This window comes from Vicia villosa, linkage group LG1 (assembly GCF_029867415.1).
Source record: "Vicia villosa cultivar HV-30 ecotype Madison, WI linkage group LG1, Vvil1.0, whole genome shotgun sequence".
Lineage (NCBI taxonomy): Eukaryota > Viridiplantae > Streptophyta > Magnoliopsida > Fabales > Fabaceae > Vicia > Vicia villosa.
The window spans coordinates 98,528,199-98,600,287 of record NC_081180.1 but is presented as its reverse complement, the minus strand read 5'-3'; the positions used below and the strand labels follow the sequence as shown (position 1 = coordinate 98,600,287).

At 34.4% G+C, this 72,089-nt stretch overlaps 6 protein-coding genes and 1 non-coding gene across 8 annotated transcripts in view; 2 read left to right on the top strand and 5 right to left on the bottom strand.

The window, feature by feature from the left end:
• The window catches only part of LOC131643674 (geraniol 8-hydroxylase-like), a 4,051-nt gene extending 3,076 nt beyond the window's left edge, over positions 1-975 (bottom strand). The window contains exon 1 of the mRNA XM_058913967.1: positions 56-975. Coding sequence (XP_058769950.1) covers positions 56-934 — 879 coding nt within the window. The 5' untranslated portion in view covers positions 935-975. The remainder of the gene's footprint in view (positions 1-55) is intronic.
• Positions 976-17,987: 17,012 nt separating this feature from the next.
• LOC131613255 (uncharacterized oxidoreductase At4g09670-like) lies at positions 17,988-19,587 on the bottom strand. The gene is made up of 2 exons (XM_058884943.1): positions 18,929-19,587; positions 17,988-18,850 (listed from the first exon to the last, which is right to left on the bottom strand). The coding sequence occupies exons 1-2, from the start codon at positions 19,388-19,390 to the stop codon at positions 18,230-18,232; spliced, it is 1,083 nt and encodes a 360-aa protein (XP_058740926.1). The 5' UTR covers positions 19,391-19,587; the 3' UTR covers positions 17,988-18,229.
• A 14,863-nt stretch (positions 19,588-34,450) lies between these two features.
• Positions 34,451-35,200, top strand: LOC131650043 (uncharacterized). The gene has a single exon (XM_058919787.1). It carries the CDS (start codon positions 34,451-34,453, stop codon positions 35,198-35,200), a length of 750 nt encoding a protein of 249 aa, XP_058775770.1.
• Positions 35,201-35,864: 664 nt separating this feature from the next.
• On the top strand, positions 35,865-37,105 carry LOC131613248 (protein COFACTOR ASSEMBLY OF COMPLEX C SUBUNIT B CCB3, chloroplastic-like). Its single transcript, XM_058884937.1, has 3 exons — positions 35,865-36,000; positions 36,105-36,154; positions 36,498-37,105. Exons 1-3 carry the CDS (start codon positions 35,946-35,948, stop codon positions 37,002-37,004), a joined length of 612 nt encoding a protein of 203 aa, XP_058740920.1. The 5' UTR covers positions 35,865-35,945; the 3' UTR covers positions 37,005-37,105.
• An 11,809-nt stretch (positions 37,106-48,914) lies between these two features.
• On the bottom strand, positions 48,915-48,994 carry TRNAL-UAG (transfer RNA leucine (anticodon UAG)). Its single transcript has one exon. It is a non-coding gene; the product is annotated as a tRNA-Leu (tRNA).
• Positions 48,995-50,218: 1,224 nt separating this feature from the next.
• On the bottom strand, positions 50,219-55,589 carry LOC131643673 (cleavage stimulating factor 64-like). 2 transcript variants are annotated; one of them, XM_058913965.1, is made up of 10 exons: positions 55,374-55,584; positions 55,217-55,295; positions 54,874-55,048; positions 54,143-54,176; positions 53,775-54,028; positions 53,617-53,694; positions 52,748-52,783; positions 51,969-52,457; positions 50,756-51,091; positions 50,219-50,656 (listed from the first exon to the last, which is right to left on the bottom strand). In XM_058913965.1, exons 1-10 carry the CDS (start codon positions 55,408-55,410, stop codon positions 50,513-50,515), a joined length of 1,662 nt encoding a protein of 553 aa, XP_058769948.1. In that variant the 5' UTR covers positions 55,411-55,584; the 3' UTR covers positions 50,219-50,512. The 2 variants fall into 2 exon arrangements, with proteins under 2 accessions (XP_058769948.1, XP_058769949.1); XM_058913966.1 differs by lacking the exon at positions 54,874-55,048 and having other exon boundaries at positions 55,374-55,589.
• A 12,443-nt stretch (positions 55,590-68,032) lies between these two features.
• Positions 68,033-71,806, bottom strand: LOC131643672 (NAC domain-containing protein 17-like). The gene is made up of 5 exons (XM_058913964.1): positions 71,221-71,806; positions 70,174-70,451; positions 69,789-70,073; positions 69,087-69,660; positions 68,033-68,756 (listed from the first exon to the last, which is right to left on the bottom strand). The coding sequence occupies exons 1-5, from the start codon at positions 71,414-71,416 to the stop codon at positions 68,389-68,391; spliced, it is 1,701 nt and encodes a 566-aa protein (XP_058769947.1). The 5' UTR covers positions 71,417-71,806; the 3' UTR covers positions 68,033-68,388.
• Positions 71,807-72,089: the final 283 nt, after the last annotated feature.

Below are 72,089 nucleotides of genomic sequence, written 5' to 3'. Positions count from 1 at the left end.
GTTAAAAATGAGCAAGCTCCTAACATTGAAAGAAAAGAACGCTTAATTAGCTTACCAGAATCAATGGCTTGATGCTTTCAACACTAAAAACAGAGCCTTCATCTTCTTCTTGACAATGATCAAGCAACACATCCAGAAAGTCACCACATCCACCGCCATGCGAACTCTCTCTATCCTCAACACGCTTTCGAATCATACGATCAAAAATCTCATGCAATCTCTCATAAGAAACCTTAACATGTCTCTTCACACCCTGCAAATCAAATCTCTTCAACACCGGAAAATAATCCGAAACGTTCACTTTCCCAGCATCCTCCATAATCCTCCATACAAGCTCCTTAAACTCACCGGCACTCTCGAACTCCGGGTCAACAATATCCTCAGAGAACACCGTGTTCGAAACCAAGTTCAGCATGGTGGCGAAAGCTAGCTCCCCTATGTCAACTGTTGCTCTTTCCGCAGCTTTTTTGTGAAGGTGTTGGACTAGCTGCTCAACTTTCCGGTGGCGGAGGTGTTGGAGGAGGTCGAGGCGTTGGGATGTGAATATTTGAGTGGTGCAGATGCGACGACGGTTGCGCCAGCGTGGGTCGGCGGGTGCCCAAGCGAGGGTGTCGTTGACGTTGGGTTGGGCGGCGACTGATTCCGGGATAGGGCGGTTGGCGAAGGATTGGTCGTTTTTTTGGAGGATTTCTTGGGCGGTTGTAGGGGAGGATGCGACGGTGACATTGACGGAACCGAAACGGAGAGACATGATGGGGCCATAGGTTTTGGCAAGGGAAGAAAGAGAAGAGTGGGGTTGGGGGCCTAGTTGATGGAGGTTTCCGATTATGGGTAGACCGGTTGGACCGGGCGGTTTATTCTTTTTACGGTTTAGAAAAAACCGGATTATAACAAGGAAGAGGGTGGCAAATAGTAGCAAGGTGTGAATCTCCATCACTGGTTAATTGACTAGTATGAAATTTTCATTAGTTTCCAAGAAAGTTATATAAGCCAGAGAATGATTACGACACTCTATTTTTTCAACACTATCTTTTATTATTTTATAGATTTATTTTTAAAATAAAAAATTATATGCTCGCTGAACCAGAAGCGCAGAAAGTCAATTTTTCACAGTGCAATCGATTGTTTGACCCCTGCAATCGATTGCTTACTGAACCAGAAGCAAAAATCACATTTTTCTTGCATAAAACAAGTTCCAATAGTGTTCTAACTCATCCTTAAGTTCCCCAACAATCCAAATTCGAATCCCATCATATTTCAACAGTCCATAGCATACAATTTCGTCAAAAGAACACATCTTTCACATATTAAATCAACATGCAAGGTATTGATCACAATCTAAACCCTTAATCATGCAATTTCATAAAACCCAAATCCTACCCAAGTTCTAACTATGGAACTCACCTCATTTTGATGGAGATTCTGAGTTGCTTGATTGAGAGTAGAGATGATGATGCTGATCCTTACACTTTATTATAGTCCTTCCTCCATAATCACTAAGTTTCACACACATGCATGTTGATGATGTTGTGTAAGCTTAAGCATCTTGTAGCCCTTTCCATTAGCTTTCCAATGCCTCCGACGGCGCCCAATTCTGAGTTACGAAACTCTAGTTATGGTCGAAACAGTAAAGAGATATTTTTCTGTCAGGAGTAATCGATTTGCACTGTGTACCCTTCAGTTTGAGTTGGGTACCGGTACCGTGTTAATTAATTTAAAATTTTAATTTTTTAAAAATAAAATAATATTAAAAAATAATGTGGCATTGAATATTTTCATTTGATTGGAGGAAGGTACTGGTATCTAATCAAATTCAAGGGTACCAAAGTATTAAAAAAAATATATTAAAAAAGAGGGTTCATATATATTATTTAAGTAGTTATTATTATCAAATGTATATTTTTAAAATTTATTAATTCATTACGTTTGAAACGGTTTAGGGTATCTTCCTCATATACTTAGGACTCAGAGGATGATATTGAATATTTTGGGGATTCGGCATGGGATACGTGCACCCAAGATAATTGTCTTTTTTAACTTTCGGGTTGAAGTCCCTATTTATAGTGAAATCTTTGGTAGGGGTGCATTGATTCGGGCAAATCCAAACTAAATCGGAATTCAAACCAATCTATAGTGTTTGAGTCGGACATTTTTTTAGTTCGAACAAAAATCAAACCAAACCAATGAGACCCAATGTTAATTGGTTCGGGTAACGGATTTCTAAAATTCTACTCGCGAACCCGTCTACCCGAACCAATCATACTAATTCATAAGATTTATATCAACATTATTATGCAAACTAGTAGAAAATATTCAACTTCGAGAAGAAAAAAAATGAAACTCCATTGGTTACATCCATAACATATATGAAAAAATGAAAAAATTAGAAATTTTACATTATTAGGGAAAATTAGTTGATGTAACTTAGATATTTTTTTAAAATATTTTCACAGTTATTTCTAATGTATCGAATCAATCCAACCCAAGCCAACCCATTATTTCTTGGATTGGTTCGGTTTGAGTTTTATCGAAAAAATGTGAAAATCCAATCCATATATTTTCGATTGGTTTGGGCATCAGATTCTCCCAAAACCAAACGAAACCGGCCCACGAACACCCTCTAATCTTTGGTCTAATGACCATTAAGCGGCATCATAACGGTAGTAACCGCCCATAAATGTTGTAACGTCTTCATTAATCCTATGTAACCGACTCCATTAGTGGTTTGTAACTGCTTTATGACCATTGACATATCACGTCCAAGTTATCAACCTGGCTTCCGATCTTTGCCTTCCTTAGTAGCATCTCGGCTGCTACTACTTCTTTGCACTGCTCGGCACATCCGACTAAAATACCCGACTCAGAGAACTAAGGTATGTACAACATATATTTTGTTTTAAAAAACAATTTTGAATAACCTCTCCGAAGTTAATCAAGTGAGGTCTCAACAGTTATGTGCTATCGAAGTTATGGTGTGCTTGTATTTTTTGTGTTGTATTGGTTGTCCTCTCCCTTCACGGGAGGTTCCCCTCTTATACTAACTTCTCTCTCGTATTCATGAAGCAAAGACACTTCAAAAACAACATTTAAGAGGTTGCCCTAACGTTCGTCGTCGCAATCACGAGGGTGTAACGCTTCCCTCATTATTTTTCGTAACATTCATTCAACATTTGAACTACCGTAATTGTCATACCGTCTTGACACTTCGATCGTCCGACTAGGCATGTCTCTCATTCCATCCTACTTCGTTCATCGGCACTGGATTGGTGTATTCTTCCTCACATCAGACGTCATATCTTAGCTCCGACCCTAACACTCATATCGATTATTTGTCTATGGTTCCCGTTTGTTGAAATCTTTGCAAAAAGGTCCATTTTCTTTGAACTTACGAAACAAAAGATTCAAATACAAATGGTGTAAAAACATTATGATTATTTGAACATTATTCTTTATGTATGGTCATTTTACTTGAAACGACTTTAAAAAACGTCTATCCTGCAATAAAATGTTGTCATCTGTCTCACAAAAAATGAAAAGTTTATCTCTTACTCACTCGTAGATTTAGGGTTTGTTTGTTTCAGCATTAAAAAGTGGATTTTTTTCTTTGTATTTTTTAAAATAGATTTTACAAAATGCTTTTTCAAAATATTACAAGTTTTTTTATATTCATTTTTTTAAAAATAAAACTCTAATTTTGACATCCTATAACATAAATATATATTACTGAAGACTAAAACTTTGTCAAAATCGTAATTTTTTAAAAATAATTATATTTTGAAAAAGATTTTTATATAAAAAAAAAAACTATTTGAAATAGCTTCAAAATTAAGTGATTTATTGAAATTTTGATATTCAAAAAAATTTTCAATAAAAATTAAAATACCTAAAATAATATTTTAAGAATAACTATTTAAATCGAATTTTCATTTAAAACCTTTATAAAAAGTTTCTTTATAAAAAAAGTTGTTTCACAAAATTATATAATACTATAAAATTATTTTAAAAAAAATCAAAACCAATTAACCCTAAAACATAAGTGAACTGCATCTAAATAAGTTTGACAAAATAAGTCAGGCATGTCATACATGCTTATTTTGTTTGCACTTTTTTAAAAAATGGATCAAGAGTTTAGATCCAGACACTACTATATTTCCATATCATATTCTGATTTTTCTTCTTACTTTTGAAGATGCTTACATTAATATGAATTTTATAAATTTTGAAATTTAAAAGTGCAATGCTCGTAGACATGCCCAATCCACCCTCATGCCTTATTTTGTTTTTTCTCAAAGCAAATCTAAATAGAATGAACATGTTATAATTAATTAATTCACATGTGTCACGTTTCATTCTTCGTAGATAATCTCACATGTCTAAATATATTAAGAGTAGTGTTATTTAATACGGATCAATTTGAATAAAGAATATAAAAATGTATACGTGTCACTATTTTAGAGATGAATTTTAAATTAATTTTAAGTTTAATTTCCTTCTTAATAATAAAGATCATGAAGTTGTGATTATAATGAATGATTTAGATTTATTCTTACATTTCTTATTTTTCCATTTTCTAACTAATAAACTTCTTCCATATATTAACACGAATATTTATATATACTTCAAATCACCACTTATATGATTTATTTTAAAGGACAACTTCTCTACTCATCACAAAAAGTTGGATAGTGTATCTTTCACCAATCACATTGGATCATTTAGTTTTATCTTATTTAATTAATTATTAAATAGTATACTTTTTGATTGTTTTCAAGACATTTTATATTGAATATAACTTTACCCAACTTTTTAAATTGGGTAAATAAGAATTTATTTTATTTTAAATCTAATAATCACTTTAACTAATAATTACGTGTAGGAGTATTTAGGCTATGTACAATGGTTTTATTATTCAACACTCTTCTTTTTCATTTTTTTTATACTACACATCATTTTCTCTTTCTTTCACCTAATAATTTAACCCACATTCAATTTATACTCACTACAATGATTTTGTTTAATAAAATTCAACATCATATTCCACCACCATTCACAACACACTAAAAAATTTAAACATTCAAAACAACCAATAAAATTTTACAAAGTATTTTGTGGATCCCACTCTTTCCATATTCAACATGTTGAAAACATTCAACACCAATTAATACGCCTCACTTTAAACACCCTATTCAACACCCTCATTGCAAGAATTCAACTATTGAATTTATTTTTCAACACCCCCATTATACATAACCTTATAGATATAGATAAGAGATCATCTTTAATATTTCAACTAACACTATCATATATAGGGCCCCATCGCATTATCAATGTCAGACAATAACTCTAAATAACTAATTAAAGCAGTATATAAAACCAATGGCAGACACAAGAATTTCAAGCAGTGTGAGCAAAATAATTAATTAAAGAAAAAAGCTAAAATGTGTCCTAAGGACAAGTTAATGAAATATTTATAGAAATATTTTCTTGAAATACGTGTATTCAATGTATCGAAACTTTAAATATGACTTTATTGTATTTAATTACTTTTAACTTTTTCTAATTATAGTATTCTTAAATGTGCCCTAAGGGCACATGGACACATGTTAGCATGACCCTTAATTAAATTAAGACCGAAATACTTTCGTATTAATAGTATATATTTTTAAAAAAATTATATTTTTCTCACATTTCAGAAAAAAAAATTGAAACACTAAAAAAATATAAATTGGAATATTTATTCAAAGTCTTCCAATTTTAAAAAAACCACACCAAAACACTTAGTAAAAGAATTCCGGTTGTTTTCAAGTTATTTAAAATGGATTTGAAGATGACACTTATTAAAAGTGTTCCGGTGGTTTAATTTTTTTTTTTAAATTCTAGACTTTAAACAATTTAAAAACTATTAGAATTCTTTTTCTAAATGTTTCGGTGTGGTTTTTTTAAATCGGAAGACTTTGAAAAAGTATTTCGAGGTGTTTCGAAAATTTGAATTGTGAAAAAAAAATTAAAATTTTTAAAATATATATTATTTATACGAGAATATTTCAGTCCAAATTTTTTGTGTGTAAAAATATAAATATAATTATAAGAATACAAAATAAATTTTCTAAAAAATAAGAGTGAGCCCGGGGCGTGCCCAAATTGGCTGGCCTACAAAATTGGCCTGTATAAAATATAAATACAATCATTTTAAAATAAATATTTTAATAAAAAATAATGCTAAAACACATAAATTAAAAATTTTGTTTGAAAATGTGCACCTGAATTTGAAGGGGCTTATATTGTGTTTGGCTGTAGTAATTTATTAAGTACGGCTCAATTTTCAAATCTGGAACATCTTTTCCGCACCGACTGTGATTATTAGTGGTTAGAAAAGCGGCAACAGGATGACAGGTTCTAGACGTTACAGAAGAAATGTCCAAATTTAGACATTTGCAATTTAAATTAAACTAGGGTCAATATTTCAGAACTTTCCAGAACTGAATTTGCAATAATTTAAGAGATATTATAAAAAGGTAAAAAAAAAATGCATTTACAGTGTAAAGTATTTTTATACTGTCAACCAATAAAAAGTATGCATCAGAACAAATCTTATTTTTATTTTTAAAAAACTGACATTACATGATAAATTAAATTATTTTGATTGGTTGTATGTGTAAAACAGTGCATTATCTTTAAACTCTTATAAAAGAAAAATGACAACTTTTCTACCTATTAAAATTTTTAATGTAGTTTACCTTTAATTAATCACTTACTATTATTTAATTTTATTATATTTAATTATTTATTAAATTATTTAAATTTGAAAAGTTCTCAAAATAATTTATTTTTTAGATAACTTTATTTAATTTTCTATGTTGTTCTATTTGATTATATAAATTTTTTTGGCTTAATTGTAACTTTAATCCCTCTATTTATCTTTTTTTTCGATTTCGATCCCTCCATTTTAAAAACCATGATTTTGGTCCTTTTTTAAGTTTTGTGTTGAATTTTAGTCCCCTCTTCAATTTGAGACATATTTTTAATGATGTGGCATTCAATTTGCTGACGTGGCATTTAATTTGCTGACATGGCATTCAAAAATATTAATCTAATATCATTAAATAAATTTTTAAATTATTTATTTATATATATTACTGTTTTTTATAAATTTTCAAAAATCTTAATCTAATATCATTAAATTATTTATTTATATATGTTAATGTTTTTTTATAAATTTTCAAAAAAAAAAACTAATATACTTAAAAAAAAAATTGAAATTATTTATTTTGACATATCCTGGAGTATTAAACCTTTTGATTGATTTTAGATTTAATTGTTTCTACCTTTATGTGATGGAAAATAGTTACTCAGTAGCATAACCACACTTATGTTTTTTTTTTTTTGTGAAATAATGTTGGAAGAATGGTTTAAGAAGATGACTTTTGAAAAGGAAGTGACGAAACAAAATGAAAAGTAGGAGGTTTACATGCAATAGCGGAGCAAGAAGGTGAAGAACTGAAGTTTATCTTGTGTTTTACGGATATTGAATCCTTCTAAGATTAGCAGAAGAAGAGGCGTTTTTTAAGATCTAGTTCTTCACCCACATCCGATAATCCAGCTTCCATGACTAAATCCACAGATTCTTCATCCACTTACAGTTTCATAATGTTGCATTTTAAGGACTAAACCATATATCCTAAATCCAACTTTCCTTTTCCTTTAATTTTTTTATTAGATCTACAACACATATCTCACAAACCCAGAACAGAAACAAATATTTAAATCTCCTTGTATCACAAACCCAGTTCCAAACAGAGATCTGCTTCTTGTATTACAAACCAAGAACAAACCCAGAACAGAAACACATATTTAAATCTCATTGTATCACAAACCCAATTCCAAATGCATATCTAAAGCTTCTTGTATTACAAACCCAGAACAGAAATTGATTCTTGTATTACAAACCCAGAACAGAAATTGATTGAAGGTGAAACACACATGGAAGCGATTCTATTGTTAGGGTTTGTAAGAAAACATTTTGGGGAGGCAGTTAGGGTTTGTAAGAACACGTTTTGGGGAGAAGGCAGAACATGTCTTGGGAGAAGAAGGAGAAAACGTTTTTGATGATTCTATAGTTTATAATTTTTAATAACTTAAAATTAATTTGATTAATATTTAAATGAATATTTATATTATTAATAACTAATGAAATAATGTTAATATAAAGGAAATATTATAAATTAAAAAATGAGCTGGAATAAATTAATAGTGATTTGTCAATGACACATCATCAAGTCTAGTGCCATGTAGTTAAAAATAAGTCTCAAATTGGAGGGGGACGAAAATTCAACACAAAACTTAAAAAAGGGACCAAAATCGTGATTTTTAAAATGGAGGGATCAGAACTGAAAAAAAAAAGATAAACAGTGGGACTAAAGTTGCAATTACGCCAATTTTTTTTTATGTCACATTATTCCTTTATTATTTCATTTGTAAATATTTTTTCTAGTGTGTAAAAAATTGTAATATGGTACTAGAGCTATCCCGTTATATTTTTTCTACAACATTATTATTAAAGTTTCATTGAATTGTATTTTATCAAAGATTTTTGTTCAATTTGATAATTATTTCTACCATTCTTTCTTCGACCTTAAAATTTAATATTTCTGTCAAAAAAAATCCCTCTTTGTTTTTTCAAAAATCTTTTCTTTTTGCAATACCTTATATCAAATTTCTAGAAAATAATATTAAAGAATTTATCCAATTTAATTACGGATGTTAATCGTTGGAAATCCACCAAAACTATGATGAATTTCTTCCAATTTTGATGAACAAGATTGCTATCACCACACAATAACGATGGACAATATAAAAAAAAGACAATGATTTTCTGCAGAGTTACTCTCTGCCCACAAACTGTGAAAAACTTTATTATTCAATTGCAACTGCAATTTCTGTGAATACAACTCAATCGACTTGATTACAAAAATAGGGGTTATTTCAGTCCAATCCCATTCTTTAAGCTCATATATAATCATGTCCCTGCTAATCACTACTTGCTTATTCACTGGGTCGAACAACTTGTAACCTATAGTCGAATGATATCCTACTAGGATCATTTGACTCGACTTGTCATTAAGTTTTATTCTCAACTGATCTGGCACATGCCTATGTGCTATAGATCAAAATACTTTCAGATGACTCAATCTAGGTTTAACACCAAACCAACATTCTTCTGGAGTAATTCCTTCTAACTTCTTCGTTGGACATCTATTCAAAATGTATGTTTTTGTTGACACAACTTCACCCCAAAATTCTTTAGGTAAATGCTCGTCATTCAACATACTTCTCACCATATTCATGATGGTTCAATTCTTCCTTTCTGCAATTTCATTTTTCTGTGGAGTGTAGGGTGGCACCATCTCATGCACAATCTCTTCATTTTCACACAATGCATCAAAGTCTTTCGACACATACTCTCCACCACCATAAGTTCTTAAAACTTTGAGATTTCGACCACTTTGTCTTTCGACCATAAATTTAAACTTGGCAAATACCTCAATCACTTCATTTTTCTTATTAATTAGATAAGTCCACAGTTTTTGACTGAAATCATCTACAAATGTGACAAAGTATCTTTTACCTCCCATCGAATCTACATGGATAAGACCACATACATCAGAGTATATGATTTCTAGAATAGCCTTCGACTTGCTTCCTGCATCCTTGCTGAAGCTATTCTATTGCTGCTTCGCCTGCACAAATTCCTCACATACCTCGTTTGGAATGTCAATTTCTGGAATTCCTGAAACCATATTATTTCTTTTCAAGTATCTGATGTCTTTAAAGTTGAGATGACTTAGTCGATAGTACCACATCCATTCATCTTTGCTAGCTGCAATCGCAAGGCACTTGTGTTCCATCACATCGAGTTCAATCTTGAAGGTTCTATTTTGAACATATGAGCCTTCAAGATTAACTTTCCACTTGTGTCGACGACTCTCATTATCTTGTCTTCGATCGACACTTTGTAATTCTTTTCGATCAATTGCCCAATGCTGAGAAAATTGCTCTTCATGCCTGGTATGTACAACACATTTGAGATTACTCACCTCTTGCCATCTTTCCTCATAATGAAAACGTCTCCAATACCTTCAGCTGTCAGCGTATTGTCATTTGTGAATTTCATCGTGTTCTTCATTGAGGGCTTTATGTTTACAAACCAATCTTATCTTCCAGACACATGTGATGAGCATCCTGAATCCAAGTACCATTGGTCCTTAATTTTATCTTCATCTCTGATTGTGACCATCAGCAACATTTCTTCTTCTTCTTCATGTTTTGCAAAATTTGCATCATTTTATTAATCCTTATTCTTTTCTGGATATTTGTAGGATAGTGACCATACTTCTAACAATTGAAACACTGAATGTGTCTCTTGTCAGGCTTTTGACCACCACCTTTCCTCTACCTGCAGCACCGCCTCTTTGGTTACTTTGGTATGAGGATTTTCTTTGATTCAACCAGCTTCCTTCTTGATGACTTTGACCAGTCGAATTGTTATAGCCACCTCTACCTTTATTTCCATTTAAACTTCCTTTGCCTTTCTTTTCGTTTGTTGACTGAGCCTGCAAGGCCACATCACTCTTCAAATTTCCAGTAGCTCTTTTAGCCATTTGTCATTCATGAGATTCAAGCGTCCCTTGAAGCTCTTCTTTTGTTAACTTCAACAAATCCTTTGAATCTTCTATGGCTACCCCCACGTGGTCGAACTTAGGGGCCAAAGACCTTAAGATCTTCAAAACAACAGCTCTTGTTGTTAACGCTTCTCCATATATCTTGATTTGATTCACTAGTTTCGTACCTAGTGAAGAAATCAGTTATGCTTTCGCTATCTTCCATCTGAAGTAATTCATACATTATTTTATGAGTCTATAACCTCCCCTCTTTCACCTTCTCTGTGCCTCCAAAAGACTTTTCAAAATTCTCTGAAGCTTCTTTTGCAGATTCGGAATCACTAACCTTTTTGAAGTTGTGTAGTCTCAAACATTAATGAATTATAAAGAGTGCTTTATAACTCTTCTTCTTCGATTCTTCATATTCTTTATTTTCTTCTTCTGAAGCGTCTTCTTCAAGCTCTTTTACTCTATCCTTCATAAGATCCCAAAGACCTTGACACCTGAATAAAACCTTCATCTGTTAGCACCAATTCTCATAGTTATCTACTTTCAGAATTGGTAGACTTGCTGGATAATTTCATTCCCATAATTCACCACCATCGTGATTTTCTTCTTCTTCCCTTTATCAATAAACTGGAGCTCTTGATATCATATGTTGGAAATCCACCAAAATCTATGATGAATTTCTACCAATCTTAATGAACAGGATTGATACCACCACACAATAACGATGATCAATATAAAAAAAAAGACAATGATTTTCTGCAAAGTTTCTCTCTGCCCATAAACTGTGAAAAACTTTATTATTCACTTGCAACTACAATTTCTATGAATACAACTCAATTGACTTGATTACAAAAATAGGGGTTATTTATAGATTTATGTTAGCTTACTCTCTAAGCCAAAAGCCCAAAATACCTATTTTGGAATTAAATCAAATCTAATCTATTTTAGACCTAAATCAAATCTATCTAATTTAGTAAATCAAATATGTGTGTAACAAATTGTTTTCACACTTCTAAGTCAAATCAAATCAAATCTTTTCGACACAAGAAATTATAATTTAACATTAATGAGCGTGAGTTGACTTCCAAACTCGCAGACTCAAATCAAATCAACTCATAAATTATTCAAACTTAATTATTTATAAGTATATTAAATCTAACGGCAACAATTTATATAGTTTTGGTTCGAATATCGATTTTGAGTTTTTTAATCTGTGGATCCATTGACCCATCTCATAGAAGATCATTAGTGATTTTTTATTGTTTATTATAATTTTAAATAAAAATATAAAATTAATATTCACTAATAATTACAATTTTACCAAAAAAATTTATAAACCACTCAAATTAATATATCACTGAAATTACAATTTGTGAAATTTTCTATTATTATAAGTGTTAATCATGTGGATGATTTTTACTAGACATTATATGATGTGTTTCATCCTATTAAAATGTTAAAAATAAGTGTAATTGTTTTAAATTGTGTTATAACTTTTTTATAAGTGAAAAAGACTATTAAAAAAAAAATTTTTACTCGAAACACAACGTGCAAACCAAACTCATAAATAAACAAATCAGTTTGATCTTTTATCGTAAAATTGTGGATTGAACGATAAACTTAACCCGTTAAAATTTTAATAGATTAAATAACAAATTATTCTAAAGTCAGTTCAACTCAAATCATTTAAACTCTTACTTACTACAATAGAGGTGGTATTTAAAATTGTCTTGGTATAGTCCTTTCGAAGTAAACTTTATAAGAAAGACAAGACATATAAATGAAGTTACATTACACATCTCACTTTAATTACACTACAATAAAAAAAATCTAAATGCTTCACAACTATAGTTCCTTCATACCTCTAATCAAGCAATTTCTTAATCGAACAAAATAAATAAATGCGTAGAATAAGAATCACTTTTTTCAATTGACTTTCGATTAAATGATTCTAACTCAAACTTTCTTAAACTTATTACAAAGACATCAATTTACATATGATCTAACTTGGATCAAATATGTCTAGGTGGCAAATTCATTTGTTAATAATTATTTTTCATGCAGGGAAAAAGGTGGGGTAAAACCTACAAACACTGACGTTATAGTAAATGATTTAATAAGGATTGAAAGAATATTTTTAGGTTTTAGATATTGTGTACCTTTATTATAAGATTTTACCTTCTTTCTAGGAAGACTCTGGAGTTTTTGGGGGTCTAGAATCTTCTTCATATATGAAGGTGTCATAATATTACTCATTATGTCATCTAACGAATTTTATTTAATCATACATAATGAAAGGGTGTATCTTTAGGGCATAATCGTCTTGTGCCCTTTCCTTCTTTAACAGCCTATCATCGTTACTCTTTATCTCATCCTTCATTGTGGTTAGCATTTGAACGTTACTTTAATGAGTTGATGTTCTCTTGGCCTTAGTCTAGACATGAATAGTTCCCCCTTAAGCCTGGTCCAGCAAAGCCAAGATGTGGCTTGTGAAATAATTTTAAGAAGGTGCCAATTGGATGACAGTATTATTGGATATTTCATCCATCATTGGCATGTCTCATCATTTGGACTCATGATATTCTTACCCCCTCTTTGGTAGGAAAGGGTGAGGTTTCTTGAAATTTGTTTCTTTGGCCCCTTATCACGTGTCAATTTGTAGTTTTTAGTGTGATGGTTTATTCTTCACTTACTGGTTAATGCTCAACCCTTAACTTTTCATTCTTCTATATTGTGGGGATTTTCTTTCTATATCCTATCTCTAATTAACATGCACATATAAAAAATGAATATGTTATTTTTTTATCATTTCTTCCCTTCGAACTCTCCTTGTCGTTTCATGCTCTTACTATTAGTGTGTTTACTCTACATTGAAGTGTTCTCACCTTTTTCAACAATCTCGACATTATATATTGATAAGTTTTTATCATTTGTTGTTCATTTTATTTATGGGGGTATGGTAGATGTAGTATGATAATGGCTTTAGGTTAGTGTGGATGTTGTATCTAGCATCATAATCTCTTTTGTGCAAACATGAATCATGAGCAAACATGTTTCCTCACGTCTCATTATTCTTTGTGTGTGATTAGGTACAATAGTTCATGACATAAAGTACCATTTTAAATTCATAACTGATGAGCATAAGCACAATTCGTATTTCTTCACTATTTTTTTTCTTCATTTTTTTGCAGAACTGGAGAAGTATAAAGTAGTTATTGAAGCAATAGATCCTCTCATATATATGACAGTGTCAAGAAATATCACATTCAAAATATTAAATACAGGTACTAATGCATATAATATTGCGTAAATGACATAAGTACATGACAAACACATAGTTTACAACAATGTTCACACAAATATAACATGTCCAACATAGAAGATCTAAGAAAAAATGCATACCAGAAACAACATATAATGATATTCTTCATGCTCCTCAAACCATTTTTTTCTTTCCTTTGTCCAAAACCTAATCATCTGAAAAGGCTCAACAACGGGGGGTGAGATAATACTATCTCAATGGAGCCTTACTAAACCATAAGTCCTCTCGGCCAAAGGATTTCTAGAACTATTCAATTTCTACTAGATTCTAATACTTGTATGACATAATAAAACCAAAGGGTTCAAGGCGTGATTAACCTCATACCATGTAGAAATGTCGATACATTCTCTCTTACATACCATGTACGCTTTAGGAGACGACTAGCTTCGCATAACGTCAACTACCTTCTAGAACTTCTCATATCAAGCTAATTTTTATGGTCTTTGTGACTTAATACTAGTCCTTTCCATCAAGTCATGTTTTATGGTGCGATCTACCATCTTGCTCGAATTTCCGTCTCTGATTACAAGCGACATTTCAGGCACAGGCATAAAGTCTCAACATTCCTCACGTTTATTTCAATTGATCCCTTTAGGAACCAATATCATTGTATGTTCACTATCTCAATATATGCCTAAGTATCCCGAGATCCATTATTAGTTTTCCTTGATTCATAACCTAGTTTACCTACGATGTTTATGTTGCCTCATAAATAATTATTCATTCAAAAACAAAAAACATGCATAAAAGTACAATATCACTTTATCATAGTATAGATATTTGATTTAGCTTTCCAACATAACTGACTGAGTCTCAATCGAAGTTACGAAAATAAAAACACGTCTATTATGGACTAAACCTATTTCTAGCCATAAATTTTTATGAGTGGGCCGTAAAACTCGCTTACGATCGCGTAAGGAAGCCCGTAAGCATTGGATACGACCATAAAAGGCCTAAGCACCACCAAAACATGCATTTTCTCATAGTTTTCCAGCGAACAAGTCACTCTGACATTTCTAGAATCATGTACGGACATAATAAGCACATATTTGACAAGATATACAGCAAATCACACAATGCAATCACAAAATCAAGTAAGAACAAGAGTAACTTCAAGGATCAAATCCCTACCTCTGTAAAATCTTAAACCCCAATAATTGTTTTTACTTTATAATATAATAAACATGGAGGAACGAAAAATTATAAATCAAGGGTATCACATTCACATGAATAACATAGAACTTTTCATTAATGAGTGCTTAATCCAACTTAATATCAAACGTAGAAAATCTCAAAATAATAATCCCGACCCAGATGTCACAATATCAAAGCTTTATTCTAATTTAAATCAACTAGCTAACTTAATAGTTCAGAAAAACATAAACATAAGGTAAACAAATAAAATGGTCTTCTACACCATCTTCCATAAGATACCCAAGCAACTACTCCTCAGTCTCAACCTGAGAATACTCTGCATATAGGTTCACATTGAGAAACATAGAAATAAAGGGGTGAGAATACATTCTACAAAATAACATGGTATAATATAGCAAATGGTAGTATAAACATAAGTTACACAATGCTCACGGCGTCATATGAAATCACTTAACATTTCACAACATACATATAAACTCACTTAACATTTCATAACATACAAGTAAATTCACTTAATATTTCACAACATACATATAATGCTTACGAGATGCACTTTGCCTCTACTCCAATTCATGTGGTACCATCGATTGACCTAGAGCTTATTTTCCTGAGCCATAATAGTTTAGGAGAGTAGATGAGGAACATCCAACACTACAACACTCAACTAGACGTTCGTAGACATGCAATGTCTAGAAGTAAATGTAATCCATGTGTGCACTATAACACCCTTCGCTAAACTATACTTCTAAGAGTACATGTGAGCTACATTGTAATACACACCATTGCTAGACGATATCTACTCCGATTCATATATGATGCATGATGATTCAAACAAATACAATTTCTATTCAAACCTCCAAACCATATTTAACACATTGGTTCTTATCAAGCCTTCAACATAATTGCCACATTAGGGCTTCACTATTTCTCTACCAACACGGGACTTACATCCCGAGGTTAGTGACACAATCACTCATAGTTCACAATTTCATCTCATCAAAACTTTAGACTCATACCCTGAAATATTTACAAGGTTTTGTGTCTCTTTCTTTTTAGATTGTCTTTCCTCGTTACTCTTAACCTCATCATTCATGGTGATTAACATTGGGAATGGATTACCTTTAATATGGGTTAATAATTAATGGGTTGATGCTCTCTTTGGCCTCGGTCTAAGTAGGAACAATATCCTAATCTCTATCTAACTTTTTAAGCTCTTGAGCGTGCGCACACTTCAAATGCTTAAACATAACTCACGAGTAAACACAAAGGATTGTAACAACTTTAACTTTGTGTCACCATAAAAGTTAGTTAACCTCAAAGTTTGGTAAGATATAAATAGATTAACTACTTAAACAATGTCTCGTTTGCCTTCACTTACATGTATCTTTATATAAATAGAGAGCATATTTAACTAAGATAAATCATATTATTCTCACTTAGCCTAAAACATTCTCTTATTAGGATATACATAAGTAAAATTACACGGTACTTCTATACATACTTATGATAAATCATAATCAATCTTTTGATTAAACAATTAACACAATTATAGTCTGTTAAGAATCAAGTGTAAGGAAGAAGTCCCACATTATTAGAAAAGGGAAGATTGAACAGTTTATAAGTGAGAGAACTCACACACCTATCACCTAAAGGTTTTTGGTGAATATGTAGTGTGTCTCTCATAAAGGTGTGTTCCAAGTGTAAAATGCTCTCTCGTGTTGATCTCTGAATTGCCTCCAACTCCAACAGTGGTATCATGAGTCTTTGGTTTCGAGTGAAAGATCTGACTTACTTGTATCGAAAGTACTTCTCACAAGCGGTGGATAAGAGGTGTCCTCTGTTAATGGCGGATATTGATTAGAAAATGGGATCTCCGAATTGCCTCCAACTCCAACAGTGGTATCATGAGTCTTTGGTTTCGAGTGAAAGATTTGGCTTACTTGTATCGAAATTACTCCTCACAAGCGGTGGATAAGAGGTGTCCTGTGTTAATGGCGGTACATTGATTAGGAAAGGGGATCTCCGAATTGCCTCCAACTCCAACAATGGTATCATGAGTCTTTGGTTTCGAGTGAAAGAATCGGCTTACTCGTATCGAAAGTACTCCCCACATGTGATGGATAAGAGGTGTCCTATGTTAATGACGGTACATTGATTAGAAAAGGGAAGATTGAACACTTTATAAGCGAGAGAACCCACACATCTATCACTTCAAAGTTTTAGAATACTCTCTCGTATTGACCCTCGAATTATCTCCAAGATAGTCTAGTATAACCGTAACCTATGATTAATCCTAAATATTCCTAACATATCTCTACTATTCTCAATATCTAAATTCTAGGGAAATTTAATACATACCGCAAGAGAGGTCAATATACCAAGAAACTAGATTTACTAGCCTAAAAACAATATTTTGGACAAAATTGAACGAAACTAGATTTACTAGCCTAAAAACAATATTTTAGATAAAAATGAACTAAATGAATTGATTTAGAGGAACCTTGAATTGACTCACAAAGATGGATAGGGGTCCAAAATCGCTTGAATCGATTCAAATATTCATATGAATTGCTTCATGCTTGCATTTTTCAAGATTTCTGCAAATTCAACAATCTAAACCAACCCCAAAATCTCAACCTAAACTTATTCATTCCACTATGGGTCATACCAAACACCTAATGTTATCTATTTACAAACCACTCATAAAATTCATTAGCTAATTATGGTCATCAACATACAAATATTTATAACGCAAAATCAACACTACAATTATCAAATATGATTTCAAAAAAAACAAACCGGATATGACCTCAAATAAAATTTCAGAGATATCTATGCGTTGAATCTAACTCTTAATCAGCCTCTACCTCAATATTCATGATGAAATCTAAATCCCAATCCCCAATATTCCATATTTAAAGAACCTAAGATGAAGAAATTGACTACAATGTAATTTTTATTTGGAATGGTAAAGAAATGTACAACTCACAAATGCACACAACGTAATTTTTATTTTGAATGGATTAACATTTAACAGATAAACAAAAGATGTCAATTGAGCAGATTACACTATAGGCACATTGCCTCACTCCTGAATCTCAACAGCCTCAAAACCTGTATGAATCGAAGCCTTCACAGCATCCAACACTAGCTGTGTTTTCCTACTAATCACACCCCACTTCTTCTCAGGTTTCGCGTTTCTATACTTAATCTCACCAACCAAACGAGCAAACTCCTTAACCAAAAGAGCCTCCTGAGGAAGATCAGTTTTAACAGTACACTTACTAGGCTGTCTAGCCCAACAAGTAACAAGATCATCAAAGCTACTCTCAGTACCAACATAATAAGAAGCTTCTTTCTCTTCATAAGGAATAATAAAATCATGAACATGAAGAGTTCCTTTCGTTCCCATAGCTGTTATATCCATTGTCAAATTCGCCAAGAAAGAACAATGAAATGTTGCTACTCTTCCATCTTCCCAATATAGGGATGCACCACAATCCAATATAACTCCATCTTTGTTAAGAACCGGTTTGTGTGAAGCAATAACTGTTTTCGGTAATTCGTAGTTGGAAGCTATTAGGATTGCGCGAATGCAATACCAACCAGCATCACCTAGAGAACCATGTGCATCAAGATCAGACTTCACACGAATGTTTTTCTGTAGATATTCAGAATCTGCAGCAAATGTAAAACAGGCGCGAATCTGTACAAACCAAAAGTCACAGCTAGTATAATCAATAAACAAACAATCTATAATAAATATGAATCAATCAGACATTACCGATTTGAGGTTGCCGAAACGGTTTGCATCGTTGAGGAAGTTGGCCATTGAAGCAGTTCTGGGGTTATGAACCCACATAGTATTATCCATGAACTGCACGCCGTTAGATTCACAGGCTTCTGCAATTTGATCGAACTCAGCAACGTCCAGAGCGACGGGCTTCTCGAGGAGCAAATGCTTCTTGTTCTGGGCGGCGAGAACAGCCCAGCGAAGGTGGAGGCTTGTGGGAAGAGGCATGTATACAGCGTCGACATCTGGATCCTGTAGTAGAGCTTCGTAGTTGCCGTAAATTTTGGCAGTTAGAGGGTAGCCGTTGGCGGCGGCGAAAGCGGAGGCTTTGTCGTGTGAGCGGCTGGCGACGGCGCAGATGGTGGCGTTGGGGGCTAGATTTATGGCGCGGGAAACCTTTCGGGCTATGTCGGCGCATCCGACTACTCCGATTTGGATTAGAGCTTCCGACATTTTGGTCAATGTGATGAGTGAACGAGTGACTGAGGAGTAGAGCAAGTTGTTACTTGTCAGTGATGTAAGCTATCACCGTTCATCATTGTTCTATATATCACCTTTTGTTTTTCTTTTTACTATTGGATAAGTATAAAATTTAAGGTTATTTATGATAGTACTCCCTAAAATTCAAGCAAATTTTGATTTTCTTCTTTGAGATAAAAGAGAAATGCGATATTACTCCTACGCTACAATTTTCGATTTCATTATATTTATATACTGATGACATAGATATGATATGGAGGTATAATTGGTTGAATATTGTCATGTGATTCAGAATTGCCATGTAAGCAGCCGATAAGCTACTGCAATCTGGCAATAATTGCAAATACCAAAAGAGGGAAAAAAAACTACGTAGGATTTTTTATTTTAATAAGCAACTACGTAGGATTGAACAATATGTTGGTCTGGGTAAAATTGGGTCCAAACAAAGATTCAACTCAAACCGTGGTGTCATTTGATAAGTCCAATTTTGACCGCTGAAATTTTAGTTCTCAATGAATTAAATTGATTTGATAAATAAATTGAACGAATTTGATGGCTTCAATATTTATTGAATTAAATCTAGAAAAACAATTTATTTTTTTATCAAATTCACAAACATTCATATTTCTAATTTTGAAAAAAAATCAAAAATTTTAGAATAGTCTACTAAAATAAGTACATTTAGATATGAATCTGAATACGTTAGTGCTCATCACGTCTCATACCCGGACAATATATAATTATATATTTTATTTATATTATGAGAATTTCTTCACCCACCTCCCAACCTTCTTGGCCACCTCCGGTGAATTTACCACAATACCCCTTGTTTCGGAAGTTCATTTTCGAAACTGTACTTTTTTTCTTGAAAAAAGTGTTTTCGGAAATGAACTTCCGAAAACGTGTTTTTTTAATATAAAATATTGATTTCGGAGATGCATCTCCGAAATAAAGTGACTTTTTCAGAAAATGTGGTGTTTCGGAAGTTCATCTCCGAACGCACCCCTCCTGGGGAATTCGGAAATGAACTTCCGAAAATATGTCTGGACAGAATAAAACGAAAAACAACAACAATTCGCTTTATTTAATCGGGTGAAGATTACAACGATAATATTACATAAAATTAAAGTTACATATTGTTCAACACGGGTAAGTGGGGATGAGAGAGTGGTGGGGAGAAAAAAAGACTTCCAACGAAAATTAAAGTTACAATTCGCTTTATTTAATCGGGTGAAGATTACAACGATAATATTATCATCTTAGTTTTTGGAAGTGGTAACCCGGGCCGGAACATATGACGGAGGAGGTGGATGTCCGGAGGAAGAAGAACCGGAGGTACGTCCACCGCGACACAAAGGAGCCAATCAATGTAAGCTATAGTTTATCATTATCATCAGGGGACGTCATTACAAAAAATTGGGAAAAAAATCTTATTATTTTTAATCTTGATTTTTTAGAAATGACGTCCCCAGATGATAATGATAAACTATAGCTTACATTGATTGGCTCATTTGTCTCGCGGTGGACGTACCTCCGGTTCTTCTTCCTCCGGACATCCACCTCCTCCGTCATATGTTCCAGCCCCGGTTACCACTTCCAAAAACTAAGATGATAAATCCAATACAAAAACATTATTCGATACAATCCGAAATCAGAACAAAACAAGACACGTCAAACAAGACAAAAGCATGTTATTCTGCCCGACGAGCGTTACAAAATACACATCAAACAAAATAAAAACACGTTATTCTTCCCGACGAGCGAACTCCTCCGAATGAAGATAATTATACCAATCCTCATCCCACGCAGTATCAGAACCATCAGCGTTGATCACGCCTGAAGGCTGCGAAGCAGAACCAGTCAAAAGCTTCTTCTTCTCCTTCTTCTCCTTCACCTCTTTCACCTCCTTCACCTCCTTCACCTCTTTCACCTCTTTCACCTCCTTCTTTGAAGAACCCTTTCTTCCCTTAGCGTCAGTCCTGCGTGCTGGTTGGTTGCCTGACATGTTCCTGTAAACAATTGAAATTGATTAATATGAGAGACAAAATAAAAAACAAAAAAATTTGAACTTCTGATACATTTCGGAAGTTCATTTCCGAAAACTGGGATGGAGGTGTTTTCGGAAATGAACTTCCGAAACACCCCTGCGATGGGATTTTCTGCAACTTCCATGGCAGACCCCTAAACCAAACTTCAAAACAAATCAAAATGCTTCTAAACAACCTAAATACTACTAACAACCTAACCATATATCATTTATACAATTAAAACCCTAAATAACATGCATTTGAATAATAGATCTAAAAATTTCAAAACTTACAAAGTGTTAGGATTGAGGGCTTTTGAATGTTGTTTAGCAGTGTGATTGGAGCCTTGATGGAGCTTTGGAATTCTGTTTGCACAAATTTTCGCCTTTGCCACTTTTTGTTTTAATTTAGGGTAAATGATTGGGGGAGGGGGAGTGTTTTGATAAATCTGCAGAAATTGCAGTATTTCGGAAGTGAACTTCCGAAATAATTGTTTCGGAAATGAACTTCCGAAGTAAGTCAATTTTTTTAAAAAAACACGCTTTCGGAAATGAACTTCCGAAGCAGGGGTAGTTTTGGTTTTTCGCAGGAGGTGACCACCCATAGGGAGGTGGGTAAAGAAATTTTCTATATTATTTGTTCTTGCATAAAAACTAGGTTCAGATCAGACTTCCTCAAGGTAACTGAGGGAGCCACTGATGAGAGGTTGTTTCGTGATAACTATGGAGATTTGGAGGTAGTATTCTAAATACTTTTCCAAGATGAATGTCTTGCTTAACCCTCTTGCGGGTGCCCTTATTTATAGCTCACTTTAGCCTTCAGGACCTCTTTAATGAAGTGACTCTTAGCCTTCCGTCGTTACAAACGTTGGCCTCATCATTAACTCGAGGTTCATAAATGGCGTATTCAATCATCAGTTACGGCCGATCTATGCGTAACAGCCAGACCTTACGCCCGGGTTATAGTATGACCCTTCATGTGCTGCTAGTACGCGTCCCAAGCTGGTACTCGGCAATATACCCTTGCCGGCTTGAGTAACCGTCCCAGACCATGGACAGTGTTCCGATGAGCTATGTCATGTACTCTCTAGTCGTACCCGTTCTCAGGACGCAGCCTAGGAATCCCGAGCCCGAAACATTATTATATAAAATGTATGTCTATTATTATTACATTGTTATGCATTTTAATATAAAGGTTCTTTTATTTTACTATTTAACAATAAAACATTTGAGTTTTTTTAATGTTGTTAAAATGATATGATATTATATATATGATCTATTTATTTTATTAGAACTATATAAGTAACATATACGAGTATGGGTATTTAGATACTCATAGGATAAGCGTACGTGTGCAAAAATTAGTGTACGTGTGGATATGAGCTCAGAAACGAGGATGTTTTTCAACTTGATATGTTTGTTAATCTTGGTTGATGATGGTTCTCCGCCACATCCTCTTTGAAATAATAAGTTTAGTTAAAGCATAACAAAGTTGATTCACATTCAATTACAATGTTTCTAATCTTCATAGTTATTAAGAGGTACCATTGTTTCTTTTAGAAAAGGGCGTTAAATAAGTGCAACGCTTATTAGTTCAAACTTACCTTTACAATGTTCCATTCATCCCAAAAATAGTTTCATCAAGATTTTCCTTAATCTCAAAAAAGAAAATTGTATTATTTAAAGATAAAAATTGAAGTGAGACCTATGTGTTTCACTATAGAGAATAATAAACCTTAACTACATTGGCATCAAGTACATGGGAAGGTGTTGGATGACACATAGAAACATGGTTTTCTTGAACATTATGACAAAATTATAATAGATGAACCTTAGATTCATCCCATCTACCAAGTAATTTGTTGATTGTTTCTTCCTCTTGGTTGATGGACACTAAATATAAAATATGCTATTTAGGTCGACAATTAATTTTAAATGTCATTATCTTACCAAGGAAGGCATCAAGAGTCAAAGGTTATTCTAGTGGATCATTAATACTAGAGTTGCAGCGATATTTACCATTATTATCAAAGGTTGTTACAAAAATCATTAATCTTTGGTAAATCATCATTTATGTGTAGCTTTGTAACATTATATGTGTTTAAAACATACAATGGATATTTTCCTACAAATGTACCAATGTGAATATTCCAAGTCAATAAGGTTGTATTTGTACCAAAATGATTAAATTCAAAAAATTAACACAAACATTACTCCTTTATCTTTGTGTATCGCATGATGATAATAGTTGATGACCAATCTGTCTGATCTTTATTGAAATTGATAAAGTTCACTGCATACTCCTTCCAAAGATTATAATTTGTTGATAAAAACAAGTGAGTTGGATGTGTTGAAAAACAAGTGAGGGTAAGTTCCACATTGATTAGAAAAATGGAGATTCAACACTTTATAAGTGAGAGAATTTACACACATATCACCTTAAGGTTTTGGATGAATATGTGGTGTGTCTCTCACAATGTGTGTTTCTTATAAAGAAAGACCCCAATATAAAAATGCTCCCTCAAATTGATGACCTAACAGAAGTATCATGAGTTGTTGATATGTGGAGTGTCTCTTACACAAGGTGTATTTCTCTTAAAATCCATTGTTGATGCTCCATTCATGGTGACCCCAAAAATTGATGACCTAACAATGATATCATGAGTTGGTAGTTCGAGTGAAGAACCAACTCACTTGTATCGAAAGTCCTCCCCACATGGCGGGGGGTAGGAGTCATAGTGTCAACGACGATACAAATCTATGACCTAACAATGATATCATGAGTCGTTAGTTCGAGTGAAGAACCAACTCACTTGTATCGAAAGTCCTCCCCACATGGCGGTGGGTAGGAGTCATGTTCTATTAAAAAAGTGTCAACGACGATACAAATCTATGTGGATGAAATAGCTTTCGCTTGAGGGAAAGCATTGTTGATAGACTCACACTTGAGGGGGGGTGTTCAGAAAAACAAGTGTGAGTTGGAAACGTTGAGAAACAAGTGTGGGAAAGTCCACATTGATTATAAAAATGGAGATTGAGCATTTTATAAGTAAGATAACTCACCCACCCATCACCTTAAGGTTTTGGGTGAATATATGGTGTGTCTCTCACAATATGTGTTACTCATAAAGAAAGAACCTAATGTAAAAATGCTCTTTCATATTGACTCCCTATTGTCCTAACATAATTAATGGTGTATATCAATTAGTCCTACTTGAATCAAACATAAAGACAATGACTAAAATGCAATATATTTATTGAGAATGAAAAACAATTTGTGTAAAACAGTTTAATTTATAGAGTAAAAGTGTGTCTAGCAATAAATTTGTAAAAAGGTTCTTTAAACATCACCATAACTAAAATAGAAGAAAAGTGGAAAAGCATAAGTATATAGACAAATACCCTAAATCCTTCAGAGTTAAGTTGACTTGTTTCTTCTTACTAACAAAATGGATTTGTATGTACCATATATCATCAACCATCCAAATGACATCTGAAAAAAGATGTAAAAAGAATTAATAATATAAGAAACAGAATAATTAATATGAAATGTAGATATATTACAAGTTTGAGGGTGAGGATTAGCTCACGATGGCGAGTAGCTTTGAGTGGTGATTTTTTTAGGATGTTTAAAGGAGGATCAGTTCGCGTGAGGTGAGAGGCCCAGCTGGAGGCCAACGTTGCTAGGTTGCGGGCAGGCGGTTAGAGTGATGTTGTTAGGGTTATTCGGAGCACAGCTCTCTCTGAGTAGTGTTGGATGTATGTAAGTATGTTTTACTTGAGAGTCTCATTATCTCCTTGAGAGATATTGTATTTATAGGAGTTTTCATAGGCATAGTATTTATGACTCCCTAGACATGGTCTTAACTGCTCCCTTTCATTAAGGATTATTTGACCGACTATATTTTTGGAGTCAACAAGGACTTTCTCTTATTTAACTACTGTGTTGGGAGGACTGCATGGGCGGCTCTATTGAGTTCCGTCCATGCGGCCTATTTTCTAGGTGATGGACTCCCTAACCTAAGACTTTGCCAAATAGGACGCTACAAATTTTAAATTTTATCAAGCATGGTATGTTTATTAACATCATCAACAATTATTCCACTAGTCCATTAAGGATATAAGTATGTTCGAATGTCTTGAACAACATATCATTTTTCTAAACTTGAAAATTTGTCATAGTTTATATGTTGTTATAACATATAATAACATATCAAAAGCGGTTTTATAGGAGGTTGGTTTTATGACTTGGATATCATTTTTCTACAACATAGATAGTATCGTTAGTAGAAGACTTAAAGAAGTGGTAGATAAAATACAATATAAAAGATAATTAAAAAATATAAAGGATATAAATTTTGAAAATTTCTTTAGCCACCTCCCTATGGGGGTCACCCCCAGCGAAAATCCCAAAATACCCCTGCTTCGGAAATGAATTTCCGAAGCGCTTTTTTTTAAAAAAAATTTCCACAATTCGGAAGTGCATTTCCGAAGTCAAAAAAATTCAAAATCCGTGCATATTTTCGGAAGTTCATTTCCGAAACTGTTGCTGCATATACAAATTTCCCTCCTTCACTATTTCATCATTTTTCTCCAAAACTTCTCAAACCCCTCTCTAAAACCCAATCAATCTCCATCCATTTTTCGCCCTAAAATCAAGTTTCAAACCGTTGATCACGTTAAAGGGAGCATAGAAAGCATCAATTTCAAGTAAACATCACTCATTTCATCCCCTATTTCACTGCATTGATTAATAAATTTTATGCTGAAAACTGATATGGTTCGGAAGTTCATTTCCGAAATATATTACCTAATAAATTTCGGAAATGAACTTCCGAAATATGCCTTGGCAGTTTAAAAAAAACAGTTTTGGCCAATTTTGCTAATTTATTCATTTGTTAGGTATGGTGTATCCGGACAACATTGTGCAAGACGATGGAGGCATAGTTCCGGAAATTGTCAACGTTAATAACGACCCGGTTATTGACGTTATTCCTATGATCGATGCGGCCGATGTTCGGCAACATTTTACAAATGATCGGAGCTTCGGTAGTCGCGAACAATTGATTGATTGGGTTCGGAAGGAAGCTCACAAACATGGATTTGGAATTGTTATTTTAAGGTCGGACAACGGAAATAGTAGGCGGAAAGCTTTCGTTGTTTTGAATTGCGAACGGGGTGGTAGTTATGTACAATCAAACCGGGTGCTAAAACACGAGGACACGGGATCGAGGAAGTGCGGGTGTCCGTTTAAGTTGCGTGCTACTCGGAGGGTTGATGATTTGTGGCGGTTAACCGTAATTTGTGGAATTCATAATCATGCCTTGGATGTCAAGTTACACGGGCATCCAATGGCGTGTCGTTTGTCCCGCGAAGAGAGGAATGTGATATCGGACCTAACGATAGTCAAAGTGGCGCCTCGCAACATACTTGCCGATTTGAAGCGTAAGAATCCGGATAGCGTTTCAAATATCAAGAAAGTTTACAATGAACGGCACAATCTCAAAGTATTGAATATGGGCCCTCGGTCGGAAATGCAACAACTTTTGAAACTACTAGACGATAACAAATATGTTTCAAGCTTCCGAACCTCCGAGGATAAAGTTACGGTGCGTGATATTTTTTGGACTCATCCCGAAAGTATCAAATTATTCAACACATTTCCAACCGTTCTAGTCATGGATTCGACGTACAAGACAAACAAATATAGGCTTCCTCTTCTAGAGATCGTCGGTGTGACCTCGACGGACAAGACTTATTCGGTGGGGTTTGCTTTTTTGGAGTGTGAAAAAGAAGACAACTTTACGTGGGCCTTGGGAATTTGCAAGTCTTTGTTAGTTGATCAAGAGGTTATGCCAAACGTCATTGTCACCGATCGGGACAATGCTTTGATGAATGCGGTTGATACCGTCTTCCTGACATCTACCGCTTTACTTTGCCGGTATCACATAACTTGCAACGTGAGAAGCAAGTTGAAACCCGCGGTTGGGACAAAAGATAGGCCGGATGAAAATGGTAAAGTTGTCAAAGCCGGTGTTGTGGTTGATAGGATAATGGCGACATGGAGGGGAATTTTGGATACATACTCCGAAGAGGATTATACCGAGAAATTTGTACACTTTAGGTCTTTGTGTGGTTCCATTAAGACTTTTTGTCATTACGTCGAATCCACCATTCTTGACAAAGTTAGAGAAAAAGTCGTGTGCGCTTGGACAAATCGGGTTAGACATCTTGGTTTCACCACGACTAACCGAGTTGAATCCGCACATGCGGTCTTCAAGAGGTGGTTGGGTGATAGCAAGGGAGATTTGTGTCGCGGATGGGACACCGTGAACCAAATGCTTGAAAATCAACACAATGAAATTCAAACATCGTTCGGTCGGAGCAAGACAGTTATGGAACACCGGTATAAGGGCCAAATTCTATTCTCCCAATTGATTTACAACATATCTCGAACGGGTTTGAATTTTTTGTTTCATGAAGCTAAGCGGTCGGAGACCACGGGGACGGATAGTTCATTATGTGGGTGCACCATTAGAACTACATACGGCCTTCCGTGTGCTTGTATACTTGCAAAAAAGAAAAATTTGAATTCACCCATACGCATGGATGAGGTAGCCGACCATTGGAAGAAACTTCGTTTTGATGATTTTGACCCGCCGAAAGAAAATGACTCCAAAATCACCATCTCCGACGAGTTGGAAGTGATAATGGAGAAGTATGCTAAAGCGGACGACACAACAAAAATGCACATAAAAGAACAATTGCGAAAGATCGCATTTCCGGAGACCACCGATTTGAAACCGCCATCTCAACCGGTTAAAACGAAAGGTGCACCGAAAAAGTCCAAAATTACACAAGATGACACGTCAACAAAACGATCTCCTTCCTACTTTGAACATGTTGATGCATCGTTCCCGGAAATTCATGAGACACCGAAGTCTAAGTGTAGTGGTAACAAAGGAGCCCGTATTTCGAAGCCACCTCGTACACCGCCGATCAAAAAATCGCCAATTGTCTACATTGATGAGATGCCACTTTTATGCACAAATATATCGATAACATCGTTGATGTTGGAGGCGACGGCAATTGTAGATATCGGGCCGTTGCGGGTTTGCTCGGTAAAGGGGAAAATAATCACACTTTAGTCCGACGGGAACTCATTGCGGAGTTGACTTCGTATCGGGACATCTACGGCCGACTATATGAAAATCAAGAAAAGTTTGCAAAAATTCATGATGCACTTGTTCCATCACTTACCGGTATCGCTCCGGTTTCGAAGTGGATGTCATTCCCCGATATGGGTCATCTAATAGCAAGTGTGTATGATATGGTGTGTATCGATTTGACGAGGTTTGGACTAAGTGAGACTTTCTTTCCACTTCATAGTCGACCGCCGTTGGACGCGTCGGGCCACATCATATGCATCGGGTATCTACGATCGCGGCACTTCGTTCAAGTGTTTTTGAAACCGGGTTGTCCTATACCGGCTACTTCTTGTCAATGGACGGCACATCGTTCAAATGAGGCGGAGATTTGGCCGAATCCGTTCGTTTCGAGGATGGCGAAGTTTGAAGAAATGATGAGCAAAGAGCGCGAGCAAAATAGAGAGCGGTCGAAGAACGTGCCTATTTTGGACTTAGGATCCACCGATTGGTTCGGTGAATTTTAGTTCGTTCTGAATCGTTTTTGTTTGTAACGATCATTTTTTGTATGTATTGTTGTTTATCATGTAAAATCGGACCGATTCAATACATATATAATATAAGTATGTTTTATGTCATCTTTGTGTAATTTATGTATATTTTGAATTCCATTTGTTCAATTTACACAACACACTAAGCAATCAACAAAATGTAAAATTTAAGTCTGTTTCTGCATAATTCGGAAATGAACTTCCGAAATATACATGTCTGGAGCCTATTTTCGGAAGTTCATTTCCGAAATGTCCCCTGATGCAGGATAAGATTTGTTGGGCCATCAATGCTCCAATAAGTCTATAAATACCACACACTCTTCTTCATCCTTTTCACACCACAAAACACAAATGACACAAACCTACCCCCACCTAGCATTCGTCTACTTTGAAACCGGCTACCCGATGCCGTTCCAATTTCGCTTCTCGTGCGACACGCCGTTTGCGGAGTTGATACCGTCGCTCAACACGCTTTTGCGCTATCCCGAGAATCGAAAGGTTGTCAAGCTCGAGTACCGCTCGCCATCGCTTAACGACGAGGGAGGCAATAAGTTCACACCTTTTGAGATCAAGAACGACGAAGATTTAGCGGTTTTGTGGACAACGTTCGACCGATTTTCTTCGAAAGGCCCGATCGAGTTGGACGCGAAACTTCAAAGATCGGCGGACGACGTAATCAAAATGTTGACTCATCCCCACCTACCCGTGTTCAACAATATGTAACTTTAATTTTCAGTAATATTATCGTTGTAATCTTCACCCGATAAAATAAAGCGAATCGTTGTTGTTTTCCATTTTTCTTCTCTCCAGACATAAATTCGGAAGTTCATTTCCGAATTCCTCCAAGGGGGGTGCGTTCGGAGATGAACTTCCGAAACACCACATTTTCTAAAAATGTAACTTTATTTCGGAGATGCATCTCCGAAATCAATATTTTATATTAAAAATAATACGTTTTCGGAGATACATTTCCGAAAACACCTTTTTTTCAAAAAAAAAGTACCTTTTCGAAAATGAACTTCCGAAACAAGGGGTAGTGTTGTAAATTCACCACGGGTGGGCAGGAAGGTTAGGAGGTGGGTGAAGAAATTTTCTAAATTTTCTTACATCTTTATCAATTAAAGTTATTTCCATGGGTTCCTTGTTGTTACATAGCACAATCCATTTATGGTGGTCTTTGACCGCAAGTTTTTAAAGTTCTTTTATGTTATCGACATCTTTGACTATTTCAAATGGCTTTAACATTCTATATAGCAAAAAATAGAACAAAAGGAAAAATATGACTTTCAATTAAACTAAGGGTATAGGAGAAATGAAAAACAGATGGGTTAACATATTAAAGGTTTATGCAGTCATATTAACAAAAAAATATATATCTTTAAACATTCATATCATAAATTTACTTCATATCTATAAGCAACTTAGGTCAAAGCATTTTTGTAAAATTAGGGAAAACCCAAAAGCTTAAGAATTACACAATTTGGGTGAAAAGTGGATGAAAATCAAGATAAGTATTGAGTAAGGAAATGGTTCGGGTAATTGTTTCGAAAATAGTGTGATTGAGATTTTTTTTTAAATAACCAACATTTTTATTAAAATACCACAATAATCATCTTTCCCTCATTATTAACCAAAATACATATGTTTCAAACAAGAAAACTACAGTAAAGAGGAGGTGCCACTGGTAGTGGTGCACTATAAAATGCACATAGACGTCATAGCTCTTGGCACATGCACTACCAGTGCATCAATAGAACTGATGCATGCACTATTGGCCTAAGGGGAGGTGTCACTCCCCCAGCGCCTATGTGTACTGAGTTTGTAAAATGTGATGGGTCCAATCAGATAGTTGTACAATTGAGTTAGAGACAATGTTACAATTGTAAAACAAATAAATAAATTTACTATTGTTTGAAATAAACAATGTCATAGTGGTATTCATTTTTTTTTTATAAGAAAGATTAATTAGATTTATATTTGAGGTGAGTACTAGGGGTACTCACAACCCAATACATAACCAAAGAACAATTACATTAACCAGTTTTTAGGGCCTCCAATGGAGCTTGTAACCAATAATAAAAAGACGACATACCGCCACTTTTCAGACCGATAGAGTACTAAATCCAAGAAACTAATTTAATATTAATGATAACGTCATCTAAAACAATCCTAGTATTGTTAAAGATGAAGTTGTTTCTTGTGTTCCAAAGCATCCACACCGTTGCAAGCCAAAAAAGGCACAAATTCCTCTTTTTGATGTTACTCTTCATAACCAGGACAAACTGTAGAAAATGATCCGCCCCTGTCACATTCCCTACCAAAATAACTTCCACCCACTCAAGAATTTTTTCCCACACCTTTTTAGAGAAAACACAAGAAAAAAACAGATGTTTTGTATCTTCCATCTCAGAATCACAAAAAATGCAGACTTTGTCTTCATCCCTCTGAATGATGTTCCGCTTACTCAATTGGTCTCTCGACGGTAGCCTATTTAACATCAACCTCCATCCAAAAATCTTAATTTTTTATGGGAGTTTAGAGCGCCAGAATAAATTAATTGCAGAAAGTTTCTTTGTTTCTACCCCCACTTCTAAATGATGATCTCTAAATAAAAGATTGCAGCTTTTAACTGAAAAGTTACCATCAGAATTAGGCCACCATTTGATAATATCTTCTTCTCCAACAGCAGGGCCAATGCCTCCTAACAATTCCAAAAGCTCAAGCGCCTCTTGCATTGCTTCTGGAGAGTCCAACAGAGCCGAACCAGCCACGTGAAAGTCCCACTGCCAAGACCTTCCAACACTGACTCCCATTTCACTGACCGTACCCTTCGGTTTGCTGGATAGGCTGAAGAGCAAAGGGAATAGCCCCTTGAGCGGTGAACCACCGAACCACCTTCCATACCAAAAGAGAATGTTTCTGCCATTGCCCAAACGAAAATTAATACTACCTGCAAAACAATCAATATCGTTAGTGTATAACAAGCTCGCCTCTAGCATATCTTTCCACCAGACCGAATCTTTCCTTTTTGGCTTGTGATCCGCCCCCAACACCACCACTTTGTTAACATCTCCATATTTAGCTACAAGAATAGACTTCCATAAGGACCCACTCTCATTCAAGATCCTCCACTTCCATTTTGTCAAGAGAGCGCTATTGAAATGTCCAATATGTTTAATCCCCAGACCACCTTCCTCTCTTGGTTTGCATATGTTGTGCCAACTAATCCAATTTATAACCTTCTTATCTTCCGAACCACCCCAAAGGAACCGGCCTTGGATACGAATGATTTCCTTGATTATTTTCAAAGGAGACTTGTAAAAAGACATAGAATAACATCTCCTCGGGTTTACACCAACATGAATTCCTAGGAACTTAAAAGAAAAACTCTCCCTACTGCAGCGAAGGAAATGTGAGGCTGCATCTAGAAAATTTTCAGCCACATTGACACCCAGCACCTTGCTCTTATAGAAGTTCACCTTTAAGCCGGAAACTAGTTTAAAACCTCTAAAAATCGACTTAATAGTCCACAAATTCTTCCAGCTCCCTTTCCCTATAATCACCGTATCGTCTGCAAATTGTAGCATCTTCACCTCCACATTGTTGTTTACTCGATAGCCCTCAAAATTGCCCAAAGAAGCTGCTGAATTAATCAAGACCGCCAACCCTTCCGCTACTAGAGTGAATAGAAAAGGGGAGAGGGGATCTCCTTGTCTAAGACCTCTTTCCACTTTGAAATCTTTTGTTGGGCTTCCATTCACTAGAATCGATAGCGAGCTGTTACAAACACACGCCTCCATCCATTTACACCACTTGTCGCCAAAACCAAAATTATGAAGTAGAGACCTCAGATACTGCCAGCTGACACAATCATAGGCTTGCTGGAAGTCAACCTTAAGAACGAAACACTCCTTGTTTGCCTTTTTCGCGTGGTCTATCACTTCATTAAGAGCCAAGACACCATGTGTTGGGTCAGAGTTTCAGTGTCAAAATCCAAACATTGTTTTCTAGGTTACCTTATCAAATTACATGACTTGACAAGTCTAAAAACGTTGTATAGTTATGACTTATACTTAATAAATTTAATTTTTTTAGCCACTTCATTATTTCATCCCACCAAATTCACTTATTACTTTTAATTCTTATTTTATTTTATTACTCTATTTAAACAAATCACCATTCTATTCTCACCATCCTTTTCAAATCGCTAAAAAAATAGTAACACACAAATCGCTACTTTGAGGTTTTTAAAAAAATAGTACTTCATCTGTCCTAAAATAAATGTTACATTTATAAAAATTATTTATTCCAAAATAATTGTCGTTTTTAGTTTCCAATGTAATTTTAGTTTTTATCTTCCAATTGTACCCTCTAATTAATACTCACAACTTACATTTCTCTCACATTGTCTTAATGATAATTAGAATACACCAATAACCAATAAGGATAATTTGGTAAAATTATCATTCTCTCTTTTTTATTTATAACATTTTTTAATCTATGTGAAAGTGTCAATCATGACACTTATTTTAGGACGGATGGAGTAACACACAAATCACCACTTTGAGGTTTCTCCTTTTCAATTCTTTAAAAAAATGCAAAACGACTTAATACACGTAAGTGTTAGGGGGAGTGGCGCCTCCCCTTAGGTCAAAAGTGTATGTGTCAGTTCTATTGGCACATTGGTAATGCATGTGTCAGGGGCTATGACGTTTATGCACATTTTTTAGTGCATACGTCACTATCAGTGGCGCCTCCTATTTGTTATGATTTTTTGTTTGAAACATGAATATTTTGGTTTATAATGAAAAAAATATGGTTATTATGGTATATAAATTGAAAATGTTGATTATTTAAAAAATGTTGATTATTTGATTGAAGTGAATAATTAAAATGAGTGACTTCTTGTGAATTGTACTTGAATTACTCGTTGATTTTGGAGTCTAAGATTTTATTTTTGAATCTTCTCAATTTCATCAAATTAATATCTCATTATTTTGATCTGTCTACGGATGATATTCGAATTTAAGAAATTGACCTAATTTATATTAAATTAAATATGGATGAATGACATACTCAACTCGATTTAAAATGTCCTTTGGTGAAAATAAATATTTTATTTATTTATTTTAAAATAATATTACAAATATATTACCTAACAAGCATAGTTCAATATATTTTATTAGTTTAAATAAATTCATATAAACGTCACTGTGATGGAGCACTCAGTTTGGTGCTTCGGAATGGTTACTCCACTAGCCTTTGGTTTGACAGTTGGTGTGGGGATTCTTTACATCTTGAGGTTGATGATATGATTGCTTTGGTCGATCATAAGGTGAGTTATATTATTACGAATGTTGATTGGGATTTTTCTCTTTCTTCTTCCCCCATTCCTCTTCTGCTTCAGCAGCGTACTCGTAAGGTCTATATTCCTCATGATCTTAAGGCGCATACTAGAGTTTGGATCCACTCTTCAAATGGTGAGTGTACTCCTAAAATGTGCTACGATTTCAAGCGGCCTTGTGTAATTCTTTTGGGTTGGTGGCGTTGCATAGGGTCGAAAGCAATTCCTCCTTCAAAATCTTGCATGGTTTGGAAATTGATTCACAATACGATACCTTCGAATGATCAATGGAAAAGAAGAGGTTTTACTTTACCATCTCGGTGTGATCTTTGTAACGAAGACGAGGAAACATCCCATCATTTGTTCTTTCATTGCAAGTATGCTTCTTGGCTTTGGGCTTGGGTTGGTTCTATGTTTTGGTTTCACGATTCTATTCATTGTTGGGAAGATGTGAAGAAGATTTTCAGCAAGAAGGCGTCGGGACAATGTAGAGTCTTACATTATGCTACGGTAATCTCGGTTTTTAACGCCATTTGGCAGGCTAGAAACAAGGTTAGATTCCAAAACATTGGCTTTATTTTTTCTTACTCTATATCTTGTATTTTGGATGTTGTCTCCATAGATGGGAACAATGCAGATGAATCGTATTTGGATATGCAGGATTTTATGATCCTTAAGAGTTTCCACATTTCTATTCGTCCTCCCAAAGCTCCGTGAATTTTCTAGTTATTTGGAAGCCTCCTCTTAGGAGCTGGGTTAAAATTAATTGTGACGTGGCTGCTGTTTCTCCTTCTGGAAATTCTCCTTGTGGCGGTATTGTGCGTAATACTGATGGAGGATTCCTTGGTGCGTTTTCCATTCGGTTAGGTATTTCTACTTCGCTCATTGTCGAACTCTCCGGTGCGATGTTTGCAATTGAGTTCGCCCATGAGAATAATTGAAATTATTTTTTGTTGGAAATTGAATCTATGGCGGTCGTTAAGGCGTTCAAGTCTCCTTTTTTATTTTGTGGCATATTAGAAATCGTTGGGTTAATTGTATAAATATAGTTTCATCTTGGAATTTTATAGTATCTCATATCTTTAGGGAAGGAAAGAGTTGTGTGATGTTTTTGCTAACCTAGGTCTTAGTTTAACTGATCCTACTTACTATTCTTCCATTTTTGCGCATTTTCGTGCAGATTTTATAAAGAATCAGCTTAATTTGTCTATTTAGATTCGTTTCTTCTTGATAGGGTCTCGGTGTATGTCCCCTTATCGCTTTTGTAACGATTTTCTTTGTTTCAATATAGCTTCATTTAAAAATTTTATAAAAAAAAAATCTAATAAGAATTTTATATATTCTTTAAAAGAGTTTTACCAACATTTCTATCTTATTTTAAAGTGAGTTTTATGTTTGTTGAGGATGTAAGAGAAGGTTCCCTCTTATCTTTGATTACTGTCGTGGTTGGTAACCAATAACAATGGCGACACAATCTTATCTTGTCAATCTCAACTCCTTCCATACGGGAAACGCAGGTAACTAACTGTTCATCTTTCTTCTACTCCTTTTCTTATCAAAACCACCCTTCACTTCACTTCACTTCACTCTTTTTCTTCTTTCCATTTTTCCATTCTTGTAGGACCAAATCATTCAATACTCAAACCTGCCAATTTTCGCTTTGGCATCTGGGTAAGCTTTCTTATCTACAAATTTCTCTGACAACTCTCACATTTTTTATATTTTCTACCTTATTAATACATATTTCATGTATATTGAGTTAAATTGAACCGATATGTTAGGGGATTCTGACATTTGATACTTTCTTAGGTTTTGGATTCAGAATGTTTGAGGTTGGAGTATATTCACTTGTTTTTCTTTATGTGTTTTTGTTCTATTTATTCCAAAGTAACAATTTTCCTTATAGTTTGTTTGAGCAAATGTTAACCTTTGAAACATGCATTTTCTTCCATACTGTAAATTATCATTTGATATCAACCTATCTCAACCTTGTTTGGCATTTTAATTCTTACAGAAAAGTTTGAAGCATCCTACTAAAAGAAATGTCGATGGAAGTTCACGAATCATGCAATGTTGTTCATGTTACACAGAAATTGGAGCAGCTTCTGCACAGAAATGTCTTGATTTGAATCCAAATTTGAATAGCCTCAACCTCAACATACCGGACACTTTACATGTTTCCACGGATTTCGTGACAAGGTTGATGATTCTCGCGGATCTTGATCCTGCTACTGTGAAATTCGCTATTGGATTTCTAGGTCCGTTCCTCTCGGCTTTTGGTTTTCTGTTTATTGCGAGAATAGTCATGTCTTGGTATCCAAAACTTCCTGTGGGAAAGTTTCCTTATGTTATAGCTTATGCTCCTACGGAGCCACTTCTCGTGCCTACTCGGAAAGTGATTCCACCTCTAGTTGGTGTGGATGTTACTCCTGTGGTTTGGTTTGGATTGCTTAGTTTTCTTAACGAAATATTAGTAGGTCCACAGGGATTACTAGTTCTTCTTTCTCAACAAGTTAATTAGTTTGCATATTTGGTGTGATTGTTTGTGTAATACATTATATAGAAATCATTGTTTAATAATTTGGAGTGAGCTTGAATCTCTGTGACCTACTCCTTCTTGCATATGCCCTCCAAAATGCTCTTGTTCTTTGAGTACTTCTGCCCAAAAACTCAAACGCTTAGAGTACATAACATGTTTATTCAAAGACCTTAGTAAAACTTACAACAATATTCACATCTAAATCCTTACGGATCTACTTCGCTCTCAACAAAACTTATTTTATGGTTATCCAACAAGAACCCTTTCATCACATTCCTACCAATGATCCTATCATCCTCGTTTCCCAGAACAACAACTCCATCAAAAACAGATATTCAGGAAATCAAGGAAGAAACTGTTGGAGAATCTTGTTATTTAGCTACGCAAACCAAATTACATTTTCATCATTGTCTTACTACAAATATACATGCATTTGACCTTATTCATATGAATATTTTGGGTCCTGTCAACACTTTATCCAGGGATGGATTCTCATTTTTTTAAACAATTGTGGGTAAATGTATTATCATATTTGTTTGGACTTTTCCAATGACAAACAAATATGATACTAGGTCAATTATTTAAACATTTTATAATTTTGTTTTAACTCAAGTTTTCCCTAAAACCAAAAGATTTAGAAGTGACAATGGAGTTGACTTCTCATGCCATTATGCAATGAATTCTTAGGAACTCTCCATCAAACTTCATGCGTAAACATACCTCAACAAAATTATATTGTTGAAAGAAAACATAGACATTTGTTTAATGTCACTATAGCCTTACTCTTTAATTATAAACTTTCAAAATGTTTTTGGTCATTCGTTTTCATGCCACTTATTTAATAAACAAACTTTTAAAAAAATGATAAGTGTCAAAATTACTTGAAATACGTAGGCATTTATTGACTTATTTTACAAGCAATCAATATAAGAACTCCCGATTAATCAATGAAAAATGATAAAACATTTGTTTTGACTTTTTACTTGTACATTAACCAAAAACTGAAAACTGACTGAAAAACCACCAAGAAACATGCAAAGACCTTGCGAAGACTCTTTCCTACAAGCAAGGCTCGCTAGGCCAGGAAATTATGTAGACAATCAATAAAGGCCTGGACAATATCCAAACAACAACTTCCCAAGGAACAACAACTTCAATCAAGGATGGAGAATTGAAGTTGGTATATCCAATATACAATCTTTTCAACATTATACACAAGCACCTCCGCAACAAGACAAAACAACAAAGTTGGAGGATTTACTTAATCAGTTTATGCATGTGTCCATGGCCAGCCAAAAAAATTGTTAAAACCTCCGTAAAGACACTTGAGACACAAGTTGGCCAATTAGCTTAATAGTTAGTTGATATCCGAAATAACATATTCAGTGCTAACACACAAACAAATCCAAAATAGCAATGCAGTGTGGTTGAGAATGAACATATCATTATTGTTGCAGTCAAGGAAGGAGAAATAGAAGGACCAAAAGAAGAAGAATCGCGAGAGGAAAGCTACAAAGTTATCCAATAAACTCTACCCCAAGAAGAAGCAGGCCCTAATGTAGTCAAATTACTTGTCTCTATAAGTGGCATAGAATTTGAAATTGCACACATTGACTTGGGTGCAAGTGTAAATATAACCATTGTGAGTGGTACAAAATATTGGTAACCTTGAAGTAGAGCCAATTGTACCAACACTACAGATGGAGGACAAAACTTGCAGGAAACCAGTGGAAACTATTAAAGACGTACTGATCAAAATTGATAAGTTCTCATTTATGTAGATTCCATGGTGCTAGACATTGAGTCCAACCCAAAGATACCTCTCATTCTAGGATGTCCATTTATGAAGACCACAAGGATGTTGGTGGACATTGATAAAAAAGGTCAAAATCAAAGGTTGTGAGGTATGTTTTAGGGTAATAGGTATTGCTTGACACTGACTACCATCAAGCTACTAACGTTAAATAAGCGCTTGTGGGATGACAATCCAACCAAATTTGATGGTTTTTCTAGTTAGTTTTTTAACTTTATCAAAAATCACAGTGATAGAAGCAAAATCCCAAGGCAATCTAAAGGGAGACTCACTAAGCGCACTTTGGCACATGTTAGTGCTTGCCCAACGTGCCCAGTAGAAAACCAAAAGTCAAAATGTGGCTTCCCGGATAGCGAGAGACCTGTTACAGGACTTTGGAAAATGGGATGAGAATTAAAATCACCACTTAAACCATGTTAACTAACTCTCTTCAACACTTTCACACATGGAAAAAACCAAGAAAACACCAGAGAAGAACATCCAAGGAAAAAACATCAAGTTTACACTTTTCAATCCAGTTCAGAAATTGCTCATGTATGTTAATTTGTTTTTTTTTCTTCAAAGTTTTTACACCATGAACTTAGTAGCAAACACTATGTATTTTTCTCAGTTTAGGATTGAAATGGGAATAACTCTATTACTTCATGATGTTGACATGATATAGCGAAACTTTGCATGCATGACTAATTTGAACTAGTACTAAAGAATGAGCTAAGAGGATTTTGTGTTAGGAACTTCTAGGAACTATATCTAGACATTGGTATAATTTGGATATTAAGTAAATTGATTATATGAATGAAAAACATAGTCAAAGAATTTGTGAACCTAGATACTCATATGTCTTGTTGAAATAACATACATATAGAAGCTTGCAAATCTATGGCTTTTGACACATTTCCTAACAAAATACACTCTATGTATGTTGTTAATTAATTGTTGCAGATAGATTAGGAAAGATCCACAACGGGACGAAAGAGGCAAAGCTCTAGTATGGGATTATCTACCATTTTCTATGACGAGTACAAGTTCAAAACCCACATTCATGAACAATTTCATGCTGAGTTGGAAGGTCGCAACTTAGTATAAGAAAGACAGTTGAGTTAAAAGATCCAGTGGAATACTCGGATGTGGTACATGAAATTAATGCAAGAGGTTAGAACGTTCTATCACACCTTCCTGAGCTTGTCATCCTTGACATTGTCAGTGAATTTTATGTTAACCTATTGAAGACACGCCACTGGTTAAATCATCTTGGGTGTGAGGCCAAAGAGTACCATTTGATAAATATGACATACATGCTTAAATTGAAGACCATTATGTGGCATACTCAAGGAGATTAGACTCCTTCATAATACAAGTAGCCAAAGGTAATTGGGATTACGATCGTATAGTTGTCAAGATAATTCAATGTTGACATTTCTCACAACCATCATATTCGTCAGATATCAAAGCTAGATAATTCTTTTGTCTCCCATTACTATATGGATCGTAGAGAAAGGATTCCTCAACCACCATAAGAACCTCTAGTTAAACCAGCTAAGCAAAATCATGGAGTGGTAGGCTTTGATAGCATGGATCCAAATTTGAGAGCTTGTTTTGCTTACAGGTTGCATTCGAGAATTCAGAAAACCACATCTCTGGAAAACTTCATCAGAAACCTTCAATGGCCTACAAATATGCCATCTTACTTTAAGTCTGGTAGTGGCGATACTGGTGGCAGTGGAGAAGGAGGGGAACATACACACGTTGTTGATGAAGAAGATGAAGAAGGGGAAAGTGAAGAGGAAGAGGAAGAAAATGAAGAAGATGACAATGAAGAAACAACTACTGAAAGTGATGACTAGACCCGTGCTACATTTTTCCGCGTCACTATGAAGTTTTTACTGTTTTAATTTATTTACTTGTAGAACAATTTAGGTTTATTTTGATGTAGTGCATTACTAACGATTTCCATGCATAATGGAGTTAGGTTGTCACGGTAATTTAAGGACCCAAATAAATATTAGTTTCTCTACTATTGTTATTTTCCTTATTTTGTCTTATCTGATATTCTTGAATGATGAGGTGTAGATTTGATATATTTTATTGGCATTGATTGGCTGACGTGTAACCAACTTGCCCTATTTAACCACTATGGTATTATGAAATGAGGCAATCCATTATCAAGCCATTTATTCCTTTCTCTCTAAATCTGTCTATTACTGCCATTGTATTCTTCATCATTAGTTAACATTCTCATTCAGGTTAGCTCTGGTGTAGAATCCGGATATTATCGGTACTCATCCCTAATATCCAAAGGAGAGGTATCAATTGGTATCAGCTCCGGTGACGATGCCTTCCACTCCGCCGCCTTCTCTCGATGAGCTTGAGAAACGTTTTGATGAACGCTTTTCTCAGCTACAACTTCAACGCAACGCTGATATGGAGGAACTCCGTGCCTTATTCACTGCTCACGTAGATCAAGCATCTCCGGCAAACTCCGGCCGACATGGTTCCACCGGACCTCGTAACGGTAATCAAAATGTCTATGCGACCAGAATCTCCAAAGTTGAGTTCCCACGTTTTGATGGAAAGAACGTTCGCGATTGGCTCTACAAATGTGATCAGTTTTTTCTCCTTGACGAAACTCCGCCGCAATCGATGGTGCGTTTGGCTTCGATTCATCTGGATGGATTGGCTTTACAATGGCACCTCAACTACATGAGGACCAAGTTTGATCTGTATCCCTCTTGGACGCAATATGTCGCAGATGTCACAACACGATTTGGTGATGTTTATGAAGATCCGTTGTCATCGTTACTCCAGATTAAACATACAGGAAAGGTCCAAGACTATATAGACCAATTTGAACTTGCCCTGACTCAGGTTACTCTTCTCCCAGAACACTCTCTTAGTATTTTTTTAGCTGGTCTTGACCATCATATGCAAATGCATGTTCGAATGTTCAATCCATCTTCTATCGCGCATGCTGCAAACCTAGCTAAACTCCATGAAGCTGCACAACCTTCATCTCAACGCCCTAATTCACGATTCTCAGCTTTCACTAAATATCAGGGTGTGCTTCCTAAACCCCCAAATGTAAACCCTAGCTTGCAAACACCCACACATTCTGAACTCAATACTCCCAAATCAACACAAATTTCAAATACTCGACGCAACGCTCGCACTTACTCGGCTGTTGAAATGGCGGAGAGACGCGCCAAAGGGTTATGTATGTTTTGTGACGAACAATTTACTCCTGGCCATCAATTCAAACACAAACGGTCCCAACTCATGGTTTTGGAACTTGATGATGACGATTCAGTAGCTGACACTCCCACAATTGAAGTTTCTAATCCTGAACCGGATGCTCTTCCAGATTTTGATAATCCTCAACTGTCCCTTCAGGCCTTGACTGGAATTGCTAACTTTCAAACCATGAGAGTCACAGGTTTACATGACAAGAAATTGCTCCACATTCTGCTGGACAGTGGCAGCACTCATAATTTCTTGGACTTGGAAATTGCAAAATCCATGGGCTGTAAGTTAGAGGCCATTTCACCTTTATCTGTTACGGGTGGCGGCGGTCATCAGTTGGAAGCCGCTTTCATTTGTAGAGGGTTTAAATGGCAGCTTCAACAAGCCCAATTTACTGCCGATGTTATTGTGCTACCACTAGTATGTTGTGATTTAATTTTGGGTATTCAATGGCTGAAGTCACTAGGTCCTATTCTCTGGGATTTTGATAAATTACAGATGGAATTTACCACTAATGGTCGTCGATTTGTGCTTAGAGGAGCCAAAACTCCAAGCTTCAAACTCATCAACAACAAATCTTTCGCTCAAGTGGTGCACAAGGGAGCTGAATTATGTTTTCTGTCAATTGGTGCTGCGGAATATTCTTTTGGGATGCCAACGTGTCATGCCGTACAAACTTCCGAACATGCCACTCCTTTGCCTAACACCATTGTTCATCTCATTGAACAATATGCTGACATTTTTGCTGAGCCTTCTTCTCTTCCCCCACCGCGCCCTGGTTTTGATCACACGATTCCTTTGAAAGAAGGAACCACACCTTTCAACTTGCGTCCCTATCGTTTTTCATTGGTACAGAAAAACACCATTGATCAGATTGTGCAAACCATGTTGGATCAGGGAATTGTGCAGCATAGCAATAGCCCTTTTGCTTCTCCAACTATTATGGTACGCAAGAAAGATGGATCTTGGCGGTTATGTGTGGACTTTCGCAGACTTAATGACATTACCATCAAGGATCGTTTTCCTATCCCTCTTATTGAAGATTTGATGGATGAACTTCATGGTTCCATCATCTTTTCCAAGTTGGACATGCGATCTGGTTATCACCAATTACGTATGGCGCAAGGGGAGGAACACAAGACGGCATTCAAAACCCATGGCGGGCATTTTGAATATTTGGTGATGCCCTTTGGGCTCACAAATGCTTCTGCTTCATTCCAGGCTCTCATGAATCAGGTTTTCCAACAGTTCCTCAGAAAATTTGTGATTATTTTCTTTGATGATTTACTAGTTTATAGCCGATCATTAGAAGACCATATAGTTCATTTACATATGACTTTCCAAACTATTAGAGAGAACAACCTGTTTCTAAACAAATCTAAATGTGCTTTTGCTGCTCCAAGAGTAGAATACTTAGGGCATTTCATTACCAAAGAGGGTGTTTCTACTGATCCTGCCAAAATTAGTGCTGTCAGCTCTTGGCCTATACCCAAAAACGTTAAACAGTTGAGGGGTTTTTTGGGGTTAGCTGGATATTATCGAAGATTTGTGAAAAACTTTGGTACTATAGCAAAACCATTAACTGATTTGTTAAAAAAAGATAGCTTTATCTGGTCTGCCGAGGCAACATTTGCTTTTGAGCATTTAAAACAAGCCTTGATATCTGCTCCTGTATTGAGTCTCCCAAATTTTGAAAAGAAATTTATAGTTGAAACTGATGCTTCTGGGAAGGGCATTGGTGCTGTCTTGATGCAAGATCAACATCCCCTCGCTTATATCAGCAAATCATTGGGGCCTAAGCAACAAGCCATGTCGGTGTATGAACGAGAATTGTTGGCTATAGTTTATGCAGTACAAAAGTGGGGATCCTACCTGTCACATGCTCCTTTTATAATCAAGACTGATCAAAAAAGTATTAAACATATGTGGGATCAGAAGTTGAGCACACCATTTCAACAAGTTTGGGTGTCCAAACTTCTAGGATTTGATTTTGAGATTCAATATCGGGAAGGCTCTTCTAATGTGGCTGCTGATGCGTTATCGAGAAAAGCTGGTGCTGAGTTACTAGCTTTAACCTTCAGCAATGCAGGGACTGATTTGTTGGAAAGTATACGTCTTTCTTGGCAGCAGGATCCACTCCTCTCAAAAATCATCACAGAATTACAGAAAGATCCTAAATCTCATGTCAAATTTTCTTGGGTTCGTGGTGAATTACGGAGAAGAGGAAAAATAGTTATTGGTTCTAATCATGCTCTCAAGGATACAATTTTGCAATGGCTGCACAGCTCAGCAGTTGGTGGGCATTCAGGCAGGGATGTAACTGCTAGTAGAGTAAAATCTTTATTTTATTGGAAGGGCATGACGAAGGACATTCTTAACTTTGTCAAGAATTATGGTACATGTCAAAGAAACAAAGCAGACCTAGCTGCCTACCCTGGCCTTTTGCAACCTTTACCTATTCCTCAACAAATCTGGACACACATCAGTATGGATTTTGTTGAAGGACTCCCTCCCTCTTCAGGAAAACAAGTCATTTTTGTTGTGGTGGATAGACTTAGTAAGTATGCACACTTCATGGGACTATCACACCCGTACACTGCTCTTGATGTAGCCCAATTGTTTCTCGACAATATTTTCAAATTACATGGTCTGCCTGAGATCATAACTAGTGACAGGGATCCCATTTTCCTCAGTGCATTTTGGAAGGAATTCTTTAAACTTCAAGGAGTAGCACTACACAAATCATCTGCCTACCATCCTCAATCTGATGGCCAAACTGAGGTGGTCAATAGGTGTTTGGAAACTTATTTACGATGCATGACAGCTGATCAACCTACTCAGTGGTACAAATGGCTTTCCCTGGCTGAATGGTGGTATAATACGAATTACCATTCATCCACACATACTACTCCTTTTGAAATTGTCTATGGTCAACCTCCTCCTATACACTTGCCTTACCTGCCAAATTCTGCGGCAAATCTGAACGTTGACAGAACATTACTTGCTCGCGAGGAAGCAATCAAACTCCTGAAATTTCATCTCCTGCGTGCTCAGAACAGGATGATACAGCAAGCTGACAAACATAGAACTGATCGTATTTTTGCTATAGGAGATTATGTATATCTCAAGCTTCAGCCCTATAAACAAACCTCCATGAAAGCTCACGGGAATCACAAGCTACTTCCCAAGTTTTATGGTCCTTTTATGGTTGAAGACCGCATTGGCTCGACTGCTTATCAGCTACAATTGCCTCCAACTGCTGCCATCCATAACGTTTTCCATGCCTCCCAGTTGAAGCTCTGTCCCAACCCTTTTGGCCAGCAAATTCAGCACCTACCTGTTCCTGTGATTCAAGATGCAAAAACACCTCTCGCCATTCTTGACAGGAAAATGGTAAAACGGGGTCGTATAGCTGCCACGAAAGTTTTGGTTCAATGGAAGGATTTACCTATTGACAAAGCCACATGGGAATTCTACTATGATCTCCTCAAGAGGTTTCCTGATTTTCATCCATGAGGACATGGATGATGTGGAGAGGAGGGTATTGTCACGGTAATTTAAGGACCCAAATAAATATTAGTTTCTCTACTATTGTTATTTTCCTTATTTTGTCTTATCTGATATTCTTGAATGATGAGGTGTAGGTTTGATATATTTTATTGGCATTGATTGGCTGACGTGTAACCAACTTGCCCTATTTAACCACTATGGTATTATGAAATGAGGCAATCCATTATCAAGCCATTTATTCCTTTCTCTCTAAATCTGTCTATTACTGCCATTGTATTCTTCATCATCAGTTAACATTCTCATTCAGGTTAGCTCTGGTGTAGAATCCGGATATTATCGGTACTCATCCCTAATATCCAAAGGAGAGGTATCATAGGTGTGTTGCTCATTTTGTACTGAGGACATGAGCACATCCAAGTTTCCAACCACATTTGAGTATTTTGCTGTTAAATACCTTTTTCGCTAGAATTTTGATGTGTTTGAAGATGTAAATTGAACAAGTAAAGCATGTACGTATTGTTGTTACATAAGGTTCGTTGGTCGATCTGTGTGTGTGCCTAGAGAACTTTGTTGCAATTTTGGGCTAAGCGAGAAATCCCTTCAAAAGTCATTCCTTGTCTGATGCCTAAGAACAGGCAAATCTTTTTTGCAGACGGTGAAATGCAAGGATGATTAAAGCTTATACCTATGAAATTTAAAATATTTTCATGATTTAGTATCTGTTCAATTTGAAAATTGTTTTGAAAAATTATGTGAGTGCACTTGCCCATTAGATGTTTTGCATGATGTCAAAACTTAAGAAAATTTTAGCATTTCTGTATATTGGACGGTATATCCGAGTCATTATGTGTACCTTTGCATTAGGGATCTTATAATGTACTTAGAACATGTTTGAAAAATATATCATGCATCAAAAATCAGTTTCATGATATTAAAAATTAGTTTCATGCATGAAAAAACAAATTTTGCTCAAAACAGAGCTTTATGTGTCGACACATACATTGTATAGGTCGACACATGTGCTTCAATAATAAAGCTTGTAGCTTATGTTTGCATGTGTCGACACATACAACTTTTCAGGTTGACACATGTTGTTTACGTTTTTCTCATTATTTTTATTGGAAAGAGGTTACCTTAGTAATGCTATTAAAACGATTGATTGAGAATTGTGTGTATTAATTGCTCATCATTTTTATTCATTCCATACGGTAGTGCGTATGTCTGAGTTTCCAATAATCGGTTCAGTTTAGACGACTTATTCGATCTAGGCCAAATCTTTCGCTTTCCATAATTTTTACTAGTTTTAAAACTCTTTTAAAAAGTAAATTTTGCTTTCGGGATCTATTCACCACCCCCTCTAGATAAGTTGTCGTTGTCTAACAAATTGCTTTAAGAATTTTGTTTGCAGATGGTTCAATTGATGGTCTAAAAATCCAAAATGCATTGAAATTCGAAAAGCTAGGTTAATGACAAAGGTCAAGAACAAATTACATGGAAAAGGTTTTATTTTCTTAAATGTTTCATTCATGATTAATTTTTTTACTATTTGTGAATTATAGCATGATTATGAACTAATTACTTATAGAAAGTTTTCTTTCACTATTGTCTAGTGAAAACATGTTAATGCGAGTCTAGAATCATAAAGCCTAGCAAAGTGAGTTGTGTGCAAAGTCGGGGTTTCATAAATAATGAGATGTACATGAATGTTAACTATGTATATTTTGCACCAGCCTTGCTATTATCTAATATATCAGAAGTTATGGATATGATCAAGACATTGTTTGATTTTGAGTGAAAAACTACTTGACCAAAAATTTGACCTAATAAGAGTGTGATCCTTTGACAACCTCTTTGAGTCTAAAATGAATATTTTTGTTCTTTCAACCTTATAATTGTTCTGGACTGTCCCAATGGCCAGGCATAGCCCAATCCGATCCTACTTCCAGAAAGGCTCAATAACGTCGGCCTAAACACCTGAGGGCAATGGAGGCGCTGATCCCTGTCCGTCACCGGGCTAGCTCCCCTCAGGCCGAGCATTGTTCTCTCGATTGGGAAGCTTCCACTCCAGTAATGAGACACACGCCCTGCTCCCATCAAGGGAGGAACGACCTCTTCCCGGCAGACGACTAGTTTCAAGCATCCTCCCAGGATTCCTAGACATGCTCCTAGAATCCTGGCAGTCACGTGTTTTGGGCCCAAATCCAGGATCTAGCCCAAAACGTGGACCAATGGCCAAGCGCTGGGGGGTAGTATAAAAACCCTCTCATTTGAGGGTCAGGTAACACGATTTTAAACCCTTGAAACACTCTCACGTATTTGTGCTCCTACTTACTTGCTCGTCAGAGTGCCTTGCATGTACACCCCTTCCTCCTCTTCATTAACATGTGCAGACGTCTCTGACCCACTTTCTGATTGCGATCACCTTCCGGATCAATAACCTTTGATTTTAAAAGAAAAACAATGTTCTCCACATTGTCTTAAGGATATGAGCGCACTTAAAAATGCAAGGACATTTCAAAAATAAAGTAGGGAGAAAAGGAAATGTGTGAAAAGGAAAATCAAGTAGTAACGGGCCCCTCGCTAGTGGACGGTGGGATTGATCCCTCTTAGATTAGTCGGACGCAAGGCCGGTTACCAAGATTTCCAACAACAAAAAAAGTAGTAATGGTGAAAAGAAAGGAAAGAAATATGATTTTGACAAAATAAAATGAAAAAAGAAATCAAATGTCAAAGTATACAAAAAGAAAATCACCAAAAGAAAAATTGTCGTAAAGATTGAAATCAAAGAAAGAGACTTTTTAAAAAATAATGAAACAAATAAAGATGGTTCTCTCTTATCTTTAGACTTTTTGAATCCAAAGAAAAAAAAATTGTAAGCGCAATCATGTTACAACCAAAAGAAAGACTTTAGTGACTGATAATGTGTCTTATGATAATATGATATTTCTTAGATGAAATGCAAAATATTTCAATAGTTCATGCATTGTCCAATTATGAGGGAATCACTAACCATTGAGAGATACTCAATAAGATAATGATTCTGACGAATAATTGACCGTTGATCTAAACATGTTTTAAAATCTCACTTTCGTCAAGCAAGTAATTTAGTTTCATGTAATAGTGTGTGGACATTTATGATGTTGATCATGAACTTGCATTAGAAAGAATATCATGTCATTCAACAAATATTTTTCAAAAAATTCTTGATCTAGTCATTCAACCTCTAATGAAACATTTGAATGAATTTTGTTTGAGGACAAACAAAAAAAATAAGTTGGAGAAAGTTGATAAATGCCATAATTACATGTTTTCTAAAAAATATAAAAATTAATTGACAGCTGTGGGATTTGAACCCACGCCCTTTCGGACCAGAGCCTAAATCTGGCGCCTTAGACCACTCGGCCAAACTGTCTTGATGTATAATTTTATCAACTTTCTTTACTTATATCAAATATAAACCAAAAACAAGTGAAAAGTTGAAAAGGAATGAGAAACCAGCAAGCAACTTGCAAAGACTTTGCCAAGACTCTTTCCTACAAGCAAAGAATGAAGGTAGAAGTGTTGCTCAAGGATCATTGCAGACGTTGTCCAACCTCTTTCTTCTAGAGTTTAATTGTAAAGCTACGATAAGTAAACGTAGCTAATTCTATTTTGTTGGGGTTAAGTGTAGCCATCATTATATTCATGTATTATTACGGTCGTAGAGTTTTATGTACTTCTACTTAAATTTTAATATTTAAGATTCTTTATTCTTAATGCTTGTTTTGAATTAGTTGCCTAGAACATGTTTTTATGATACGACTTGACATTCAAAAACTAAGAATATCTCATTTTTTATTTGAAAACTAGATGCACTGTCATCTTTAAAAATGTCATATTCTATCAACATGTTTTTCCATATAATGCTCAGTTAGAAACACTTTTGAGAAATTCACAAAAAATTGAGGATGTAACCTTCATTGATGTCCCTGACGAATATGGCCACGAGCAAGCCAGGAAAAAAAAATGATCACAATCTCTGAGCTTTCACCACCATCTGTAGTAATACCCACCAGAAAATCGATAAGGCAGAAAAAGCCACCAAGATACCTTTAGGATATCCACTAAAACATGATTTTACTATTGCTCCTTTATATTCTATTTCTTCTTTTATTGTCTAAGATAAATTATCTAAATCTTAAAGTTCCTGTCATCCAAACAATTTCATGGAAACCCACTTCTTACAAATACTAAATCCCAACAATGGATTGAGGCCATTAACACTGAGGCTATTATCTCTCTATTTGAGTTTGTTTTTTTAAAATTTCATCTATTTATGTCTCAGTTTTTTTATAACTTTTAACAATTTTCCTAATCCATGTAGTTTGGAAATTGATCCATATTATAGCAGAAATTGATCCATTTTACCGATTCTATCTAGTGAGATAAAGTTTGGTTGTTATTGTAAGCTGAATTCCATTGTTTTTAGAATATTGAGTATTGTTCACACAAAATATATAGTGTTGTCTAACTTTGTAGTGTTCTCAGCAATAGAGACCAACTTTGAGCAAGAGATTACTACATATATTAATGCATAACGTTACTCATTCAAATAAACACCAAAGATGCTCAATCTACAACACAGAAACACACAACATAAACAAAATTTTAATGAGCATAATTATTATTATTGTACAGTATATCTCTTCTAATGATTTCGTACACTCGCTCATTAGAGCTCCTCATCTCAACAAATGCTAAATAAAAAAAGTTAAATACTATTCAAAAGAATATCATTTCGAAACCTAATCTACATCAAATGCTAATTTACAAGTTGCAGACTTAGTTTCTGCAAAACCATCTTCAGGAAATTGAATAGGCAAAACGGACCGACCACCTTCGCCTGAAGTAAATAGCTGCTGCATATTTGAATTGTGTGTGCTCCTGTTTGTTATGCAGGTTGCATCTGATCTCGCTTAAGAGCTTTCTGCAGTTGGATGACCTGTTGTTGCTGCTCTGGTGGCAGGGAACTCAATTGCTCCGGTGTTAGATTCAGTACTTGTTGCAGCAAAACAGACTCCACATCAGATGGAAGCTGAAACAAACCAAATATAATAACAATGTCGTAAAAGTAATCAGAATAACAACATTAGACAGGGAAGCAAGAGAAAATTCATGGTTGAGAAAATTATACCTGTGAAGATTGCTGGTCAGGGTGCCGCACTTCTGCTTTAGGAACTGCAGGTGCAGGTAATAAGCTACTTCCAGGAACATGAGATGATCCGTTGGAGACAGGCACGTCTGAAGTCCCGGATGCGAGAGAGGATTTCCTTCCATCATTCAATCTAGTGAGCTTTAATGGGCGATTGAAGGATTCTGGAATATCACGAGTCATGCCTATATTCTCTAATCCCGCAGACATGTTTGAATAATTACTACTGTTTTTGGTCCAATCCTCAGGAGCTTTGGAAGATCTATCACCTTCCTTACTAAATAATTGGGAAGTACCAGATGACATGGAGGGGTCAGCCTGTTTAATAAAAGGAAGTTAGGTACTTTACTCTTAAAGTAAATGGACAAAGCAAAGACTAATGGAACTAAACTCATGGTAAATTCTAATATCAACTTAAGGATTTACTTAGGAAGAGGTGTTCATACAATACTCATTAAAATGGATTGGATTTTACAACCTCAGTTTGAGAAAAACATAACGAGTTTTATAACTGGATATTATTCAATGGACCAGTTTTGTTCAGATTGGTGTGCAACCCAATTAAAAAGCTCACTGAATGCAATCACAGAGATAGTAAATGGAAACAGAAGATTGATTCGAGGAAGCTTAACACATACAGATTTGTGATCGTGGAATTAAAAAAATAAACGATGAAATTATTCAACTAATCTAGGTAGGTCAATCAAAGAGCGATCTCATAAACCATTTTTATACGAATTAACTGACATGAAAAATATGAGTCAAGACACTCTGATTGCCACATGCGAAATAGACCAAAAAATGTCGAAAGGAAACTTTTTTTTTTTTTTTGAGAACAAAAGTTATGAAATCGATTTGAATAATGAAATAATATAAAGAAAGTTGCACAGATAGATTGGAAAACGATAAATATTGGAGAGAGAGTGGGTTTAGCGAGAGAGAAAAAACTATTTAGAAAAATTCTAAGACTTTGTTCATTATTAAAGGGTTATATTTTTGGTTATGGTCATCCAACAAAACCAATATATGGACTGGTTAAAAAGTTTTAATAAAATTATCCAGTTTTTTTGTAGCCGGTTATGGATATCCCACTTATCCGGTTAAAACGAACACACCTAGTTTTACACAGATTCTTCAAGAATACTTGCATCAAAGCAACATCTGAAGACAAAATAACTCAAGCAAAATATGGCACCTGAAAGCTTGCATCTGGACGAACCATTTGAAGATTATGTGAGACAGTTGAGCTTCCAACATGGACTGGATGCTGAAGGAAAGAGCCATGCATTTGCTGGTTCATTGCAGATGAATTTACTGGCTGAATTGGAGGCCTAACAGACAAACTGCCCAAAGTCAGGGGACGTACGGAAGGAAGTATTAAATTATTCTGCCCTGTTCCAGGCTGTGCGAAATGGTTGCTTGGGGGATGTTGAAGGGGAATTCTAGTCTGCAGTGGAGGCCTTGGATTTGCGGTTAATTGATTAGGACCCAAAGAATTATGAGGTAGAGTGTTGGCTTGGCCTTCTTGAATGTAAGGTGTCAAGCCAGACTGCAATTTGCTCTGTCCATAAGGAGGTAGACCAGCCACGCTTTGAGCCAATGTTTGCTGAGTCTGACCTATGTGGCCTTCGTTTATTAACTGTGAGGTTTGATCTGAAACTTGTCTAAGATTTGGCATTTGTAGCTGCAGCAGGTATCATTAAAATTTAAGTTAATAATGTAAACTTGATTGAGGTAGCTGAAAAATATGGGCAAAGTAAGCTACAGAAGAACATATATTTTAGTAGTCTGATATTATTTTAGTCCTTATAAAATTATGACATTTTAAGTTTAATCCCTACATTAATAGATCATCAAATTTTTAAGATTATAAGACTTTGTAAGTTGGTGTTAATCTTCAGTCATGGATGACAAAAATTTGCCAAAATAGAGTGGAATCTGGAAACAAAAAAAAAGTAGTGAAACAGAACAAACCATTGAAGGGGTGACCATCCCTAGCATTATCTGAGCCTGCAAGTGCAACAAATTATGATTATTTCATGATCAAAGAAACTATTTAAAACATTAAACTCTAGTTATAGATCCAATGAAACTAAATTATATGTATGTGGAGGTTAGAACTTTCAACATAGAGGCAAAAAAATAGCCAGATTATATATTTCAATAAAGTAACAAATATTTTTGCTAGATACAACATGGCAACACAAGCTAACTTAGAACAGAAAGATCAGAAATGCTTCAATTTGTAAAAAATAAGACAATTTTGCTTAAGCTCTCATATTTAGAACATGCCAACAAAATCTAAACTATAGTTGTCTCTACTTATTTCTTTAGACAAATTTGGCTGAAATGTTTGCCTAACAAATCCCAATGGCCCAACCCATGTCGCGTAACATAACAAATTGTACGGGCAAAGCGTCTTGGACGGAAAATTCTCACAATGCTTCCCAATACATTGTGTCACACATAAGGTGAAGAATTTCACACCTAAAACAAACTTACAGCTCATTGCCACACTTAATTTGAAAAATATGAATACAGTTTATGTTTATCGGATGATTCATTCCTCTTTTGCTTAAGAAAATGTTTCAACCGTGTCTGTTTGCCGTGTCTGTTTGATTTTAAATCATTATCCACTACTCAACTATCTTAGTTCTTACCATTCTGTTCACATTTGTTCATCCCCCTCATTTAGCAATTAGACATCAAGCATTTCGTCAGAATGAAGGGATACATTATATCGAAAACATACATGAATATGTAAATAGAGACAAGTCTGTTATCAAATAATGCTGTGCTTGCATTTATGTACAGAAGCGATGATATGGGAGAAAAGTTTATACCTGAAAAAGAGCCTTGGGCAACTGTGGCCTTGAAAGCAACAGCTGGCGGGACAATTCCTTGTTGTGTGTAGCCATTCCCTACAATCATAACAAAAACATATAAGTCAAGAAAATAAAAGGTTATCTAGGAAAAAGAAGTTAGCATGACCGAATATTACCTTAACCTCAGAGATTATCTCAGTCAGCTGACTCCTGGACATTTTGGCGAGATGCGAAGTTAAAGGATCATTTGTGAATGCTGACTGATTCTGCAAACCATTTTGATTTGATTGGATGCCAGTCTGAGCACCACCTAGAGCTGCAGTCATGACAGCTGCGGCTGTTGTGGCAAAATGAAGACCAATAGGTTGATGTTGAGCAGCTTGAGCAGATTCCCCTTGGACAGCTGGGATGCCTACTTGTTTCTGAGGGTCTTCAACAGTAAAAAAAAAAAGAGAAAATGAAAACATGGGACCAAAAAACCAGTGATTAACTACACAAGGTAGTTTGTGACAGGATATAAGTATAGAGGTTATAAAGAACTGACCAACAATTGGCGTCATTCCTGGTCCTCCGCGACCCTGCAGTAATAGAAAAAGAAACATTATAATCAGTGATGGAATTGACATGAAGCCCGCAACTTATTTTTAATCTACACAAGCTTGCAAAAAATGAGTTGGATGGGGGTAGAAGAAAACAGCAACGGAATCTTTATGGTGTTCTAAATGCCCTTCACACCAGTTTTGAAATTTATAGTAAATTATAACATATCACATCATTCTATTATTTTCGTAATGGCTTCAAGTGATTGTCAGTAGTTCAATTTAATTGGTCAAAAAACATAATACTAATAAGATAACTCGTGTCCCATAATACATGACTTTCAAGGCATGTATCCATACAGATAGTTAGGGATGGAGCTTCTCTTGAGCTGATTTGCTGCAGTTTTTTTTATTAGGGTTTATTCCGGAGCAGTTTTTCGGAGGGGAATGGGGGAAAGCTATGTTATACGCTTTCCTTGTTTGAGAGCGTTTTAAACAACTGGAAAGGGTTTGGGGGAACTTTCAAAACTTTCCAACAACCTCCTTCACTCATATTCTAATTTTCTCCTAAATTGAGCAGATTCAACTCTCAAATAGGTTGGGAATCTTACCCCCTCATTCTCCTTCCCCTTCCCTTATCTTTCCCTACTAACTTCCAAACAAAGTCTAAAAGAAAACCCAGCAACGATTTACGAAACTACTTAAGTTACTAGTTCAAAAAGTTGAGACAATATACCTGATCTTTATTTCTATCGTTCCCTTTATCGTTTTCGGCAAAATCAACACGTAATTGACGACCATTAATCTCATAACCCTGAAGATTCCTACGAGCACTTAAAGCCGTCTCTTCATCCTTATACTCACAAAATCCATAACCTTTCGGTTTCCCAGTTTCTCTATCAATAACTAATCTGTAGATAAAACAAAATCAACACACTTAAACCCAAAAAAAATCAAACTTTATTCTCAAAATAGTACATATCCACAACCACAGACACATTCCCCTAATTGCAGAGTTGAAGAAATCAATAATTAATTTTAAAAAATCAATTTTTTCAACAAAAACGATTAAAATTAACCTGAAAGAAACTACAGGACCAACTTCCTGGCAGATTTCAATAAGCTGTTCTTCCGTTGCATCATACGGTATATTCCCAACTGCAAAAAAATTCACAATAAAATCAACAAAAGAAAAGGCCACAAATTTCAATAATAAAGAGCAATTGAGAAGCATACCGAAGACACAGCGATGTTGGGCCTGAGAGGAGGCCATGAAAGGATCAACCAGAGAAGAAGAAGGTGAAGCGTTGCTCCATCTTCTTCCTCCTCACTACCACGTTTTCTTCCCAAAACGCTCCGTTCCGATCTTCGGCGAGGGTTTATTTTACTTCGATTTTTATTTTAATTTTATTATTGGTTTTGATTTTGATGGATGCTGAATTTATGTTTTTATTTTTACTGCTGCTCTATTTGTAAGAAAAATATTTACGATTATTATGTTCACCTACTCAAGAAATAAATAAATGCAATGTTTGCTAGTATTGGAAATTAAATCAATGGTAAAAAAGATTTGGAAATTTAAATAAAAGATATATGATCAAATCTAAGATTTTATACGGTTTAGATCTTTCCGACATTATTAGTTACACCTAAGTAGATTGATCATGATTAGAAAATCTTGAGATTTAAAATGGAAAGTAAAATCAATCTAAGATCTTATACGGTTTTGATTTTTTTTTTGGTTATTGTTATTTACACCTAAGCACATTAATCTTGACTAAAATTTTTGTTTTTCACTACTAACAATATGGTATTTTATATTATTGGAAGTTTTTGACACCTTGAATCTTGACATATCAAAAGCCTTTGACACCTTGAATTGGAAGTTTCTTTTTAAGACCCTGTCTTGTTTTGGTTTTAGTCAGCAGCTGTGTGGATGGATTTCCACCATCTTGCATTCTGCCACACTCTCAGTTGGTTTTAATGGTAGGCAGGCTGGTTTTTTCAACTGTTCCAATGGGGTTAGACAAGGAGACCCCCTGTCTCCTCTTCTTTTCTGTTTGGCGGAAGAAGTGCTTAGTAGAGGCATCACCCATTTAGTTATCTCCAATCAAATTAATCTTATTAAGGCTAATAGAACATCCTTTGTCCCTTCCCACACTTTGTATGCTGACGACATAATGATTTTCTACAGGGGTGACCAAAAATCCTTAAAGGCCATTGACAATCTCTTGAAGGAGTATGCTGTTTGTTCTGGTCAAGTGTGCAACATGGCTAAATCTCTCATATATGCTGGAGGAATGAGTGCAGACAGACATAAAGTTTTAGCTGATCTTATTGGCTTTAAAATGGCCAAACCGCCCTTCTTATATCTTGGAGCTCCTATCTTTGTAGGAAGACCTAAATCTCATTATTTTTCCTTTATTGCAGACAGAATCAAAGTCAAGTTGGCTCATTGGAAAGTTTGTTTGTTGTCTATGGCTGGTAGACTTCAACTTATTAAAGCTGTGGTTCAGAGCATGCTTATACACTACATTACCGTTTATTCTTGGCCAGCCTCCTTAATCAAACAAATCAACATGTGGCTGAGGAATTTCCTTTGGAGTGGAAATTTGGACCAAAGAAAGCTTGTCACAGTGGCCTGGAAGGACTGCTGCAAGAGCATTCAAGAAGGTGGCCTTGGGATTAAGTCTTTGTCTTCCTTTAATTCGGCCACAAATCTGCATCTTTGCTGGAATTTGGTGAAGGGTCTGCAGAGTTGGTCCTCTGTCCTTGCTTCTAGAGTTTTGAGGAATGGTAAACCAATTTCATACCATGTTAAATCATCTATCTGGAACAGTATTAAGGAACACTATGGCATGGTGATGGAGCAATCTCAATGGATAATTGGCAATGGCGCAAGGATTAACTTCTGGAAAGACAAATGGTTAGATGAACCTCTTGTGGACAAATTCAATATCCCTAAAATCTATCACACAAACTTACAAACCTTGATTAAGGACTGGCTCATTGATCAATCATGGTGCATCCCGACTAATGTCCATGCGGCATACCTTATCCTGAGTCATTTAATTGCTGCAGTCAAGGTTCCGGAGGTCAGCATAGCAGATTACATTATTTGGAAGGATGAGAACAATGGGGATTTGAGTCTCAAACAATCTTATGGGAAAATTCAAAAGAAAAGTTCTCTGGTTTCTTGGGCGAATCTGATTTGGAACAAACATGTCCCTCCTTCTCATGCCATGGTGCTTTGGAGAATGATTCATAAAAAGTTACCGTATGATGAGGCTTTCACCATTCGTGGTTTCTTAGGCCCTTCAATGTGTGTGCTCTGTTGTAAAGCTGCAGACTCCAATATGCATACATTCTTTGAGTGTTGTTTTGTGAAGAAGGTTTGGAATTGGTTAAATGACAAGCTTCAGTTGGGGCGTAATGTTGTAAGCATTCAGGACTGCTGGAATTTGATTGATTGTGCTCCCTCGAAGCAAGCCAAGGTCGTTGTAACTTCAACGATTTGTAGTTTATTTTATTACGTTTGGAACGCTCGCAACTCTCTGAAATTTGAAGGCAGAAGAAGGCACTGGAAGCAATGTGTTGCCAGCATTATGGCTCGGGCTAAAATGGTGGGAGATACCACTTCTTGTTTGGCTAATAACTCTATGAGCAGCTTCTCTTTGTTAAAAGGATTCAACATAGATATTCATCCTGGGGGAGGACAGGCTGCTTTCTTGGATGTACTTTGGTGCCCACCTCCTTTAGGCTGGACTAAGGTAAACATTGATGGGGTAACCTGTGGTGACCCCAAAGTTATGGCTTGTGGAGGGATATTTAGAAACCATAAAGCTGAGCATTTAGGGAGCTTTTGTGAGTTTTTGGGGGTTGGTACTGCTGAAACGGCAGAGCTTACGGTGGCTATGATTGCTATTGAAATAGCAAGACTAAATAGTTGGAGGAATATTTGGATAGAAACTGATTGTGTGTTGGTGGTTAACGCTTTTACTAATCCGGACCTTGTTCCTTGGTATATCAGATCTCGTTGGCTCGACTGTCGTGCTTACACTCAAAGTATGGATTTTATGATCTCGCATATTTATCGCGAAGCCAATTTTTGTGCTGATAGCCTTGCGTATATAGGTCTATCTTGTAATGCTTTTCGTTGGTTTTCTGATGTTCCTGCTATTATTGTGAAGGATTTTACTTTAGACAGGGAAGGTACCCCTAGGCTTAGGCGCATTTCTTAAGGGGTCTTGGTCCGGTCCCCCCCTTGTGTTTGTATTTTCCTTCTTCTTTTTTGGTTTTATAATATTACCAGCTTATTAAAAAAAATATTATTGGCAAAATAATCTTTTTCTTCTCATCCCTTACATTCAAATTTATTTTTATCTTTTAATTTTAAAAAAAATATTTTAGTCTTTCATTTTTTTACATCGTATTAAATTAGTCTTTTTCGTCCAAAAGATGTCACTTTTTTACAATGTGACAAATGTCATGTAACATTAAACTTTTGTGATTGGTTTAATGACGGAATAATCGGTCACTAAAATAAATTTTTTAGGTTTCATCTTCTCCGTTATATCATTTTCATCTTCATTTTTGTGGGTGCAGAAATAAAGCATGTACAAAGATTTTCAACATGTTTCTAATTATTCATTGTAAGGAACATTTTATAGTTGTGATCAAATGAATAAAAAAAACTTCCTTCAATTAATAGGCAACAACAAACATATGGTAGATTGTGTCACATTTATTTTTGTCATCAATTAAAAGATTCATCTTATAAAGAATTTGAAGTTGTTGCTTAAGCTTTAAAATCTGATTTTCAACACCACGCGCGCACACACGCACCCACTCACACACAAAGATGAGATCCATCATACTTCCCATCAAAGTCTCATTGAAAAATAGTTTATCAAATAAAACGGCAAACAAACTGTTGGGTTGGTTAAAAATATGCATGTTGAAGGAGTCTCACATAGCATAGTTTTGTGAAGAATGAGGAAGTTCATGGCAATATATAGGATTCAAGTTCTTTGAAGTCTCACTTCACTTAAATTTATGAAGGAAGAGGAGTCCAAGACTATATAAAAGATTCGCGTTCTCTTGTTACAAGATGCACCAGTGAAAAAACACTTTAAGCTTGTGTTTGATTTTCTTATACTCTTGTATAAGAGTGTTTTGAGATGTAGTTATATGTTTGTTTTGGAGGGTGTGGGTGTACCGGGGACCCGGGGTAGTTGAGGGTATAATATGTATTGTAACAATTTTTTCATAGTGTTGTTCTCTAGTTGTCGTTCGACAACGACTGTGATTTTTCTTCGGTTTTGGAGTTTGCACGTTATGTCCCTTTGTTGTTATTGTGTTTTTATTTTTTTTCTCTGTTTTATTTTTTCCCAACACAAGCGACCCTTCAAATGTTTTCCCCTTAGGCGGGTCACTATTGTTTGATTAAAGGAATCATCCAAATTAGGAAACCACGCCACAAAAATTATTGAGAATGGTATGATGTAAGTTCTAATCACCATCGATGAAGTGGCCACAGAGAAAAACATGATCAGATGTCTATTTTGAAGTCCACAAGTCCAAGAGATTCAAAAGGTTTTGTTTTTCTCTAAGGTAAATGGGAACACAATTCTTTTGGTCGGTATTTAAGCTCAATAAATTGCAACATAGTCCCCTTACAGATTTCTCTGACATGTTCCCAAAGCAATTTGTCTTTTGAGATGGTTGGTGCCAAATAGTTTGGATTTGTGAGTTTAAGAAAGAAAATAAGGAAACGATTTCTTGGTGCTCAATTATAGGATTTATATGCTTGTGGGTTTGTGGAACAAGCTGAAGAACAATAGAAACCTAGATAGAATGTACGGAAAAGACTAATGTGATTTAATTTTTATAGTTAAAGAACTCAAACAATCTTTTTTTAAGTTAAGAAACTAAAATGAATCTCGACTACAAAATACAGGGTGAAAAAATATATTTTACATATATTATTTAATAAGATACAAACAAATCATCAATTTATGCTTATTATAATAATATTTTTCCAATTTTGTAAAATTAATTTCTTTTTTTAATTTTATTATAACTTCAAAAAAAATAGAAGTTGTTAAAAGGGAATAATAAGTGGTCAAAATCATTTTTGTGGTTAATAATCAAGACTATTTTAATGGTGTTATGAAACTGAATAAAACAATATAAGAGAAAAAGAAAAGTAGTAAGTTTATTATATTATTGATATTTTGAATGAGTGATTCCAATAAAATATGAGTCATGTTTATAGGACATACGTAATAAATGAAAAATCAATATGAAATCTCCTAATTGATGGACATTCATAATCATGGCATTTATGACACTCTCCTTTGAATGTCCATAAAGAATATGTCTCGTTAAAACCTTACAAGAAAAAAACATGTGGGCAAAATTATAGTGAAAGAAAAAGATTACAACATTCTTGTGAGGGAACTACCTCGCTACTAATCAATACATATTATTATAAATAAAAAAGGAAATTATAAAGAGACAATCATCTATTATTCATAACAGTCCCCCTTGAATGTTTGTTCAGGATATGCCTCGTTAAAACCTTATTAGGAAAAATCCAATAAGAATAAAATCTAGTGAAGGAAGAAGAATACAATATCCTTTTAAGAAAAATTCATTTCTCCTCCTCAGTTGAACGAATTCATTTCTCCCCCCCCCCCCCCCGGTTGAACGATCATTTCGATAATGAATATTAATCTTTTGTACTAGTTGGTTAAAAGTTTCACTAGTGAGTGACTTTGTAAAAAGGTCTGCAAGATTATCATGTGAACAAATTTGTTGGGGTTTATATCACCACTTTTCTAAAGATCATGAGTGAAAAGGAACTTTGAAAAAATGTGTTTGTTCAGTCTCCTTTAATGTAACCTTCTTTCTATTGAGAGATACATGCAATATTATCTTCATATATGGTGTTGTATTTATTTTTCCAAAAAGACAGACCACAAGTATTTTTTATGTGTTGAATTAATTATTTGAACTAAATTCATTCTCGACGTACCTCATGTAGTGCTAAAAGTTCTGCATGATTATATGAAGTTGTTGCATTTTTTGTAAGCGGTGTTACTCCTTCTTTCCACTGTTTTATAAACCAGACCGAACAGATAAACCGGTCGAATCGGGAACCGGCCAGGTAATCGGTCTGGCTCAATAGCTGGATTAGAAATGTCATTAAACCCATGTGAACCGGTCAAAACCGGGAAAACTAGCGGTTTTTATGAACCGGCGGTTTAAGTGCATTTTTTTATTTAAAAAAATTAAAACGATGTCGTTTTGATTATTTTAATGAAGAATTAAAATAAATAAAAATTGCAGATACGGTTGATTTTGTTAGATGATTTTGATATTGAAGAAGGAGATCCCAACATTGAAACAATATTTCCTTTCTTAAAATTAAATTTACTAAACAATAAAATTATTTTGTTATAAATTATTCAATTAGATTATGTTGCGATTAAACTTTGTTTGCAATTATACATTGTAATTTTGTGCTATTTTATTATGTGTGATACATATGTTTAAAATTTGAATTTAAATTATGAACTTGTGAATTTATTTATAATATGATACTTTTAATAAATTAAATGCTAGTTATATTTTGTAGAGACTGAATCATCTGGTTCGACAGGCTTTTATACCTATATAATTTTGTTATAATGACCAGTTTATTCAACCGAGTTATCTGGTTTAGCCCGGTTTAGTCATGTGGTTGGACCAGTGACTTAGTGGTTCAACCAATAAACTAGTGATTCAATACCCTCACCGGTTTTTAAAACACTCCTTCTTTCACAAGATCCCAAAGATCTTGATAACAGAAAACCATCTTCATCTGCTTGCACCAATTCTCATAATTCTGACCCTTCAAAATTAGGAGACTCGCTGGAAAATGCCCATTTGGATGATTCATTGCAATCGCTATTGTTTGCCTCGAATCGCTCAGCCAGAGCTCTAGATACCAGATGTTGGAATTAAACCCAAAACTTTGAGTAATTCCAAATCAATCTTGATGAACAATATTCAATCAACCCAATCGTAATCTCTTGTTTTTCACTCGAGTGATTCAACCAACCTTGGTTGCAAGATGATTATGAGCAGCAATTTTAATGGAAGAAGAAAGAAAAGATGAATTGGAGAAGAAAGGTGAATTAGGGTTTAACGAAAAATAAGGAAAGAAGAAAAGATTTTCTATAGAGTTTTTCTCTACTCACAAATTGTGATTTTATTCTTTGCAACTGCAAGTGTGTTTTTCAATAATAGGGGTTACTCCCTATTTATAGATTTCGGGTTTCTTGGCTCTCTAAGCCAAAGTCCAAAATACAAAAGCTCAAAATACCTAATTTTGTTAACTACCAAAATAAGTCTATGTCAAAATCCCTATCGAGGCACACTCATTCGACAGTTCGAAAACTACATAATTCGACACACACTATGCTAATTCAACACACCTTTGTTTCTGTCGAACAACCTGCTTCAATACAAAAAGTTACAATCTCAACAAAATTGACTCCGTTAATTTATATATCTTTTTACATGTAATTTATATTAGCTATTTTTTTAAGAAAATATATCAATACAATCTTTAAACTGGTAGTACATTGTTGCAGTGTTTATCGGACATTGTGCAACTATCATTTATACACATGACTTTTGTTTATTTGTTTTTTGCAACATGTATTTAGTTTTAGAGAGAGAATATGGAACACGACAATTGATTTTTCTATCATTATTACACACTTCATTTTTTTTGGCTAAATTACAGTTTTGGTTCTCATATTTTGTCTGATTCACAGAATTAGTCCCCTTATTTTAAATTCAAACAGTTTTGGTCCCCCTATTTTAAATTTAAACAGTTTTAGTCTCTCTATTTTAAATTTAAACAGTTTTAGTCTCTCTTTCATGGTTTTTCAAAGAAACTCAATGAGAATTTTTATTTTTGACTTATATTTTTATCTACAAAGTTCAATAATAAATTTATATACGATGACTTGTCCTGTTTTACAAGTAATTTATCATTTAAAAAGTGAAACTATCGTTAATTTTAAGTGCAAAAGTATGAAAGAAGATCAAAACTGTTTAAATCTAAAATAGGGGACTAAAACTGTTGAAATTTAAAATAGGGGGACCAATTTCGTGAATCAGAGAAAATAGAGGGACCACAACTGTAATTAAGTCTTCTCTTTTATATCATTTTTTTAAAATGATATAGACTAAATGAGGATGTATCAAATGAGAATTTTGGTTATTATGAGAATTGAGAACTTTTAATAATAACCGTACGATTTAAAATCAATGTCTCAGATTTCACTGAAATTTTAAGAGACAATAATTAATAGATAGATTATGATTTAAATACATATAACATAAATGCATATCTGAGCATTGATTTTAAATCGTACGGTTGTTATTAAAAGTTTTCAGTTCTTATAATAACCAAAGTTTTTATTTGATACATTCCCTATACTAAATATATCATTTATTTAATAAATATAAAAAATTAACTTCCTTTATAATAAGGAATAGAGAGAGTATTGATCTAAATTTCAATCTAGCACGTACTCCCTCCGTCCCAAATTATAAGAGAAATTCACTTTTTAGATTCATTGAATAATTAATGTATCTGATTTATATATAGACCAAATACATTAATTATTCAATGAATCAAAAAAGTAAAATTCTCTTATAATTTGGGACGGAGGGAGTATTTATTATGGTTTTTAATAAGTAATTAAGTTTAAAAATAAATTAGTTTTACTTATGCATTTTTTTAGAACGCATTCAATTTAAAAGATAATGTATAAATTAATGAATTAACTATCAAATTTTTTGTTTTAATTTTTTTATAATTTGTGTTTATATAAAGTATTCATTGTTGTTGTTTTTATTTCAAAATAGTATAAACTTAAAAATTTGAAATTAAGATGAAATAATATTTTTATAAATTGAAATAAAAAATATTAAACAAAATCAATCATAATATATTACATAGTTTCTCATAATCAAACTTAAAAAATATATTTAAGAAAGTATTTTATAGAGATTGTTTTATAATTTCGCCTTAAGCCTCAAGAAGAGTTGAGCCGACCCTGTTTGTATTAAAAGAAAAATGATTTTTTATGTGTAAAAAAAATTCACATTTTCATGAAAAATAATATTGTGATAAAAATGTGTTTTTGTGATTGTTTATTTGAGTAACATTTTTCTATTTTGACGCATCTAGAGTGTCACTGTCAACTAAGCAAACTTCAATGATAAAATAAAATAAATAACATAATTTATGGTTAATTAATCAACAAGCAATCATCCATTGGAGATGCTTTTAGTATACAAGGATATAGAAAAACAAAATTATTGTTTAAAAAAAACAATTTATTGAATATCTTAAGATAATTAACAAAATAAATTTTAAATATTTAATGAATAACTTATATTTGTCTTATGTATACTTTTTACATTAATTTTTAATTAATATATTATAATTATTTTATTTTATTTTATTTATAAAACATATAATTAATTAATTAATTGATAACAAATAATTAGCTCTTGTATAAATTACATCTTCTAATGATACTTTTTAATGTTTAATTTTAAAAACATAACTTAAAAACACTAATGTAACATAATAAAAAAATAATGGTAATGCTGCCTAATAAAACAAAAAAATGCTGTCTACCAGAAAAAAAAAATGATAAATGACACAATGACAACTAATAGCTTTTTATATATGATGATCTGAACATTTTTTGGATGCTTTTTTTATATATAATTATGGTCGCCTTAAATAATTTACAGGCTCTGTTACAACATTAAAATTAAAAATTTAATATTAAAAAACTCAAAATTTAAACATGCAACATATTCTTCTTTTTTTTTATAATATAGTTATGTTGTTCAAAATACTCTTAAATACTAAATAGTAATGCATTGTTATTCTTTTTAATATCAATGTTATGATATCAACTATCTTAAAATTCGAAGAAGTTACTCCATCAATAGTTCACCTTATTCATTGCCATTTTTATTTTCTTCAGTGTATCAAGCATCAAAGATTCTTGCTCCACTATCTGTTTAAAATTATAAACATTATATTAATATATAATGTTGAAATTAATATATGAATATTAGTCTCTATAACATAACATCTACATTTATTTTATTTTAATTTTTTTATGAACATGGAAAAACATGACTCTTGTACTATAAAATACAATTGAGAATCATTTTATGTACAAGAAATGACAAAACGAGAGAACCCAACAAGATAAAAAGAAGAAAATAATCTTAGGGTGTATTTGGATTGGCGGTGGACAGAATTAATTTTAGTAGAATTGAGTTTGATAGAATTGATTTATGTTTGGATACATTTTTGTAAAAGTGAGTTGAATAATAAATTACAGTGTAAAAATCATCCATAATCAATTCTGGAGACAAAAGCTACAAATTCTAGATTCAAGTAGAATCAATTCTGGAGACAGAATCAATTCTACTTTTGTCAAACCAAACATCTTAAAATCACACAGAATTGATTCTACACTTCTAGAATTACTTTTGACCTTTTCAAAAGCCAAACCAAACATGCACTTAACAATAAAGGTCTGAAAACACGTTGAAATCAAAAAAAGAAAAGAAAAAGATATAGTTAAACATCAACTTCAAGTTAGAACAAATTAGAAAAAATTATCATCAATAAAAAAAACTATTTCTAGAAATTGTTTTTCTTTTAAATGATATTATAATATTTTGAATTTAATTCTTCCTATTACATTTTAGTTTTTGTAATATATTTGTGTTTAAATCTTTATCATATAAAAATTAGTTGAACATAAATTGAATACTATCATAGAAATTGAAGTCAAAATTACGATTATATTCTAATAATTAAAACAAGAACCAAAATAAAGCAAAAATATATCCATAAAAATTTTCATTGTTTTTATAGAAAAAGAATAATAAACAGTTTCATTATTTTTATAAAAAATAAAAAAACAAAAATGAAGATCCCACATACCACTGGAGCAAAGATCATATTATTATGCCTATAATAATAATCAATTATACTGAATTCACTTAACATTACAAAAACTTGACGAGTTTAATTTTTGTGTAAAGTTTTTTTTTAATAGTTGTGTAAAGTAATTTTAAAGATATGTTGTCGTGTTATTATTATATTTAAAAAGAATATTATTTTCAATAAATAAAAAGCATACTACTTTTTTAATATTATCAAATAAAGACGCTTTTTTCAATTACATTTTGTGCAAATAACTTTTATATATATAAAAATTAAATTGAAATTTAATTAAAATTTTCATTAGATTATTTTATTTTAAATTGTACTATACTTTAAAAATAAACATCAATCATAACCAAAAATATTCACATGCAGCTATTTTATCTTGATTTTTAACAATTTTTTTGTCTTCATTAATGAAAAATATTAATTTAAGTATATATAATAATTTAACTACAATTTTAATCTCTAAACTTAAATTCACAAAACCGATTCCTCTATTTTAATGAAAATGACACAAAAATTAAAAATAAATTAGAGCTACAAAATTTAATTAAAAGAATTAATTATATCTATAAATTAAAATAGAAGTTCACAATTGTAATTAAACGTATAAAATATCAAAGATAATTAATGGAAGAAGGAAAAAAATATTAGATAAGTAGATTATTCTTATGTTAAATGTAATTTTAAGTTTTAAATTTCAATTTAAATAAAAAATAAATAAACAAAAAGTATTTGATACTAAAATAAAAAAAAAACTTTTACTTAATTATAAAAATTAGGATTTTTTGAAACAAATATTAAAAACTTGCAAAATATTAGTATTTATTTAATTTTAAATAAACTAGACATAATTTTCCTACAAAAGTATTTTTTTATAATTAACATGTATTATAAATATAAGGGACGACTCAAGTGAGAACACTTGGTTATTATGAGAAATGATAAAAATAAATCGACCATTAAATTTTAATGGACTGAATTGGTTTGGTTTCTATTTCTATGATCTTTAATATTTGGTTTGGTTTCTATTTCTATGATCTTTAATATTTATTTTAAATCAATATAGAAAGAGAAACCAATCAAGTTCAATAAAATCAAGAAATGAAAAGTTAATGGTCGTGATTCATTGTTCTCATTTCTCATAATAACCAAGTGTTCTCACTTGAGTCGTCCCCTATAATAATAATAATAATAATAATAATAATAATAATAATAATAATAATAATAATAATAATAATTAGTGTCAAGTAAAAAATTTCAAAATTAATTATTTAAAATTAAAAAATACATATTTAAGATAATATCATTATTTCAATATAATATACATTTAATCATGTTGTGTATCAAAATACTATAATATAATATAAAATAATAATATTACTACATATATTTTCATGTGAAACCATATACATGACACAATTGTATATCATGTCATTATCTAACAAACCAACACAGTTAATTAGTCACACGTTATTGATCATTAAAAGTATTAACTTCAACCCTCAATATCTTATATTGTGGCAATACTCATATACTCATAAAAATATTTAATCTATCGGTTATTCATAAAAGTTTTAATATTCCCTAACAATTTATATCAAATTATAAAACTCCCTAATAATACGAAAAATCATCTTTGCAGTTCAAAATACAAAGAAAAACATAAATTTCCTAAAAATGAAATATGTTAAGTGTTGGAAGCAAGACAAAAAAGACCAATGATAATCTACAGTATTCTGATTGTCCTACAAATAATTCTCATCTGGATTTTCTGTGCAGAACAATATAACCAAACTAACAATCCAGTAACATGCATTTACCAGGAGTAATGACAACAATATAATAGTAATGCTGAAGAAGTTACTACCAATTAGAGATGATTACAAAATTGGCATATAGATACACATCTATGTACACATTTCACAAATTTGTACAATCACAGATAATCAAAATGGATTCAAAAAATCAAACAACAATAAGATTATACAAGTTTAGTGGCTCGGCAAGATATTAGTGCCTCTACTCATGAATTACGGCTGAAGCTGGCTTACCCTAAACCATATCTTGAGTTGAATATTTACAACAGATAAAATATTTTTATTTTCAGAATATGTTAGAAGAGTATATAGCTTTCATTAACTCTGAGGAGATCTCAGACAAAATTATATATAGCAGCAAAACTTTGGGTTTACAGATTCAAGGAGAGATGTATCTCCCTAATAGTCTTAAATTTCCAATAGAAACCCACAAGAAAGCACATAAAGCAATAAGAATAGGGAAGAAAAGGAATGAGACTCCCTTTCTGCCTGCTCTCTTCATAGTTGTAGTATCAATACCTGCAGTGATGTCACTAGGCTTCATCTTCATCATGCTGAAGCTAGACATTCGATTCAAAGCCCGATTCACCAAAGGATTTTCAGCCGCTGATGCAGGAGTGGTAGGTATTGAATCAACAAAAGCCCAAAGAGCAGAGGACAATCTACTTGTAGTAGCAACATCTTCCCCAGTACTTCTTTGATTTTCAGCACTTTCAGTAGGAAAGCATACAGAGTCACACACAACACCTAAACATGACCAAAAACTATGACGTATTAGGGATAGCCTATGACATTTACTAAGCAGAAGAGCCACTTGAAACTGGCTCGAATCTCATTTTCTTAACAGGAATATAATACCATAAAGTTAAGTTTTAATTTATAATAAAACTCTCAAAATATCAAAATTTAAACTACGGAAAGGGTTTCTGCCGCGCATAAGATGGCGTGTCAACCACAGTAAACTGTGAAGAGCTCAGCAGAAAAGAGATAGGAAGCTTGAATCTCCATCCAAATCAAAGAAAGTAAAATCATTATTTGGCAGTTGAGCAACATTGTATCTTGTGCCAACGACTATACCTGGATTTGTTAGAGAGAAAGAACCATTGAAGTCTTCTGTTGGACTGCAGGTGTTTCTTTCAACATGCATCCAGAATTCGTCAACAGTTTGATTGGCAACTTCTGCATCAGACAGCAACTGGTGACTCTGATTTTCAATAATGCTGCCAGTGTTATTCATATATGCATGTGAAACTGCTTCGTCGCAAATAGGCTCCAGGCCACAAAGAAACATATCTGCATCTTGGTACATATCAAATTCACTTAACCCATCTTCAAACTGCAAGTTATCAAAGAGATCGTCATTATGCTTTTCCGAATTTGAAACTGAAGGTTCGGTATCAAAGAGATCATTGATTTCCAAGAAGCCGTCCTCATAAAAGACAGGCTCCTCCTCGCTTTGAATGTTGGAAGCAGAAGTGACCTCGGGTGCTTCAGAAATATGAAAGTGTGAAGTAACTGACTGATTGAAGTCAAAGCTGGGCTGCACATCATAATGTTGACTGCTAGATTGTAAATTTCCACCAGGATCAGGGAATATCATGGCCTCAGAGAACTGACCCATGACCATACTTTGTGTTTCTTCATTAACAACCTATATGAGTCGTGAAAAAATGTTGTCAGCGGCTATAGAAAATAATATGCATAAAAGCTAAAAGAAAGAAGACCAATATTACAATCAGAAATTAATAAGAATGAATAAACTTCAGGCAGATCACAAACCTGCGGAAAGTCAACATAACCGTTCACATAATCTGGTTCAAGGACAGGCTCAACATCAAGCATCCCTTTAATGATTTCATCAATTTCATCATCCAACAACGGCTGCAGCTGACCAATAGGAGGGTCCATAACAGCATTTGGAGCCTCCCGCTCAGCTGAATTTACATTAAAATCTACAACATCGTCATCTGCCCATTCTTCTTCTTTAAATGGTGCACCATACTGTTCACCGTTCTTAGGACCCGGTCCACTTTTCTTGAAAACCTTGTATAGTGCATAATAGCCCTGGTATTGAATTAATAACAAAATATGATAGTTAGTAAATAATTGGTTGAAGGTGATGATTAACAGAAAGTTTAACAAAATAGCTAGTTTAAGGCAATACCTTGACATTGTAGCATCTCTTAAACTCCTCTTCATCCATGGTGTATTCATGCATAACCCAATCAGTTCGCTCGCCATTAGGAGCTCTGCCGATATAGAAAACCAGTGTTTTTTTCACTCCAACTGACCGAGAATTGAATATCACGTTACGATCTTTTCCTGTAGCTTTCCAGTAGCCATGTCTTGTTGCTCGATTAGACCTTGCAGCATTAGGATATTTTCTATCTCGATGACAGAAAAAGAACCACTGCCTATCTCCAGTTTTCAAGAAAGATTGCCCTGCAAAATATTATGACCGTATAAGCAATCAAACCAGAAGATACGAAAAAGTGCAAGCTTTATCAATCAAAATTGAAGCAATACTAACCATATAGCATAAAATATTAGAACTCCGAAAACTCATTATTTGAGGGAAACAGATTCAAAAGGATGCAATTAACCATATTTAACAACATATACAAGCAGATCATCACATACTACAGGTTTGAGAATGAAAACTACACGGATCTATCAAGCACTGATTGAAATTTCAATTCGTGTAAAACGCTCACGCCCCATATCAACCAAAAGATCTCAGCATACCCACATAATATATAAAGCTGACCGCCATAATCAACCCCACAAAGGGAAATGGGAAGGGTTGATCAATCTCACATTCAAGTCAAAGCTAAGGAAAAGAAACTCATACAAACAACTGAACAGAAAAATAAAAAGAATCACGGCACCATCCAATCATAATATGAATCACTCAGATGAACCCAAATAACACACAAAAACCTTATTGAAACAAACCGAAGTCAACTCTTGGAGCTCTAACCTGAAAAACACGTTCAAAGTAGTATCAAATAAGCATTTGTCATATCCTGAATGGTTGTGTAATCTACCTAATACTTACACCAACAAGATCTAAACATCCATACCCAAATCAACACCTTATAATCGATCAAACAAAACAAAAACATAAACCTAGGTCAACGACATAACACTCACCAACCAAAAACGATAAAAAAAAAGTAGTGGAATAAGAGTCAAGAGCAAGATCAAATACCAGGTAAATCCTCAGGATCCCACTTGTAAACATCGGTTTCACAAATCACGTTGAACTTCAACTTCTTCCCACAAATCTTCCTTTTCAGATAGTACATCACCAACTCCTCATCTGTGGGGTGAAACCGAAAACCGGGCATCGACGACATCACCTCACTGAAACAATCAGCAGAAGCAGATTCCGAAACCGCACCCATCTCGATTACCCAACACCGAAAACGGAAAACTTCACTCTCAGAACCCAAAATCCACAACAATATTAAACGATTCAACCTTCGGATATTCAGAATCGGCGATCAAATTGCAGTATTTGAAACCCTAATTAGAGAAATCAAATTTCTCACCCAAAAGGGATAAAAAAAAAAAAAAAAGCTTTTGGAATCAATGAGTGGTGTAATAAAAAAATAGAACCACAACGTAATACGATCGAACCTCTGGGTACGAGGATTCGAGGATTAGGTTGTGAACCCAAAAAAAGAAAACAAATCGAAAGAGAGAAAAACCAAATGTGAAAACGAGAGTGTGAGGGATTTGTAAGGTGAAAGGGGTTTTTGGATTGGGATAGTGTTATGGTCAAAGAAGGAAACTATGGGAAGTGGTGGGAACCTTCGTTGAAGAGAAAATGATTTGGTGCGTTTGAGTGAGGTAGTGAGTGTGTGAGCTTGTTGGGATCGTGTGATTGCGTGGGCTTCAAGCTTTAGATCGTAGGGTGTTGAAGGGTGATTGGGGGCATGATGGTTTGAGACATGGGTTACATGTGAGATTGGGTGTATACGATTCAACTATTTGTGTGTGAATGTGAACACTCCTTTTGATTCGGATCAAACATTTCCATTATTAGTAGCTATGACATTTTGGTCGGAGGTGACA

What these genes read in the sequence shown, in the direction of transcription:
- LOC131613255 (XM_058884943.1), bottom strand. Translation starts at nt 19,390, where the DNA reads ATGTCGGAAGCTCTAATCCAAATCGGAGTAGTCGGATGCGCCGACATA. An exon ending in GTTTCGGCAACCTCAAATCG is followed by an intron (nt 18,851 to 18,928) that starts GTAATGTCTGAT and finishes TGGTTTGTACAG; the next exon opens with ATTCGCGCCTGTTTTACATT.
- LOC131650043 (XM_058919787.1), top strand. Translation starts at nt 34,451, where the DNA reads ATGATTGCTTTGGTCGATCATAAGGTGAGTTATATTATTACGAATGTT.
- LOC131613248 (XM_058884937.1), top strand. Translation starts at nt 35,946, where the DNA reads ATGGCGACACAATCTTATCTTGTCAATCTCAACTCCTTCCATACGGGA. An exon ending in CTTCCATACGGGAAACGCAG is followed by an intron (nt 36,001 to 36,104) that starts GTAACTAACTGT and finishes CCATTCTTGTAG; the next exon opens with GACCAAATCATTCAATACTC. An exon ending in ATTTTCGCTTTGGCATCTGG is followed by an intron (nt 36,155 to 36,497) that starts GTAAGCTTTCTT and finishes TAATTCTTACAG; the next exon opens with AAAAGTTTGAAGCATCCTAC.
- LOC131643673 (XM_058913965.1), bottom strand. Translation starts at nt 55,410, where the DNA reads ATGGCCTCCTCTCAGGCCCAACATCGCTGTGTCTTCG. An exon ending in TGCCCAAGGCTCTTTTTCAG is followed by an intron (nt 52,784 to 53,616) that starts GTATAAACTTTT and finishes TTGCACTTGCAG; the next exon opens with GCTCAGATAATGCTAGGGAT. An exon ending in GGATGGTCACCCCTTCAATG is followed by an intron (nt 52,458 to 52,747) that starts GTTTGTTCTGTT and finishes TACCTGCTGCAG; the next exon opens with CTACAAATGCCAAATCTTAG.
- LOC131643672 (XM_058913964.1), bottom strand. Translation starts at nt 71,416, where the DNA reads ATGGGTGCGGTTTCGGAATCTGCTTCTGCTGATTGTTTCAGTGAGGTG. An exon ending in AGAGATGCTACAATGTCAAG is followed by an intron (nt 70,074 to 70,173) that starts GTATTGCCTTAA and finishes ATTCAATACCAG; the next exon opens with GGCTATTATGCACTATACAA. An exon ending in GTTATGTTGACTTTCCGCAG is followed by an intron (nt 69,661 to 69,788) that starts GTTTGTGATCTG and finishes CGACTCATATAG; the next exon opens with GTTGTTAATGAAGAAACACA.